The sequence below is a fragment of the Nannobrachium achirus genome (assembly GCF_963921795.1).
Source record: "Nannobrachium achirus genome assembly, chromosome: 8".
Lineage (NCBI taxonomy): Eukaryota > Metazoa > Chordata > Actinopteri > Myctophiformes > Myctophidae > Nannobrachium > Nannobrachium achirus.
In genome coordinates, this window is record NC_137817.1 from 1,129,878 (window position 1) to 1,201,966 (window position 72,089).

At 43.8% G+C, this 72,089-nt stretch overlaps 1 protein-coding gene across 1 annotated transcript; it reads right to left on the bottom strand.

Annotated features, from left to right (window-relative positions):
• Positions 1–21,750: 21,750 nt before the first annotated feature.
• On the bottom strand, positions 21,751–35,179 carry LOC308289431 (uncharacterized protein). The gene is made up of 7 exons (XM_080731120.1): positions 35,103–35,179; positions 33,712–33,840; positions 32,867–33,094; positions 28,079–28,618; positions 26,846–27,040; positions 23,824–24,031; positions 21,751–22,640 (listed from the first exon to the last, which is right to left on the bottom strand). Exons 2-7 carry the CDS (start codon positions 33,742–33,744, stop codon positions 22,522–22,524), a joined length of 1,323 nt encoding a protein of 440 aa, XP_080587246.1. The 5' UTR covers positions 33,745–33,840; positions 35,103–35,179; the 3' UTR covers positions 21,751–22,521.
• Between the last annotated feature and the right edge of the window lie 36,910 nt (positions 35,180–72,089).

Below are 72,089 nucleotides of genomic sequence, written 5' to 3' on the forward strand. Positions count from 1 at the left end.
ATACGATGACATCACAGAGTCCACAGCTGATGATGTGGCGTGATGTCATACAATAAACAAACAAGCCCTATATACTGATGCGATACGATGACATCACAGAGTCCACAGCTGATGATGTGGCGTGATGTCATACAATAAACAAACAAGCCCTATATACTGATGCGGAGATATGAGCAGGGCAAAGGTGTGACGTGTGACCGACCGACCGACCGACCGACGGACGGACGGACGGCCGGTGGAGGTTTTCATAGTAAACTGCTCCCTGACGGTCGCAATCATCAGCTGTGGACTCTGTGATGTCATCGTATCTCCATATATGGCCATCTCCGTATATGGAGATATAAGTTGTCCATGCCCAAGTATGGGCTGGTGAGGTCAGACTTTGTGTGATGCATAGGTTATCTCCATATATGGAGATTCAACATTCCAGGCAATGCTCTCTTCCCTGGTGAGAATTGCCCCTTTATATAGGGCTTGTTTGTGTATTGTATGACATCACGCCACATCATCAGCTGTGGACTCTGTGATGTCATCGTATCTCCATATATGGCCATCTCCGTATATGGAGATATAAGTCGTCCATGCCCAAGTATGGGCTGGTGAGGTCAGACTTTGTGTGATGCGTAGGTTATCTCCATAATAGTCCATATATGGAGATTCAACATTCCAGGTGTAACTATGGCTACCCGTATGACGTGAGAGGTGGAGGTTGTGATATTTGTGGAGATAAGCGACCAACGGTCGCTTATCTCCCGATTAGGGAGTCTTACTGGTAGTAAACTGCTCCCTGACGGTCGCAACCAGTAAGACTCCCTAATCGGGAGATAAGCGACCGTTGGTCGCTTATCTCCACAAACAATATGTCAAAATCGTCTAGGAAGGATGGTGTGAGTCATGCTGGCAGTATGACATCACACCGTACACAAATGACCCTTAAAGGAGTAGTTCACCCCCAAAATTACTTTTTTTCTATTGATTACTCATGCCATGGAGACTAGAGTTCAATAATATTTTTTGGTTTTTGTCACATTCCTAAGACAAAAATTTGATTCGAGTAAATTTACCCCCATTGATTCCGGATGGTGACCCGTTTCGAAACGGGTCACCATCCGGAACGAATGGGGGTACATTTATTGTTATCACATTTTTGTCTTAGGAATGCGACAAAAAACTAAAAATATTATTGAACTATAGTCTCCATGGCGTGACTAATCAATAGAAAAAAAGTCATTTTGGGGGTGAACTACTCCTTTAAGACCGGCATTATCTACCGACAGATTAGTAACAAGATGTCAAAATCGTTGAAGGTTGAATCTCCAGATATGGAGATAACCAACACATCCCTCCATATATGGAGATAACCGACGAATCTCACTAAGTCTGACCTCACAAGCCCCATATTTGGACACGAACAACATATAACTCCATATATAGAGTCATATATGATTATACTACTGATTGCGACTTTTATGCCCAATTGCCCATATATGGAGATATCATCAGCCATGCCCTTTTATGCCCATATATGGAGATATCATCTGTCTGTCACTTCTATGTCCAAATATGGAGTTCTGTGTCAGCCATTCCCACATATTTCAAATTAGTGACATACTACAAGGGGACAAATACTCATATTTGTTGATTATTTTGGTTTCTATGGTTACCAGATAAAGATATTTCACTTTGCACAATTTGTTGATTTTTAGTTGCTATGGTTACTTGATAAAGGCCTTTCACTCGTTTGTTGATATTTTGCCACACATGATCTCCAAATTTGGGCATGGTGCACAGTCACAGTGACATCATAGCTAGTGACATCACCAGCAGCGAAGCTAGCAGTGTGATTGCGGAGATATGAGCAGGGCAAAGGTGTGACGTGTGACGTGACGTGTGACCGACCGACCGACCGACCGACCGACCGACGGACGGACGGCCGGTGGAGGTTTTCATAGTAAACTGCTCCCTGACGGTCGCAACCAGTAAGACTCCCTAATCGGGAGATAAGCGACCGTTGGTCGCTTATCTCCACAAATATCACAACCTCCACCTCTCACGTCATACGGGTAGCCATAGTTACACCTGGAATGTTGAATCTCCATATATGGAGATAACCTACGCATCACACAAAGTCTGACCTCACCAGCCCATAATTGGGCATGGACGACTTATATCTCCATATACGGAGATGGCCATATATGGAGATACGATGACATCACAGAGTCCACAGCTGATGATGTGGCGTGATGTCATACAATACACAAACAAGCCCTATATAAAGGGGCAATTCTCACCAGGGAAGAGAGCATTGCCTGGAATGTTGAATCTCCATATATGGAGATAACCTACGCATCACACAAAGTCTGACCTCACCAGCCCATACTTGGGCATGGACGACTTATATCTCCATATACGGAGATGGCCATATATGGAGATACGATGACATCACAGAGTCCACAGCTGATGATGTGGCGTGATGTCATACAATAAACAAACAAGCCCTATATACTGATGCGATACGATGACATCACAGAGTCCACAGCTGATGATGTGGCGTGATGTCATACAATAAACAAACAAGCCCTATATACTGATGCGGAGATATGAGCAGGGCAAAGGTGTGACGTGTGACGTGTGACCGACCGACCGACCGACCGACCGACCGACCGACCGACCGACGGACGGCCGGTGGAGGTTTTCATAGTAAACTGCTCCCTGACGGTCGCAACCAGTAAGACTCCCTAATCGGGAGATAAGCGACCGTTGGTCGCTTATCTCCACAAATAGGCCAAAAGTTTGTTTTACCAATTATCAAGACATACGGGCAGTTGACAGTTTGCCATGGTTACTCATTGAAGTTGAATCTCCATATATGGAGATAACCTACGCATCACACTAAGTCTGACCTCACCAGCCCATATTTGGGCATGAGCAACTTATGTCTCCATATATGGAGATATGATGACAACACACAGTCCTCAGCCGATGATGTGGCGTGATGTCATACAATACACAAACGAGCCCTACAGTATAAAGGGGCAATTCTTGCCAGGAAAGAAGCATTTCTTCGACTCAGACCTTATCGCCAGGGTTGGCTTATAGCAGCTGTCGGTAGGACCATATATGGATTCTGTTAGTGTGGATCTCCTAACAGGGCATCATCTGGGATACAATCCCTTTTATGCCCATATATGGAGATCCCTAACAGAATCCCTTTCATGCCCATATATGGAGATCCTTAACAGAATCCCTTTTATGCCCATATATGGAGATCCCTAACAGCATCCCTTTTATGCCCATATATGGAGATCGCTAACAGCTAACAGAATCCCTTTTATGCCCATATATGGAGATCCCTAACAGAATCCCTTTTATGCCATATATGGAGATCCCTAACAGAATCCCTTTTATGCCCATATATGGAGATCCCTAACAGAATCCCTTTTATGCCCATATATGGAGATCCCTAACAGAATCCCTTGTATGCCCATATATGGAGATCCCTAACAGAATCCCTTTTATGCCCATATATGGAGATCCCTAACAGAATCCCTTTTATGCCCATATATTATGGAGAAATCCCTGCTCTGAGTATCTGACATCAGTGTGATGTCACCTGTTTATGCCCATATATGGAGATCCCTGCTCTGCGTATCTGGTTGCTATGGTAAACAGTTGGTTGCTAGGGTAAAAAAACATGGTTGCTATGGTAAACAGTTGGTTGCTAGGGTAAACAGTTGGTTGCTAGGGTAAAACCATGGTTGCTAAGGTGGTTGCTAACGTACACTAACAGACCAGCAACAACAGACTGTTGCCACAGCAACGTACACAAAGGTTTGTGTACACATGTGGTGTGATGTCATACTGAAGATATATGACATCACACCGTACATAAACAAAGGTGTGACGTGTGACGGACGGACGGACGGACGGACGGACGGCCGGTGGAGGTTTTCATAGTAAACTGCTCCCTGACGGTCGCAAAAATAGAGAGCGGACGAGCCCCGCCCCCACTATCATTTCAATGCAAGTGCTCAGTGGCGTTTTGAAGCAACGGCTACGTGCTAGCATGTAGCTAATCCAGGTGCATTCTGGGGGAAATTGGCCACTATTTAGAGACCACAAATGACGTCATGCTGCTCTCCGCTCACAGGAAGGATTGTCTGGAGTGGAGGGGGCGGGGCCAAAATGCGCGTTTAGGCTGCAGTTCCAACTTTGGCCACCATCGGGGTTGCTTCAAATCTAGCCCTGGGTTCTGGGGGCTTGCCTCCACCACACAATTATTCAGGAATGCAGGGAATCCCTGGTGTCTGGGGGGACACCCCGGTGTCTGGGGGGACTCCCGGTGTCTGGGTGGACTCCCGGTGTCTGGAGGGACACCCCGGTGTCTGGGGGGACTCCCGGTGTCTGGGTGGACTCCCGGTGTCTGGAGGGACACCCCGGTGTCTGGGGGGACACCCTGGTGTCATGGCCAGCAGCCAACTGGCCACGGCCAGGCAAGGAGGTCAATATCAAATGCTACACTATCAGCAGCTTCCACCAGGCTACCATCACACTGTCTGAAGCTCATCTACAAGACATGACCACCTCCTGTCTAAAGCTCATCTACAAGACATGACCACCTCCTGTCTAAAGCTCATAAATCATGACCACCTCCTGTCTAAAGCTCATAAGACATGACCACCTCCTGTCTAAAGCTCATATCCATGTCTTTCAGAGAGTGACATTCCTACCAGAGGCAGAGGAAGGCATGTGATTGTTATTCCAGTGATCATCAGCATCTTGGTGGCAGCAGTACTGCTGTATTTACACTGGAACCACAAGATAACTAGTAAGACTAGAACTCTATTTATACTGGAACCACAACATAACTAGAACTCATTTGTTTTTCAAATCTCTATAAGATGATCCATCCATCTATTTATCATAATAACATTGAGCTTCATTCATCAACCGTTGTTAAGAAGAAATTAAGGGGGTGCACGGTGGCGCAGTGGTTAGCGCTTCGCCTCACAGCTAGAAGGTCCTGCATGGGTTCGATTCCCGCCGGGGGATGCTGTGGGCACTGGCGGCGTTTTCCTCCCCCGCGTCATCAGCGCCCACACCCTAGGTGGGGTTGGCGATAGGGCCTTTCTGTGTGGAGTTTGCATGTTCTCCCTGTGTCTCCTAGGGTTGATACCCTCACAAAAACATGCACGTGCTACATCCAAACCAGGGAAATCTCCACTCTCAGGTGAAAAGAAGCAACTTGGACTCCTCATGCATGAGGTCAGTCCGTTGTCTCCCCAGGCGCGGCAGAGGGAGAGCAGAGCCCAGGATTACATAGGCAATTGGCACTGGGTGAAAAAATGGGTTACAAAATTGTGGGATAAAAATAAAAATAAAATAAATAATAATAAAAATAAGAAATTCATTCTTAGGACCTGCACAGTTTACAATAACATCCTGACATTCACTAATGCTCTTAGCTGTGATTGGTTCTTAGAATCTATGCACACTAAAGAGCACTCTTATAGTCAGGGGATATCTTCAGAAATAGTGTCAAATCCTGGAATAAATTCCTTACCAAAAGGTTTCTTCACCAATGTGTTTGTAAATGTGTCTAGTAACACATCTCACAAAGACTGAAATTCAGTTTCCCTAGGAGAATCCTTGACAGCTGATGAAAGTTGGGGTCCCATTAAATTAACTATACAGGATAAAACACACCAAAATAAATAAGCTTTAAGTAGCATGTGAGGGGTCAAACTAGGGGTTTTTCATGATTCTGAATCCATTGCAAGCATTTGTTTTGCACGAAAAACTTTCCTTGGGCTAGAAACAGCCCCACAGAAATATGGTTTAGTGATGAGTCATCACTTTTCAAAGTTTCGTGTGAGCCGCCTTTACCCCAAGGAATGTTTTTTGTGCAAAACAAATGCTTGCAATGGATTCAGAATCATGAAAAAACCCTAGTTTGACCCCTCACATGCTACTTAAAGCATATGTATTTTCGTGTGTTTTATCCTGTATAGTTAAGTTAATGGGACTCCAACTTTCAGCAGCTGTAACGGATTCTCCTAACTGAATTTCAGTCTTTGTGAGATGTGTTACTAGACACCTTTACAAACACATTGGTGAAGAAACTTTTTGGTAAGGACCTTTTAAGATATCCCCTGATTATTAGGAACACTTAAGTGCTGATATTTTTTCCAAAATAACATTTTCTTCAGTTTTCTGAAATTGTACAATTGTATAATATGATTTCAATTATAATACCATCGTGTATTGTATCTTTAGAGCAGTGGTTCTCTAAAAGTGTGTTCTGGGGACCCCCAGAGGTCCTTGAGGGAGTTCCAGGGGGTCCACAGCAAAACAAAGAACAGTCTAACCACTTCAACCCTATTTTATACTTTGATTGGGGTAGCTGAGCTTGAGCTTTTAGATCGGCTATTTTCAAAACATTTTCAAGTCTTGAAACATTTAAAAAAGCACAAATCTCACGGAGGCGGACCCAATGTGAACATGTGACTCCACTCTGACCAATCACTGTCTCCCATCTCAGCTCTGACAGGAGAAGACGAGACAAGACGAGTCCAAGCTGCTTTGACACAAGAGAAAGATAAAAAACTGAGAGGTAAGGTGTGTGTGTGTGTGTGTGTGTGTGTGTGTGTGTGTGTGTGTGTGTGTGTGTGTGTGTGTGTGTGTGTGTGTGTGTGTGTGTGTGTGTGTGTGTGTGTGTGTGTGTGTGTGTGTGTGTGTGGAGGGTAAGCTCTCTGGCTGTTAAACATGGAACTGCTTTGTTCACTACAGCTCTGTTGGAGAGAACACCAGGGTATCGTCATATTACTGACTATGAAGACCAGCTTCAACACAACATGAAGGATACATATCTGACTGTGAAATTGGGCACACAGCCTGATGTCATGTTTAAAGACATCTACACCCTGCTCTACAATGTAGACATCAATGTCACAGACATCCACAGTCATCATGAGGTCAGACAGATGGAGAGGAAGGTAGGAGAGGAGAAAGAAATCCAACTCAGTGAAATGTTCAAAGATCCTTCTGGAAGAAACAAAAGAACAGTGCTGACTGTTGGCTGTGCAGGAATTGGCAAAACTTTCCTCGTTCACAAATTTATCTCTGACTGGGCCAAGAAATGTTTTCCCCAAGATCCACACCTTGTGTTCCCGCTCAAGTTCCGCCAGTTAAATCTGCTCAAGGGACAAAACTTTAGTTTGGCAAAGCTGATTCACCATTGCATCAAAGAAACCAGATTTATTGAAGAAGACGTTCTGAATCACATCTTCAATGAATTGCAGAAGTCAGGAAACTACAACGACAGCCCCTTCAAAGTCATGTTTGTTATGGATGGATATGATGAAAAAAAAGATCTGCTCGATTTTGAAACAGATTCTGGCCCCATGAATGTGACCGATTCTTACCCAGTGGAAATACTTCTAGCAAACCTCATCAAGGGACAGCTGCTCCCCTCTGCTAACATCTGGATAACCTCACGACCTGCAGCAGCCAATCAGATCCCTGAGGACTTTGTTAACAAGATGACAGAAGTACGAGGGTTCATCAGAGATGAACAGAAGAAGGAGTTCTTCATGAAGAACATCAGTGATGAGAACCAGGCCAGCTCAATCTACTCACACATCAAGGAGTCAAGCATAATCCGCATCATGTGTGAAATCCCTGTCTTTTGTTGGATCCTTGCTACCGTTGTGAAGAACTTGGGGAAGGTAGTCAAGCTGCCCAAAACCCTGACTGAGCTGTACTGCCACTTCCTGATGGGTGAGATGCTGCGGGAGAAGATGAAGGACCCTGGACTAAAGAAGGCAGACAAAGAGAAGCTAATAAAGGATGCAGGAGAAGTTCTACTGAAGCTGGGCAGGCTGGCGTTTGAACAACTGGACAAAGGCAACATCATTTTCTATGAGGAAGACCTGAAGGCGTGTGGTCTTGATGTGAACAACGTCTCACAGTTCTCAAGCTTTTGCACAACTTTCTTCAAAGAAGACGATGTCTTCTTCCGCCAAACGGTCTACTGCTTTGTTCATCTGAGCATCCAGGAGTTTCTGGCTGCAGTCTACCTGTTCCACTGTTTCACACAGAAGAACATGGAGGTCCTGGAGACATTCCTGAAAGATAAAAGTTCAGAGACTAATTTGTTCAGTTTAGTGAAACCATTTTCTAGACTTTTCAGAAGTAACAAGACCAAGCCTTTCACCAGTGACAGTTCCCTGTCTGACTTCCTGGAGGCTGTTATGACCAAAAACGTGCAGAGTAAGAGTGGTCACCTGGACCTGTTTGTCCGTTTCCTTCATGGTCTCTCACTGCAGTCCAACCAGAGTCTGTTAGGTGGCCTATTGGGCCAGACAGAGGACAGTCCACAGGAGATCCAGAAAGCCATCAACAACCTGAAGAAGATGGATGATCGTCGTGCCTCTCCAGACAGATGTATCAACATCTTCCACTGTCTGATGGAGATGCAGGACCCCTCATTAAGTCAGGGGATCCAAGACTACCTGGAGTCAGAGAGCAGATCAGGGAAGGAACTCTCTGAGACTCAGTGTTCAGCTCTGGCCTCCATGCTGCAGATGTTAGACGTTCTGGAGGAGTTGGACCTGGACAAATACAACACAGGCCGGAAGGGGCGAGAGAGACTGATCCCAGCTGTGAGGAACTGCACAACAGCCAGGTTAGTAGTCATGTGAATGTCAACATGTTAGAGCACCACACACACACACACACACACACGCGCACACACACACACGCACGCACACACACACACACACACACACACACACACACACACACACACACACACACACACACACACACACACACACACACACACACACACACACACACACAGAGGTGGAATCATCACAGGATGAAAGACACTGATTGGTCACAACTGGTTTAATATAAACCAATGGTTCTCAAACGTTTTCATGTCAAACATATTGTGTGCCAGAGACCAACACTAGATTGTGTTATTGATGTGTGTTATTGTTTTGTGTTATTACACACAAGATTTGTTGTTGAAATGTTTTTGAAAATTCCAAATGTGACAAATTTGGTAATTTCTTTGTTGTTGAATATACATCTACAACCTCGTGACACTTCGTGACACTCTGTGAGCTTGTAGGTGTAGATCTACTATTTTCAAACAGCTGATGTATAAATGGTTAAAGTGGTTAACCCATTAAGACCAGAGGTTGTTTCTACACATGTCTTCTATATCCGTTTTATCGTTTATCTATACTAGTCCTTACCCGTTCAAAGATATGAGCTCCGAAATGATGTGCAGTGTGTGGGTTATGGGGTGTGCACTGTGCACACAGTATATGAGGGATGGAAAGTAACTTTCTGGTGCTTGCATGATAATATGTAGGAGCATCAATGTAAGAAATACCCGTTTCGTTTAAGGCTACAGAGATACTGTGTACCGATCTACATGACAACATCTGAAAGATGGCCAGCCAACATTCCCCCCCCCCCCCCCCCCCCACACACACACACACACACACACACACACACACACACACACACACACACACACACACACACACACACACACACACACACACACACACGCACACACACACAGAGCTGGTTAAACATGTTGCCCCATGCTAGATGCAGAATAGATATGCCTCATGCTAGATGCAGAATAGATAGTAGTTACACCATAAAAATGCTAATATACAGCATATGATTTGTGAAAGTGACAAACGGGCTTCACAGTTATGTCAGGTGTGTTCATATGCTAATGGTGATGCGATTTCAGATCAATTGCTCCAGCCACTGAGGAGAAACGCTGTGACGGACGGACGGACGGACGGACGGACGGACGGACGGACGGACGGACGGACGGACGGACGGACGGACGCAAAATTATAGTATAGATGGTCGTCGACCCCCCGTCTCAAAATATTTAGTTCCAGGGACCCCCAAAAGCATAGATTTGAGTTAAAAATCAAACCCAGTTTGAAGTGAGCGGTGTGTGCGTGCGTGCGTGCGTGTGTGTGCGCGTGCGTGCTTGTGTGCGTGTGTGCTCAGCAGCGCCACTGGTCACCCAGCGGTATTACAGCTCATGCTACATACATAGTTAGTTAGTTACATAGTTATATACACACACAGTCAAGCATTGGAGACGGTGTGCTACAACTCAAAAATAGAATTTACATTAATATTTGCATTATAAATAATACAAAGAAAAAGGTTCAGTTATTTTCCTCCCCTCTCCTGGAACCGTCACCTTACCGTGGTGGAGAGGTTTGTGTGTCCCCATGATCCTGAGAGCTATGTTGTCCGGGGCTTCGGCCCCTGGTAGGGTCTCCCAAGGCAAACAGGTCAATGGTGAGGGGCCAGACGAAGAATGGTTCAGGGCAGGTCAGCAGGCCCTAAGGGGGCAGCCCCCCCAGCTGGCTATCTGGCTGTGGGCTAACAACCCACTCCAGAGAAAACCCCCCCTTGTTACGAAACCAATCAGAAATAACCGGACTGACCCTTGGAATCGACCCTCGCCTGTCCCCGACCAACGAATCAATCTCAGACACCCCTTCCGTGTTGCCACATGGAATGTGCAAACGCTCCGACGCACAGGACACGCCACCCTTCTGTCTCGTGAACTGTCGAGCTATAACATCTCAATTGCGGGAATCTGTGAAGCACGCTGGCGTGATAGTGGTGAGAAGATAGAAGGTGACCACACCTACGTCTGGAGCGGCCCAAATAACAACAGAGGGCTTTATGGCGTCGCCCTAGCAATGCCATGCCATGTTCGGAAATCCCTTATTGGATGGACCCCAGTCAGCGAACGAATGTTAACAGCCCGTTTTCACCATCAACACGGCAAGTTGACAGTCATTGTTACCTATGCACCAACAGAGGTCGCAGACGACCAGGCAAAGAACGCTTTCTTCGATCAGTTACATCTGGTCATCCAACAGATTCCCCCGCATGACATCACTATTGTGCTAGCAGATTTCAATGCCACCGTCTCCTCCGCTTCACGGGACTTGCAGACCAAAAACATCATCGGCCCAGAATCCCCAGATCCCATTACCAACAACAACGGAGACCGCCTCCAGCATCTATGCAATGCTGGAGGTCTATCTATTGTAGACACGTGGTTCCCCAGGAAGAACATACACAAATGGACATGGTACAGCAATGATGGCAAAACCTGCAAGGCCTTAGACCACATCATTATTTCCAGCCGCTGGAAGTCCAGCGTTACCAACTGCCGAGTGTATCGTGGAGCCCAGCTAGGCAACACGGACCATCGATTACTGGTAGCCCAGCTGCAACTGAAATTAAAGGCTGTTCCATCTATGCGGGCCCCTCCCCGACTGCGAATCCTCTCATCTCCAGGATCCCACCATCACCTCTGCATTTACCAACTCCATCTCCAACCGGTATAATGCCCTGAAAAAGGATGAATGCACCAACTGGAACCTTTTCGTGTCTGCAATAAATCAGGCAACTGCAGACTCCATTAGACGCACTCACCACACACCAAGGCGTCCATGGATTTCACCAAGAACACTTGGAATCATAGAGCTCCGCAGAGCCGCACGTCTTAGGGGCGACATGACTGAATATCGTTTTGTTGGTTTGTTTACCGTGATTTCAACAGTAAACAAACCAACATACAGTATAAGTGTATACAGGGTATCTGCACATTTATAAAGTGACAATTTAATTACTTTTAAGACCTCATCAATATCAAATTGGCCAAACATTGTGAAAATAGCCGATATACAAGCTCACAACGCCTCGCAGTGCGAGGCGGTGTGAGCTTGTAGATCTGTTATTTTCACAATGTTTATCTGTGGAACAGAGTCAAATTAAATGTAATGCCTCAACTCTTAGTTAGTTAGGGCTTAGTTAACTTGTTTGAACTATGAGTAATTGTATATACCATTTGTTGTTAGTAATTTCTTGATTTGTAAACCAAAAAGTAATCACTTATATAATGTGTAAAGATTGAAATCATCAATAATTGTTGTTTTGTTTGAACTTTGGTAGAATTCCATTGTATTTTGTTTTAACTTCGTAATGGTAGAATTCCATTGTATTTTGTTTTAACTTCGTAATGGTAGAATTCCATTGTATTTTGTTTTAACTTTGTAATGGTAGAATTCCATTGTATTTTGTTTTAACTTTGTAATGGTAGAATTCCATTGTATTTTGTTTTAACTTTGTAATGGTAGAATTCCATTGTATTTTGTTTTAACTTTGTAATGGTAGAATTCCATTGTTTTGTTTTAACTTTGTAATGGTAGAATTCCATTGTATTGTGTTTTAACTTTGTAATGGTAGAATTCCATTGTATTGTGTTTTAACTTTGTAATGGTAGAATTCCATTGTATTGTGTTTTAACTTTGTAATGGTAGAATTCCATTGTATTTTGTTTTAACTTTGTAATGGTAGAATTCCATTGTATTGTGTTTTAACTTTGTAATGGTAGAATTCCATTGTATTGTGTTTTAACTTTGTAATGGTAGAATTCCATTGTATTGTGTTTTAACTTTGTAATGGTAGAATTCCATTGTATTGTGTTTTAACTTTGTAATGGTAGAATTCCATTGTATTGTGTTTTAACTTTGTAATGGTAGAATTCCATTGTATTGTGTTTTAACTTTGTAATGGTAGAATTCCATTGTATTGTGTTTTAACTTTGTAATGGTAGAATTCCATTGTATTGTGTTTTAACTTTGTAATGGTAGAATTCCATTGTATTGTGTTTTAACTTTGTAATGGTAGAATTCCATTGTATTGTGTTTTAACTTTGTAATGGTAGAATTCCATTGTATTGTGTTTTAACTTTGTAATGGTAGAATTCCATTGTATTGTGTTTTAACTTTGTAATGGTAGAATTCCATTGTATTGTGTTTTAACTTTGTAATGGTAGAATTCCATTGTATTGTGTTTTAACTTTGTAATGGTAGAATTCCATTGTATTGTGTTTTAACTTTGTAATGGTAGAATTCCATTGTATTGTGTTTTAACTTTGTAATGGTAGAATTCCATTGTATTGTGTTTTAATTGTGAAGTGTGAGTGTTTGGACCCAGGAAGAGTAGTGTTCACTGTGGTGAAGACTAATGAGGATCCATAATAAACAATAAACAGTGAACTGTTTGATCATCTCTGATTTTACATTTAATCTGTCATTACAGAATTGTTGGCTTTGGCCAGTACTTCCATAAGGAACACATGGAAGTTGTGTCTTCAGCTCTCAGTTCTAATCCTTCCCATCTGAGACACCTGGACTTAAGCTCCAACCACCTGGACCTGGATCTACTCTGTGCTGCACTGAAAAGTCCTCATTGTAGACTGGAGACTCTACGGTCAGACTATTAATTATTCTCATAATTTATTTATTGTGTGATTATACTATTAATATTGTGTCAATGCTTTGTTTTAAGAGTGTGAATACGGTTGATATAACAACACACTTTGACTAGAATAATGATAAGGTACAGTGACTACAGCATGTGTTTATTTTTATACATCTTTTCTGCATTTTATTTACACACGACTTGGGCATTTTCCCCACCAACAGGGACGAGCTGTAAATGACACCGTCACGGAGCAATATACTGTAGAAACTTGCAGCAGTTGTCCGTCACAAACGTGTGTCACACTCAGACTAAACTCTGGCATGCTTTTACGTAGCAACATGATTGCAACTTTAAAACAGTTACAAGACTTGGCCCTTTTTCCGGCCAATAGGGATGAGCTGTAATTGTTGAAGCCCCACCCCCTCTGTCTTCCTATTGGCTGGGCTTTAAACAGCCATGCCCATAACTCCAGTTGGCAGCATGGTACCGTCTCTAAACTTGGTGTCTGGACTTATTGTTGAAGCCCCGCCCCCTCGTACAAGTCTGTTGTTTCCGCCCGCCCTAACGGTCTCTTCTCGCCCTTAGGGCGTCTTACTGGTAAATAATAAGTAATGTTCTCAAATAATTGCAGTTGAGTAAAAATCACAATATTCTCCTCTGAGATGTAGTGGAGCAGAAGTATAAAAGTATCAAACATTGACAGACTTTACAGCACTGGTCTGTAATGTCTCTTTCTTATCAGCTTCACATGTCTTAAATGTCCATCAATTGACCTTTGTCAAGGTTCAAGTTTGTACTTTATTGTCTATTGTCTTATGTCTTTTGTACAGGTACATAAGAGTAAACTTTTTTGTTTTGTTTATTTCTCACTTAGACTGATGAACTGCTGGTTGTCAGAGAGGAGCTGTGAACTTCTGGCCTCAGCTCTCAGATGTAATCCTTCTCATTTGAGAGAATTAGACTTGAACTTCAACGTCTTGCCGGTGTCTGGACTGAAGACCTTCTCTGGACTGGAGTCTCTGCAGTGAGTAGACTTGGAAAGTAAAAGTACTCATTCCAAATAATTACTTGAGTAAAAAGTAAAAAGTATGTGCTTTGAAAAGTACTTTTAAAGTAAAAGTATTTTTACCGTATATTTCTAGAATTTGAAGGATATTAAAATTAAAAGATCCCCACCAAACATCTTAAAACTGGCCCAGAATTGGTTTCCTACTATGATGTGAAATCTAAATGCAGCAGTGTTTTTTTAGACTGAGTACCAGTTATAATTAATATTTGACTCTCCAAGAACAATCATTATTATTATAAAAAATACATGTATATCCCACGATTTTGTAATCCATTTTTTTAAGTGCCAATTGACCACCAAGTAGGCCTACACCATTATGACTGATGTTAAAATACAGATAAGGTTTCCTAATAAGAATGTTGTTTTCATTGTTCAATTATAATTATAATACATCTCACATCCACAGACAGACAGATTTCTGACTGTTACTGTAAGATGTTTTGCATGTCTGTCAGAGGACCCCAATGTAAACAAGCCATATAGCCTACTGTAGTGCTTTTGCTATGCGAACTGCTAATCAAGTTCAATCAATCAATTCAAACACACGCATGCATCCACGCGTATGAGGGCACGCACGCACGCGCACACACACACACACACACACACACACACACACGCTAAAGGCTTTTTTTGCGAGGCAAATATGACCGAAGCTACAGCTGTGCAGACCATTTAACCTTTTCCACACAGAACTTGACAGAAGCACAATACTTTATCCAGCATCAATGTGATAAAAAAAAAAAAAACACTGCCACTGACTCACCTAGCTTCGGAGGTTCAAAAAGAACGCATTTCCAACGTGTGTGCATTTACAGGAGCAGCATGGCCAAAGTCTTGTGTTTATAAATCCATAGAGTTATAGAAGTTATAATCCACGTGAATTTTGTGTTGACATGTTTGAAAGCCATGACGAGATGGTAATGGTTCACAGCATTGTTATGATGGTAGAATTAAACCAGGCTTCCTCTGAAAACCGTGGATTTCAAAATAAGAGCATGAGGTATTAGGCTATTATGTAGGCTATATGGTTAGTTTTATTTGTTAGTCTAGTTACAGGAAGTAAATACACCGGTGCTTTCCTACTTGACACAGTGTGAATCTCTCACTCAGCCAGCATCAGAGCGTCACCGCAGCTTCTATGCATGATAATCAAGTGTGAATCTCTCACTCAGCCAGCATCAGAGCGTCACCGCAGCTTCTATGCATGATAATCAAGCGCTCTAATCATTTTGTTTGATCTGCCACGCATCGGCGCAACATTAACATAACACCAAAGTAGCGAGCCTGTTTTGAAAATGTAGCGGAGTAAAAGTAAAAAGTACTCCAAAAAATAAATACTCAGTAAAGTACAAAGTACTGAAAAATGTACTTCGTTACAGTAACGAAGTATTTGTACTTTGTTACTTCCTATCTCTGTCGTTGGGTAAATTCTTTCCCCACAATTCCATGCTGTATTGTAACCTGACTCGGCCAGATGGTGGCGTATTGAGTTCCTCATACTTCCATCTGGAACCAATCAGAGATTGGTGCTTCACTGCACAGCACCCCGTTCCAACCAATCAGAGATTGGCACACAGCGAGACCGGGTGTGACAATTTACAATCTAGGCATTTAGCAAATGCTCTTAACTCATCGGATGCCCACGAGGTGTCAACGCGTCAATCTCTTTGATTATAATCATTTTAATTTTATAATTTTATATTTACACTACAAATGTACAATTGTAGATGTATGGCTTGTTCTTTTAAAACATATGATCTACAAGCTCATATGTTAACAATAATAAATGTTTCCTCTCCTCCAAGCCAGGCAGCAGTGAGTTTGTCTGAGGCTGCCTGGTGAAGATAATGCTAGCAGAAACACTGTAGTGTCAGGTAGTGGAGACGTTGTGTTGTCCTGGTGAAGATAATGCTAGCAGAAACACTGTAGTGTCAGGTAGTGGAGACGTTGTGTTAGAACAAGAGTCGGCAATTATGTTTTCCATGGGGCCACATCATGAACAACAGAACATATTATGGAGGGCCGCTGGGCCAAAAGTCAGTGCTCCCTGCCAACTAAACACACAGCTTTACCTCCGACTTCACTAAATAAATACTTAGCAGTCCATTTTTTGTTGAACACCTGGCATTTGGCATCGACTTTAATTTTTTTTAGACACTTTAGCCATTTCTGACGGGTAAGGTAAGGCAGGTGGTCTTGACGTGTGACCAGTCTGACCACCTGCTTGTTATTGAGACAACATCCAATGATCACACACCTGTGCTGATGTACGCATTGCGTCCATATGTGCGTAAAAAACGTCAAAATAAAAGCAATGCAGCTTTAGTCCATGCATGAGGTAAAATAATAAAATGTGTTTATTTTGTAATTTTCCATTAACCCTACCTAAGGGCCGGTCAGAGTGAACCAAAGGGCCGCATACGGCCCCCGGGCCGCACATTGCCCAGGTCTGTGTTAGACAGTCACACATTGATGCTTTGTTGTTCTACTTCCTACAGAGTGAAACATGGAGGAGAACTCTGGACTAATCCTCAACTCCTTACAAGATGTGAGTGTCTGTCTGTCTGTCTGTCTGTCTGTCTGTCTGTCTGTCTGTCTGTCTGTCTGTCTGTCTGTATTTGTATACACTATATACAAATACAAACACTATTTATACTTTTTACCTTTTTTTGTAAATTATACTATATACTACAAGGTCACAACATGTCACTTTGTGACGCGTTGTGAGATTGTAGATCTGCTATTGTTGTTACTTTTGCAACACACAAAATGGAGTGTAAAAAACTGTGTCTTTTTTTCCCCAAAATTTTGCGTAGGGCAACGTTTGCGTGGCATTTACGAACACATCCTAAACAGACACACCTGGCGTACATTTGATCCCAGCATTGATAAATGCGCAGGCTGAAATTTAAATAACACGCCCTTAATTATTCTCAAAACGCCCCGATTTTACGACTAGAACAACTTGAATACGACCTAGCAACGAAAGGAAAGCCAATAGAAGAGAGTTTCAAGTTCAATCCTATGTCCAGTCCCACACAGACCACGCACACATGCGCGCATGCACACACCACCAAGCCCAGCAGCATTTTGGTTCACTGTGGAACCATTATTATTACCATTTATTTTGTATAGTAAGCTTGCAGCCTACATGCAGGCACGTGCACACATAGACATCAAAGGGGGCTTGAGCCCCTGCCCTTTTCTATGTCTGTCAAAAATGCCCTCTTCAGACCATGAATGCAGTTGTTATTTATGGTGAAAGAAATACAAATGACCACTTTCCATGCCTGAAGGCAGCATTCAAGATGTCAAACTCTCCTGAACTTGCAGCATTTTATGTTGAAAGAATTGCCCTCTCTGTGTAGAAAAACCATGCATGCCGTACGTATGCCACATCTCCAGTATTGACTTGATAATCCTTAGTTCAGTGTGGTATCACGCACCGAATATAGCCGACCTCCAAGCTCACAACGTGAGCTTGCAGGTCTGCTATTTTCGATATTTTCACCAAAAGTGCCCTTTTCGAAATGTCAGCCCCTGCCTCTCTAACATTCTCTGCACGTCCCTGCCTACATGAGTGACACCACACCAGTCATAATTTGTCACGAATGGAATATTAATTTAACCCAATATCGGCGACGGCGCAGTGCGCGTTTGAGTGGTTACAAAAAAAAGAAAAAAGAAAGCAAAATCATGTATTCCCCAAACCACGGGATGCCGTGCATGCGATGTTACTGAGAGATACTGACAAGGAGGCAGTTATAATCTGAAGGTTTGAAGCGTCGGGTGGGTTTTATCCTTAATACATAACTCCATACAGGACACATGTACTTGTATAATAGTTGGATACCTCACGGTCCACGAAAAGAAGCAGCGCCGCTCCGCTTCCAACTCCTCGATCAAAATGCTTGAGTCTCGCATAAGCGGTCGTATCCTGACCTATAAGCTTCTTCTGAGCCAGATCGGCAATTCTATCTGAATGGCTGTTAAAGCACTTCATTGTAACTTGGAAATAAAATCGGCGTGCATAGCCTATACTGTATATGCTTTTACAGGGATTATTTATTAGTGTGTTAAATATACATTTTGGAGTGGATACATGAGTCAGATAGTTAGACAATGCTGCTCCGCATGTCTACAATGGAATAAGAGGTGTAAGATGAATCCTACACCTCCTCAGAACCTGACGTGAGATCTGATCCTACCCTACACCAACGTCAAAGTCACGTTGAAATGATAAATGTCGAGACTTCCCTAAATTTCGGTGTACGCCCAAATTTTGATCTGCACCACGTTGATAAATGAGGGCCAAAGTGTGTGTAAATATATAAATATGTTAGTTTTCATAATTTTATTGCCAATGAAAAAAAAGTAGTCAACGAAATCCACACTGCCTGTCTGTCTGTCTAATAGTGAAATTAACTGATCTACAAGCTCACAACACGTGAAAAGACGGGAGCTTGTAGATCTGCTACTTTTGTTTAAAGGTTACATTTCTTGACACCTTTTTTAAAAAGTAATTTATTCTCTCTCTCTCTCTCTCTCTCTCTCTCTCTCTCTCTCTCTCTAGATTCCCATCGTCTCACACTGGATCCAAACACAGCGAGCAGAAAACTCTGTCTGTCTGAGAACAACAGGAAGGTGACTCGGCCAGAGGGGGCGGAGCTTCAGTCATACCCTGATCATAATGACAGATTTGATGATAAGTGTCCTCAGGTTCTGTGTACAGAGGGTCTGACTGGACGCTGTTACTGGGAGGTAGAGACCAGTGGACTGGTTCTGATAGGAGTGTCTTACAGAGGAATCAGCAGGAGAGGAGAGGGTAGTGGGCTTGGACTGAATGATCTGTCCTGGAGTCTGCTCTGTGGGCGAGGCTCTTACACTGTCTATCACAATAGTAGGCAGACTTTCCTCCCTGTTGTTTCCTCTGTCTCCAACAGAGTAGCAGTGTATGTAGACCATGCTGCTGGGACTCTGTCCTTCTATGACGTGTCCTCTGACTCACTGAGACACATTTATACCTTCCAGTCCACATTCACTGAACCACTCTACCCTGGGTTTAGGCTTGACTCCTCCTCCTCCTCAGTGTGTCTTTGTGAGGACAGATAATGTCTCTGATGAGTTGACATCAACCAATATGGTGTGTGTGTGTGTGTGTGTGTGTGTGTGTGTGTGTGTGTGTGTGTGTGTGTGTGTGTGTGGTGTGTGTGTGTGTGTGTGTGTGTGTGTGTGTGTGTGTGTGTGTGTGTGTGTGTGTGTGTGTGTGCGTGCACACATGTGTATGCGTGGTTTATGTAAATATGTATATACAGTGCAGACAGGGTTCAAGTGGTAGAGAGAGAGAGAGAGAGTCATTGAAAACACATCTTATTTTATTTCATTTTTTCCAAAACAAGTGTAAACATAAATATCATCAGTTGTACACACTGTTAATGTACTTGTTACAATATTGATGTATAAAAGTACATTGTAAATGTCTAGCATTCATAGCATTCATAACCAGCTCCACATATTATATTCCCAATGCTCTGTAAGCATTTCTGAAACCATAACATCAAATAAATGTGTATTGATGATAGAAGTGTCCTTGTTTTTATTTCTATGGAGTTTGAACATCATTCACACCAACTGGAAAGAAGAAAGCTGCCTGTAAGCTGCCAAAATAAAAATGTAATGACTTGTGTACATGTGTTATTATTGTGAAAAATATCCCCAAAATGCAAATTAGAGCATGATTCATGATTTATGATGATTATTTTTAAACATTACATTTTCCTCTGATTAGGACTCCTACAACACCATCAGATTTTTATTTTGTATAAATTAATTGGGGTCTTGCAGGGTAAAACTAAGTTAGTCTTTGGTTTGTGTGTTGGATGGTCATGTTTGTGAAGGTTTATTGTAAGCCAGGGGCGTCCAAGCTGTTTTAAAGGAGGCCACATTAGAACATATTAAAACACCCAAGGACCCACTAGATCTGCACTTTCAGTCTGTTGACCAGGGGTTTTCAGAGTGGGTGACGGGGCACCCTGGGGTGACGGGGCACCCTGGGGTGACGGGGCACCCTGGGGTGCCGCGAGATCATTTGATAATATTTGGAATTTATTTGGACACTTGAAAACATATTTAGTATCATTTTAAACTTGAAGTTCAAAGTTATTTTCAGTCAGTTCTAAACAAAATGGCTGTTATCTCAACGTTTTCCTCGCAACATAATCACTAAAATATCGTCACTGTCGGGCGGAAACCTCTGTCGCACACAGACGATCTACAAGCACAAACGCCTCGCGATGCGAGGCGTTGTGTGCTTGTAGATCTGCTGTTTTCACTAGTTTAGTACATTTTATAGATGATAAATACAAAACGAACGGTTTTGGACATACAAGGTTTCCACCCGACAACGACGATATGCTATAAATATAAGGTGCTGGGAGTGAAAATTATAATGTAGGGGTGCCTTGGATTAAAACAATATTTATGGGGTGCCCTGAGGTGCCCAGGGTTAGGGTTAACCCCTACTAGAGTAGGGTTAACCCTGCTCTAGTAGGGTTAACCCTGCTCTAGTAGGGTTAACCCCTACTAGAGCAGGGTTAACCCTGCTCTAGTAGGGTTAACCCTGCTCTAGTAGGGGTTAACCCCTACTAGAGCAGGGTTAACCCTGCTCTAGTAGGGTTAACCCTGCTCTAGTAGGGGTTAACCCCTACTAGAGCAGGGTTAACCCCTACTAGAGCAGGGTTAACCCTGCTCTAGTAGGGGTTAACCCTACTAGAGCAGGGTTAACCCTACTAGAGCAGGGTTAACCCTACTAGAGCAGGGTTAACCCTGCTCTAGTAGGGTTAACCCTACTAGAGTAGGGTTAACCCTACTAGAGCAGGGTTAACCTGTTAACCCCTACTAGAGCAGGGTTAACCCTGCTCTAGTAGGGGTTAACCCTACTGGGTTAACCCCTACTAGAGCAGGGTTAACCCTGCTCTAGTAGGGGTTAACCCTGCTCTAGTAGGGGTTAACCCTACTAGAGCAGGGTTAACCCCTACTAGAGCAGGGTTAACCCTGCTCTAGTAGGGGTTAACCCCTACTAGAGCAGGGTTAACCCTACTAGAGCAGGGTTAACCCTACTAGAGCAGGGTTAACCCTGCTCTAGTAGGGTAAAAAATATCTCAGTTACTTGACTAGTTACAGAAATATCAATGTAACTCAGTTACCAGCAAGTTACAGCAAAATGTAACTTAGTTACGTAACGCGGTTACATGTAACTTTAACTTCCCCAACACTGATTATACTATAAAATATTATTGTGTGTCGATTCAGGAATGAAAACACAGGCCGTAGAAAAATTGGTCATCGGGCCGAATTCGGGCCCCCGGGCCGCACTTTGGACACCCTGTTGTACAAGTTCAGTCAAGGTTAAAGTGCGCTACTAGAAGGTCCCGGGTTCGATTCCCCACGGGGGGGCGCTGTGGGCGCTGGGGGCGTGTTCTCTCCTCCGCGTCATCATCAGTGCCCACACCCTAGGTGGGGTTGGTGAAAGGGCCTTTCTTTGTGGAGTTTGCATGTTCTCCCCGTGTCTCCTATGGTTGATACCCTCACAAAAACATGCAGTAATCCTGGTCTCTATACTGCCTCCCCCTGGCCAGCCGGGGCGCCTGATGGAGGGGAAAGGAACTGGTTGGAATAACGTGTTCCTTCCACGCGCTGCGTCCATCCTGGGGAAACTCCCCCCTGTCAGGTGATAAGAAGCAGCCTGCTCACTCCTCATGCTTCCTATTGGCTGTGGTCCTCAGGGAGGCGTGTCTCTGCTCTCTTCCTATTGGCTGTGGTCCTCATGGAGGCGTGTCTCTGCTCTCTTCTTATTGGCTGTGGTCCACAGGGAGGCGTGTCTCTCCTCTCTTCCTATTGGCTGTGGTCCTGAGGGAGGCGTGTCTCTGCTCTCTTCCTATTGGCTGTGGTCCTCATGGAGGCGTGTCTCTGCTCTCTTCCTATTGGCTGTGGTCCTCATGGAGGCGTGTCTCTGCTCTCTTCCTATTGGCTGTGGTCCTCATGGAGGCGTGTCTCTGCTTTCTTCTTATTGGCTGTGGTCCACAGGGAGGCGTGTCTCTGCTATCTTCCTATTGGCTGTCGTCCTCGCTGGAGGAAGCAGGAAGTAGAACACACTCGGGTCTTCTTCCTCGTGACGTTCTCCTCTTCCTCTTCCTGTCCGTCATCCTGAGCCTCCTGTCAATCACGTCTGACACACACACACACACACGCACGCACGCACGCGCGCACACACACACACACACACACACACACACACACACACGCACACGCACACGCACACACACACACACACACACACACACACACACACACACACACACACAATGGTAATGAGACATTGTGCTCAAGTTTATGAAAAATCCCATTTTGTTTATTTTTCATTTCGTTTTTATGGAAGGAGTTTCAGTTTCTCGGGGTCTTGTTCACGAATGAGAGAAAGGGGAAGACAGAGAATCGGAGCAGCAGGAGCGGTTTTGCAAAAGAGTTGAGCCGGAAGGCAAAGCTCTCTGTCTACCGAGCAATCTTCCTTCCTACTCTCACCTATGGTCATGAAGTGTGGGTCATGACCCAAAGTATAAGGTCGTGGGTGCAAGCGGCCGAAATGGGTTTCCTCAGACGGGTGGCTGGTATCTCCCTTAGAGATAGGGTGAGAAGTTCAGTCACCCGAGAGAGACTTGGAGTAGAACCGCTGCTCCTTCACTTGGAAAGGAGTCAGCTTAGGTGGTTGGGGCATCTAGTACGGATGCCCCCCCAGCGCCTTCCTAGGAAGGTCCTCGATGCACCGTGCACGTCCCACTGGGAGGAGACCCCGTGGCAGGCCAAAGACCAGATGGAGAGATTATATCTCCAGACTGGCTTGGGAACGCCTCGGTATACTCCCTGAGGGAGTGGAGGAAGGCCTCGGTATACTCCCTGAGGGAGTGGAGGAAGGCCTCGGTATACTCCCTGAGGGAGTGGAGGAAGGCCTCGGTATACTCCCAGAGGGAGTGGAGGAAGGCCTGGGTATACTCCCTGAGGGAGTGGAGGAAGGCCTCGGTATACTCCCTGAGGGAGTGGAGGAAGTTGCTCAGGATAAGGAAATCTGGAAATCCCAGTTGGAACTGTTTCCCCTGCGACCCAATTCCGCATAAGCAGTTGAAGATGGATGTGTTAAATCCGCCCCTGCAAAAATGTCTGTATCTCGGCTTCTTTTCCCATATTGCGTGTTTGGTCAAAACAGCCTGTTTTCTGTGGACCATAATTTACACCATCGCGGTTGTATTTATTCTTCTCTGCGTGAAAGAAAATACTTTCCTACTAGGCTATACCTGCTACAGAGTCATAGTCCAGGCGGGGGTCCCTCCAGTACAGGCTGGGGGTGGTCCTCCTACCTGCTACAGAGTCATAGTCCAGGCGGGGGTCCCTCCAGTACAGGCTGGGGGTGGTCCTCCAGAGCCGGTAGAGGCGGGTCTGCAACACGCTCAGCGCCAGAAGGACCAGCAGGAAGCCCAGGGCGGCGGCGGCCCACACCGCCTCGTCTGTCCTGGGGGTTCGGGAGGAGGAGGAGGAGGGGGCGCCCTCTGCTGGCCAGGAGGACCACTGCACAATACAGTAGAATACTGTCAGTTGGACTGTCATGGCACACATCATGTGGCCTTCAAAACCCTACTCTTTGGCACCTCCTACTGGTGCTTGCTGTAACAAGACTTGACTAATATTGAAGACTTTATTGCAACCGCAGGGAGCAGTTAGTGTGAAAACCTGCAGCCTGTGTCACACTGTTACGCTTGTCTGTAATGCTTGCCTGTAACGGCACTGACGGTTCCCTCAGTAGGAGGTTATGTTTCACTCTTATGTTATGGTTATGTTCTATGTTTGCTTTATAGTCATTTCTGTTCTCCTTTCTCCAATAGGACTGGGGAGCAGCAACTAATTTACTTTACTTTACTTTATTTATTTATTTGGACAGGACAGTACCAGTTAATGGACACATTGACATTGACATGTTGCATAATAAATACAAACATACAAAATCTCAAGACTAACAGTAACAAGAACAGAACAGTACAGGGAGAAAAAAACACAACAAGAACAAGGTGCTTGGTGCAACAGAGTGCCTAGTGCGACAAAGTGCTTAGTGCCAGAAGTAAGCTAAAAACCATACAGGAGAAACTAGCCTGGGAGAGGCTTCAACTGCCCTTTAAAAGCACCGAATGTGGGGATCTCTCTAATTGAGGGATCTGGTTCCAATATTGACATCCATTTATGGAGAGAACGTTTTTACTAAAAGCAGTTTTTCTAAAATCAATTTTTACAGTCTCCCCTGGATGTTGACCTAGTACTGTGTCCAATATCCCTCTTCTTATGGATGAATTCCATAAGAGGAGGGGGAGCCAGATCATTAAGGCATTTATATATTAGACATGCATTTTTAAATGTCCTAAAACTTTCAAAGCTGAGAAGGTGATACTTTTCTAGGATGTTGCAGTGGTGATAGGAGTTTGTTTTTTTGTCTAGTATTTTAATAGCCCTTTTAAATACCTGTTCAATGGGTTTGATGGTTGTTGTATTAGCAAAAGACCAGTTTGTAAAACAGTATTCCATGTGAGAGAATTGATTGGCCATCAAAAGCCTGCTTCCCCAGTCCTTCCCCAGTCCTGCTCATATCTGATTTCCTCCCCCCCCCCCCCCCCCCCACTCTGCCCTGTTCTTTTCTGTTCTACACCTGCTACACTCACACACACACACACACACACACACACACACACACACACACACACACACACACACACACACACACACACACACACACACTACTACACCCTTCACTCATCCATCAATGCACTACACTACTGACCTTACTGACGTCCACACCTCACATTTACTTTTGATTGATTTGATTACTTTTGATTATTTAATAAATATAATTTAAAAGTTGTTAGGCTGCGTCTGCCCCTTATTTGTGTTGTGTTTCCTGGTGCCCAAGGCCAGGACCATAACAGCACAAAACACCCAACCTGTCTCATCTGCGCTGCTCCACACTCATTGCACTCAGCTGCGACCCCTGCCTGGGTGCATATACTTACACTTGCTACATCCAGAGTCAAAGACAGCCCTAGTCTCTGTGTGTGTGTGTGCGTGCGTGTGTGCGTGCGTGCGTGCGTGCGTGCGTGCGTGCGTGCGTGCGTGCGTGCGTGCGTGCATTGCCAGATTTACACTGACTATTTTTTAGGTCTGTTGTTTCCCCGCGCCCTGCGGTCCGACACCTGGACCATCATTTTGGGGACCAAATAAATACTTCTAAAGATAAGATGGCCGCTTTGGACCGAACTTCTCCTTTAAAGGAGACACTCCATTCTCCAGTAATTAGTGTTAACGGACAACTTTTAGTTTTTTACAACAAGGGTTCATATTTTAGATTGTAATTAAAGAATATAAAAGATGAGTGTTAAAATTGTTTCATTTACTTCTTTCTATTGTTTTAGAGATTCTTATTTCAGTGGTTGGGGGCATGCGTACAAGTGGCTAAATATGTCATTTCCTGGTTGGATGTGACTTATGGGGGCTAGAAGTGTTACTGTAAATAGCAATAAAGAAACTGCTGGCTTATTGTGTCTAAAAAGACATATTTAGTCACTTGTACGCATGCCCCCATGCGTACGCATGCCCCACATTTTAGCACGGTAAATGCGATAAAACTATAGAACGAAGCAAATGAAAACATTTTAACTCACTTTTTCTTTTCTCTAATTACATCTAAAATATGAACCCTTGTTGTAAAAAAACAAAGTTGTCCTTTAAGTGGTTTCAGTTGTGTTGGCTCTAACCCTAGCCCTAAGTAGTCAGGGGAAGGTAAGGATAGCTAGTTTCCTGTAAGTAACTGTTCAGAGCTGTTTTAAAGGAGGATAGGGTTAATTAGTGTTAATTAGTGTTAAGTGGTTTCAGGTGTGGTAGCTCTCAGCACACCTGAAAACCTGATTAGTTTTCCAGAGTGTCTTCATCATGTGAACCTTTTCCCTCTGCATTTGTAAGTTTAGCTTTTACCTTCTACTGTTGCTTTTCTGTATTTTGTCCAAATGTGCTTTTAAATAACTTGTAATTCATGTGGCTTTGAGTTAAAACCCAGGAAATGATGCTGTGGTTAAAAATCCTAAAGCTGATTGTATCTTTTTAGTCATAAGCAATGCATATTCATATTGTCATAATATGAGCGTGGATATTATTGTAAGCAGTAGATATACTGTAGGCCTACATTTGTGCTGTTTTGTGACCGAGACGTAATATTGTTTATTTCAGTTTTACTAAAAAGATTGATGGATGATGAGAGGAGGATACAGTAAAACTACAGTTGTAGTTCCAGTAGGTTTCATATTGAACTACAGTTGTAGTTCCAGTAGGTTTCGTTACACTCACCTTGGGGGGTGGGGTGTGGGGGGGCGGGGGAGAGGTGGAGCTGCTCTTTCGGGTTTTGCTGCGAGGGTGAGGAGCGTCTGCGCGCACGTGGCCGCGCACGGCGCCGTGCACGTGGCCGTGCGTACGTTTCTCCTCCACTTCTCTCTCTGTCACATCCAGCAGGCTCTTCTCCTCCGTCTGTCCGTCTGTCTTCCTCTGTCAATCACACCATCATTATATCATCAGACCATTAATTAAGCAATATTACACCAGAGGGTTGTGCCTTATCGTCAATATCATCACGCCTGCGTTGCCTCAGGCACAGAGGTGATGATATCCACATGAGGCACACCCTCCTGTTGCTATAAGCTATATTGAACATAAATGATAACTTCACAACCCACAGGCAATACATAATCCATAAATTGTATAAGTTAGGGTACATGGGGAGTATGAACATGATTGCACGTCAAAATATAACTGCATGCAATAAGAAATTTGGCTCGTGAATGCTAATGAATGGAAAATAAATGAATGGACGTATGGCCCACAAAAACACCTTGTGTCTGCAGAATTCAGAGTTAAGCAAGGACTGGAGTATAGCTCTGGTCCATGGCGTCACCTCCAGTGACGCTCTGACAGACCCGTCGGCAAATGAATAGACCGGGTTTTCTCAGCCCCTACCAGCGCTCAACTTCAGTCAAAATAAACTAAACTACTTCACTACTCACCAAACCAAAGGTAGTTTTGTGTTGTTGAAAGTCTATTCTCCACGGTGGTGAACCCCTCAGCACCCCACCCAATCTGCAAAATACACTATTTTTGTCATGAAATAAAGTGCATCCAACTCAACCACCGCTTATTTCCGGGTTGTGAACCGTTGTATCTGCGGTGGCCGCTGGGTGGCTCGAGGTGGGTGCGTTTTAATTCATGACAGAAATAATGTATTTTACAGAGTAGGTGGGGTGCTGAGGGGCTCACCACCGCAAAGAATAGACTTTCAACAACGCAAAACTACCTTTAGTTTGGTGAGTAGTGAAGTAGTTTAGTTTATTTTGACTGAAGTTGAGCGCTCGGAAGGGATATCGCGGTCTAGCTATTTGCCGACGGGTCTGTCAGATAGAGCTAGGACTGGAGTATGCAATAATGCACGTATCAGAACTATAGATACAACACTTGTAATTTGCCAGAATTGCAAGTGTTCTCATAATAGAACTGCAGAATTCAATTTCCATCGTGACGATGTGTCTTTACCGTGACGTTGTGTCCGTGGGAGACGTTGTTCCTTGTCAGTTTGTCCCTGGCTGCCTTGGTCTCCGTGGTGGCGTTGTGTTGAGCTGCGTCTTTGTCCCTCCGTCTGTCCGTCTCTGAAGCCCCGCCCCCTCTAGGAGCAGAGCTGGATCTAGAGAGATCTGCGGTGCGCGGACCCACAGGAGGTCCTGGTGACGCAGCCTGGGGTCCGGGGGTCTGGTCCTGGTGAGAGATGAGAGAGTCAGCAGAGGAGGTTACCTCAGCGCTGTGGGCCTCCTGGAGGAGGTTGTTTCCATGGGCCTCCTGGTGGAGGTTGTTGTTATGGGCCTCCTGGTGGAGGTTGTTGTTATGGGCCTCCTGGTGGAGGTTGTTGTTGTGGGCCTCCTGGTGGAGGTCTATATTATAGGCCTCCTGGTGGAGGTCTGTATTGTGGGCCTCCTGGTGGAGCAGCAGGCTCTGGTTGGATGCAGAGGACATGGTGATGTTGAGGCTCCTCCTCGTCCTCTGGGCCAGGAGAGGAGAGAGGATGTTCTCACAGCAACGCTGCAGAGAGAGAGACAGAGAGAGAGAGAGAGAGAGAGAGAGAGAGAGAGAGAGAGAGAGAGAGAGAGAGAGAGAGAGAGAGAGAGAGACGTTAAACTGCGTAGAAACAGGGTCACCACGAGGACATTTTATTTATCTGTTAACCCTTCTAGTGCCTACCCCGAAGTAGTTCGGCTCATTTTGTCGGCAAATGACGCTGTGCTTTGGTCCTTACCGTGAGCTGATTCTTGAAAACGTAGGTGGTCCGAGGTCGTCCTACGTTTACTAACGTTAGTATCGTCATATACCACCGATTTATTCAATGCAATCCAATGCAGATGGCCAACTTTGAAGCCCATTTTCTCTGAATCTATGCTTTTCTGGAAGAGGACAGCCTTTATTCGCGGCAAAATAGCCGAAAAATGTGCTTCTAACAATAACATTAGCCTGGAGGTAATGGAAGCCAAGGCCTTCCGGCGCAGAGTGATGACACGCACAAAAGTCATCGCGCACGTCACGGCTGCGCAGGGCTTGCGCAGCCACAGCGCTGGTCTATGGGCCTTAATGGGCCTTAATGGGCCTTAATGGGCCTTGGCCCGGCCGTTGAGCAGGAGTTGGGCTCCATCTAGTGGTGGCACTGGACGAGTTAAAGGAAGACTTCATCACTTTTCAACCTATCTTCATTAGGGATGGGTATCGTTCACCTTTGAATCGATACGATACCATTTTCGATACCTGGGAATCGATACGATACCCTTTTCGATACCATTTTCGATACTTTTTATTTACGTTTAACTTCAACACGGAAAGAGTGGTGACTCGCTGGCTGCTGCGGTAGAGCAGAGGTGATGATGATCACACAGTGTGGCGGAGCGGAGAGTATAGACGTTGGATAATCATCATAATAATAAACATTATAGGCTATTGTCGGCTATTTTCCACAGTAACGAGTGTAGCCTACTAAAGCAGTCATTAAACTCTCAGTAGCCCAGCTGTTACAGATGTGACCGGCCAGGGGTGCGTTCCAGAGTATCGAAACGAGGTATCGTTCGTTTTTACGTGAACCGATACCCGATAGTATCGACGTCATGCAATCGATACCATTAAAAGTATCGCAGACGATACCCATCCCTACTCTTCATATAACTGGTCCTCACTAATGTTCATGATGAAATAGCACTGTTGTTAGGCAGATTCTTTTTAAAACAAAACATATATATGTCAATTGTTATTATCGCAGGAACAATGGCTTCCATTATAGCAACTTTTCAGGAATAAAAAGCCTGCAGTTTCTATCAGCTTGGATCCCCCATCGATGATGTCACTGGTAGACAGGTTTCTGACCCGCCCACAGCTCTCCTATGAGAACCAGACCCAGTAGATTTATTGTGTTGCTATTTCATCATGAACATCAGTGAGGACCAGTTGTATGAAGATAGGTTGAAAAGTGGTGAAGTGGTCCTTTAATTGTTGCTTAAAGTAATGCGTCATTGGATGTTATGGAACATTGTGAATAAAAATTGCATAGCAGATCTACAAGCTCACAACGCGTTGCAATGTGATTTGCTGCCATTTTCACTACTTCTTGAAAGTATTTTCCCCCTCTAATTCTCTTTAGTTCTCTTTTTTTTTTTTTTTTATTGAAAAATATATATATATATATATATATTTTAAGGTGAGAAATGGCAGGTGAAAACATGTAAAAATTCAAAATTTAAAAAAATGAGATTATTTAATATTTTGCTTCCTAAACATGCCTTCTTTCAAACTAATGCAAAATTAACGTTCAAAATACTCATATAGATGTTCATTTCATATGTGAAGGTGCCGAGTTAACAGCATTTGTTTTCATACATTTTTCATAAAATATAGATATATATAGACAATAAAAAATAAATAAAAGATAAATCAAAGAAACATGGCCCCCTCACGTATTAGGTGGGCAGTATGAGTCACCAGAACCGAGGACAGGTATTTTTGATGAATCTAACATGATTAAAATGGAGTTTGAAGTTACAATTGGTTTCAATGGGATGGAGGTGTGTCCGATCTTTAAAGGCCGTTTTCTCAAAATGTGTTTTTCCTCATACTTAGGAACATAAATCTCCACTTCAGTTGCACCCACATACACCAAACCTTCCAGTTCTATGCTTATCTATATCCTGAAGATATTTACAGAGGGGTTTGTTGATATATCATTCATAGCCTGTTTTACATCACATTTTGTCACTAAAAACATGGCGAAAATTGGGTTTTTATGCCTGTTGACACTATTTTCTGATTTATGGAATGATTCAAATAGATATCAAAAATCCCCTCTGTAATTTGTTAAGTCTCTAATATGTCAAGAAAATTAAACAATAATTTTGAACCTGGTTGTATCCAATCTTCAGATTTATGTACCTGAAAAGTATGCAAATTAGCCATTATTAGCGCATATAATGCCTAATTTGCATATCTAATGATGTAATTTCAGAAAACTTGTAATATAAAAAGTCTTAGTCTTAATGTAAGTAATCAACTGGAGAAGTTTCATTGTGATAGCTATTAGTTAACTTTTTTACCCTATTCACCTGTAGTGTCTCACCTTAACTTCATTATTATTAGTAGTAATATTGTAATAACAATAAACCATGGAACCCTGCAGACCCCTACTGGCTGACTAGAGGTATTGCGTGAAACCAAACCCTGATTCACCCTCAGCTTTGTTACTTTGACAGACAGAAAAACAAAACAAAAAACTGTGAAAATAGCAGAGCTACAAGCTCACAAGGTGCTGCATCATGACGCCTTGTGAGTAAGCTTGTAGATCTGCTCTGTTCATTATTCAAAGTGTTTTATTTTGCGTTTGTTTTCTTTCCTCCTTTTCAAAGATTTCCACATGCCTGTAACAGAGCTTGACTGCTAACAGGGCTGCCAACTTTCAGGAAAACCTAAGAGTGAGATTTTTCTTTTTTTTTGCGGGGGGGGGGGGGGGGGGGGGCATTGGTGCCGCAAAATAAATATAGAAAAAAATTATATATAGGCCTATATGTTCAACAAATATTACAATAATTTAGGTTATTATTTTATCGACCCTTGGAGTCACTATTACACCAACCAGGTACCGTATGTTGCACTGGGTGGGTGTTATTTAATTCTCCAAATCTAACCCTCAATAATGAATATGTAATTTTGAGGCAGAAACGTAGTTAATAGCCTATACTGTGGATCATTTTGGTGGGGGTTCTGGGGGTCCCCCCCAGAAAAAAAATTACAGGGAGTTTGATACTTTTATCTGGCTTTACTTGGATGAGAAAATTATGGATAAATGTTTACATTAAGCTGCAAGTAACACGTCTTTTGCTTGAAGATCTGTTCTTTTTGCACACGCTTCCATCCAAAAGTCCCTCCTCATTTAAACTGCCTGCTAGTAAGCAATGGGCATTTTGGACGTGTTGAATTAATGTTGTAGATCCTCCTGTCGCCTGTCGATCTTACTGTAGAGAATGATGTGCGCAGGGAACGTGCACGCAGCGACGCATCTAATCATTACTTCAGAATCAGATGCAGTATTTTAAGCCCTTTGTTGCTCAAATCGCGGCCGAAGTGGATGTCTCAGTGACACTTGAGTTGACGCAGTTTTCCACTTTGTGACGGCTGGTGATTTGACGGCGTGAGAAATACGATGTGTGGCGTGAGAGCGTGAGAAGAGGGTCATTTGCGTGAGCCTCACGCTCATTGCGTGAGAGGGTTGGCTGCTCTGCTGCTAATGAGTTATTTTATGGAATAATCAATTATATTTTATAATCTATAGAGTAGATGAGTTGAGTGAACTGCTGCTCCCATGCATTATCAACACAGTCGCTGCCATACGTAGTGGGACCTCTTATATTGCCATTTTGCCACCAAAATGGTACAAAGGGTTAAAAAAAATAGTGTGCACGCTGGTGCACAAATTTATGCACAGATCATGCACTACGCGTGTGCACGCTTTTCACGGCTTTCAAACAAAAAAATCCGCTTGTAAATCCGTTCAGGCATTCAGGAGATAGCAGCCATTTTGTTTTCTTCAAATGTAAACAAACGTGGCTGCCATGTTTGAAAGAAAATTGAAATTGCATGTTTAACCCCCATACCAACCCCATGTTGGTATGGGGGTTAAACATGCAATTTCGCGATCGCGATCATGCCTACTACATTGTTGGAGGTCCAAAAAACATAATAAAAATGTAAAAAAAGAAAATTCGGCCTAACCCTAACCCTGATCTAAAGCATAATGTTTCCTACTCTGACGGTGTCTGGTGGGCGGTCCCTCTCCAGAGGGGCGTGGCCAGCTCCTCCTCCTCGTCCAATAGGAGCAGAGCGCTGCAGCAGCAGCAGATCGTACTTCCTGCTTCCTTGGTTGCCACGGTTACCAGGCCCGCCCCCAGCCGTCTCCTCCAGCCAATCACAGATGACCGAGGAGGAGACGGAGCTCAGCTCCAGAGTACGACCCCACGATACCAACGCCACGGGCTGGAGGGACACACACACATAGACACACACACACACACACACACACACACACACACACACACACACACACACACACACACACACACACACACACACACACACAACATAAAAATCACTGGAAATCATCGTCAAAAGGACAACTTAGTTTTTTACAACAAGGTTCATATTTTAGATTGTAATCAGAGAAAATAAAAGATGAGTGTTAAAATGTTTTCATTTACTGCTTTCTATTGTTTTATCCATTGTAGTATTTAGATTTCAGTGGGTGGGGGGCATGCGTACAAGTGGCTACATGTCTTTTTAGAAACAATAAGCTGACAATGTCTTTGTTACTATTTACACCAGCCCCCATAAGTCACATCTGCCCATGAACGATTGTGGTGCATCTTGGGAATGGGCTCATTGTGTCTAAAACTTTAGCCACTTGCATGCATGCCCCCAACCTGGGGGTCGGGGGCATGCTGTATATACACTGATCATAGAAACATAGTTTTTCAGAAAACAGACAGACAGACCTTGTCTCTGTGCGCGGTCATAACGTAGTCAGACAGACAGACAGACACACAGACAGACAGACAGACAGACAGACAGACAGACAGACAGACAGACAGACAGACCTTGTCTCTGTGCAGCCCCCAGTGAGCGGTCATAACGTAGTCAGACAGACAGGTGTGAGCCAGCGCAGACAAGCAGCTTCGCTGGCTCAGGGGAGAACAGGGATGATAGAGCAGCACTACCGCACCCTGCTGGAGAGAGCACACAAACACACCCTCCTGGAGGTTAAAACCACACAGAAAACCAACGTTCCCTTCATGGAAATATGTCTTAAAAATACTGTTTTCATTTTATACTGTTCAGATTAAATGAATAATCATCCTGTGTTCACTCATTCAGAGCAGCAACAAAGATGAGCCTCAGCGCGCCACAGAAAGTTGATGTTGAGAAGCAGCACTTTAAAGTTATACCATGTAACTTTTTTTATAAAACAAATCTTAAAATTGTCCTAACTGTTAAATCGCTAAAGTTTTAGAACACCCACTCCGTTATTTTCAGCTTCTAAAGCCTTCTCTTTATATGTTTTCTATGATCCTTGCCGGGGTCCGGTTTTCGCGGAAAAATTGCGTCATCTGCATCATGTGTATACGTTGGCCAATCACATCGCGAATCATACACACATGATACACTACTGGCCAATCACAGCTTATCTGCTCTGGTCTTCAGGAAGCGCCTCCGCTCAGCTACAGTGTTTACCATGGTGAAGGATTTCAACCTCTTAATCCCCAAATCCTGGCCAGAAAAGTACGTTCTACCATGCGTTCTACCCCTCCACGGATTACTATCGGTCGCGGTGGTTTGCGGCGCCGCTCCGGTGGTCCGCGACGACTCCGGCCGAAAAACGGACGAAAAAAGCAATACCGCTACTGACCACTAGTTTAGCAACTTACACAGTATAACTTTAACCAAGATGGACGGATGCTTTCTCTTTCATTTTACCATCTCATGCTAATTCAACACCACTATGTTTCATTTACCATCTCATGCTAATTCAATACCACTATGTTTCATTTTACCATCTCATGCTAATTCAATACCACTATGTTTCATTTTACCATCTCATGCTAATTCAATACCACTATGTTTCATTTACCATCTCATGCTAATTCAATACCACTATGTTTCATTTTACCATCTCATGCTAATTCAATACCACTATGTTTCATTTTACCATCTCATGCTAATTCAATACCACTATGTTTCATTTACCATCTCATGCTAATTCAACACCACTATGTTTCATTTGCCAGAAAACAGTGTCAGTTGTTAAGATGGACAATCAAAGGCAGAAGTTACAAAGTATCATTAATGATGTCATTTTATCAACACAGGTTCAGCTATTTGAGTATCCCTGCCTTAAGGGTCCATTTGGTTCCGTCTTGTTTGATGGTACTTGGTGTGTGAGTGCGTGCGTGCGTGTGCGTGCGTGCGTGCGTGCGTGTGTGTAACTTACATGCAGGTTGTTGACCCATCTCTGAGGAGGACAGTACAGGTACTGACCACTCTCTGCTCTGATTGGTCGATACGGTCCACTGTACACACACACACACACACACACACACACACACACACACACACACACACAGAGTCAGAGTGGCAGTGTTTGAATGCAGCGCTCCAAGGTCTGCAACAGTCACACTGGCTTAGATTAAGGAATGTTGAATGGTTTGAGTGAAGCTGTTCATATTGTGATTGTTTGGGGCAGAAGTTAAAAAAGGTGGCTTTCTGTACAGACCCTGCATGGTTTCATTGTTGATTTATTTGGAGTTAGTTAACCCTTTCCAAGCCACGGGGAGCCCCTTAATATTAAAACCGGAATATACCGGACATCTGAGCAAGCAGTCTCAGCCGCGCCGTCTTTTACCGTACTGGGTCATTAAAAACTAAATAAATGATTTTATCCGAAAATCGGCGATCGTCTAACCTTCCCTAGTCACCGCTCATCCATCGATAGCGCATGGCTGCTCTGACATGAAGCAGAAGTGACGTCAGGTCCTTTCCCTGTAATAGCTTCCCTGCTCCCGTCCGTTTTCTGTTTAGACATTAGTGCTAGCACAGCTGGAGTGCTGGGGGCTAAACTAGCGAAACATAATACTGTAGAGTCACACTTGGATTATTTGAGCAGACATTTACGTGAACGGATCGCGCACGCGAAACGCAAGGGGAGGAGATGCATCGGCCGAAACCGCCACTCTAAGCCAATGCAGACTGAGGAATTCCGCTGGGGACTGTGGTGAGAATACAACGGGGATCGCATGATGTTTATGGGGGATGAAGACCACGTGATATAGCGCTGAAGGTCTTGTAAAATGAATGCGGTTCAGATCATAATATAATAATAGAAATTTCACGGCTAATCTACCAACAAGCCATTCTATTTCGGCTGGCGAAGTGTTAATAGTATTTCTTTGGTGTTTTGTTTGGGTTATGGTGCATTCTAAAACGGCTAGTTCCATTCCTTATTCTGATTGGCTGGTTTCCCTTTAATTGCTGTGGTATATGAGACTATAACCCACACCTTGAATCAGTTTATATCAAACCCAGGTGTGTTATTTCTTTCCACAGTGTTCCACAGTGCACCAATTATCTGCACCTGTGTTGTTGGCAAAAAAGCTCTGAACTACTTTCTTGTAGACCTTGTAGTGAATTATTAGTGATAATAGAACAGTTTTAATTGGGACATGTCTAGGGATGGGTATCGTTAAGATTTTAGCGATTCCGATTCCGGTTCTGCTTATCGATCCGGTTCCTTATCGATTCTCTTATCGATTCTCAGCCCCCTCGCCATGCAGGGGCTGGTCAGAAATAGTGGCCAATGGTCTTTTCTACCTCCTCCACTCCTTATTCTCCTCCTGTCATTTTCTTCTTTTTCTAGTTTTTATTTATATTTTTCACCCAAAAAAGTTTATTTTTACAGTGTGCTCAATCCAACGTCCCATTTTTGCAGTGCTCAGAACGTGAAGGCACAACGAATTTTTTTTTACAGTGTAGCCCTAATATGGATATAATATTGATGCCAGCTGATCATTCACTGAATGGCTTAAAGTTAAAAATACATACTACTGTATATAATAACTGTATATTTTAACAAGCAAAACGATTGTCTTAAAAGCTAAAATAAATAAGGTTGCATTTGTTGTTTTCAAGGTGAGAAATTTACCTTATGTCACAGTAGTCTGACTCTAGTCTATTCCTTTCAAATATTTAAGGGCAAAATATTACCTCATGACACTGTTCCCTGTTCCTGGGTTGTAAAACCTCTGTAAGGGACTTAAAATGTTAAATAATACATTTCTGTTGCTTAATGTACTTTGTGAAACTATCAGAGGATACTATAACGACTTTTAACGGGCTTCACCTGGACATGCATTGATTAATCCAGCTTGCGGACAGACACACAACGACACCACGCAAAGTGAACTGACTTTTTTTTTTCAACAACAGAGAAACGGGAGGTGGTTTTCCTTTGAAACTGGCTAAAATAAAGGGACATTTATACGATGGCTTTTTCTGTACCTTGCAGCCTTGCAACAGCTTTTGCAATGCTGTTTCTTTCTGTTAAATGAAAGTGAAAGTAAGTAAACTCCTTCTGCATGGACCGTCTGGAGGCAGGAAAGCCTGGTGACACGATGCTTTTTTTTTTCTCTTCTTTTTTGAGACGACATTGACACAGGATTATGGAATATATCCGTACATTGCAAAGGTAACCAGCACCATCTGTATTATAATGTAGGCTTCCACTCTCCTCTGCTTAGACAACATGTTGGCTGCGTCTAAACAAGGCAGCGCGTCGCGTGTGTGACGTGACGTCATCGCGCATATGCAGGAATCGATAGCAGAATCGTTAAGGACATTTTAATTTTATCATTCGCCCAGACCTACACCACAGCTCTCTTGAAACTGTATGGGTCGAGATAATTTTTGAACATGCTAAAAATATACTAATATGCGCTGTCTATAGACCCCCTGACCAGAATGACTTCTTTGAGCTATTTGAAGAGAGCTTAGCAAAGGTGGACGGTATTGAGTACTACGCTTTGGGCGACTGGAATGTCGATGTTTTGCGTAAAGAAACACCCATGTTCAAGTCCTTTAATGGGTTATGTAATCAATATGGTCTCACTCAGCTCGTTACCGTACCTACCAGGGTGACGGAGCACTCCCAAACCCTCATAGATCTCATCGTAACCACAGACAAATCCAAAGTCACCGCTAGCGGGGCTATTGTATGCGGTCTTAGTGATCATTACATGATCTACTGTACGTGTAAAATACACAAACCCAAGGCTAGTGGCCACAAAACAGTTGTAGCTAGAAGCCTCAAAAACTACTCAAGTGAGGCATTAAATCGCATACTAGCGAATACAGACTTTTCTCCTGAACTGCAGTGTACAAATGTCGAAGGAGCATGGTGTGGTCTTAAAACCAAATTGACCAATGCTCTAGACGACGTGGCCCCCTTGCAAACCACCAGGGTTAAAGCCCGCCAAGAGCCATGGTATAACTCAGATATTTCCGAATCAGCTAAACTCAGAGACAAAAAGTACGATGAAAAACGTAAGTGCTGCAAAAAGCTTAGGAAAAAATTCAACCCTGACCTCAATATCCAAATCAAACATCTTACTGCTCAGTGCAAGAAACTCAGAAACCAGACGATCGCCCTATGTAGATCCGCCCAAAAAGACTACATCGACACCAAAATCGACGAATACAAAAATAAACCACGAGACCTATGGAAGTTGCTTAACAACCAATTAGGCTTAAAATCTAAAAACATATGCCACAGCATAAACATCAAAACGGACGCCGCTCTCATTTCTGACAAATGTGAAGTGGCTACCCATCTTAACAAAACCTTTACCACCATGGCCCATTCACTGGTTGAAAGACTGGTCGCCCCATCTGGGCGGTATGGTGTCAAATTTGTTAAGAAATTCTACAATAAACTGGGCGTCAGGAAAGACAGTTTTAAACTTGCCACAGTGACACTTTTGCTAGTTTGAAGTCCTGTGGGACATGACCCTGTTCAATGGAAAGGTTAATTATGTGGGTAACGATTGGAGCAGTGGTGGCGGCTGAATCTCTGAGAAATCTAGCTGGAATTTTATCAAGGCCAGTGGCCTTGTGCTGAGGTAGGGCGCTCAGTTTTTTAAACACTTCATCCCTGCATAAAAAAGGTAGCAAACTAGACCCTGGAAACTACCGTCCCGTTTCCATTCTTAGCTCCATATCCAAAGTCATGGAGAAAATAGTCTACGAACAGATTGCAAGATATCTCGATGAGAATAATCTGATTTACGAGTTCCAATCTGGATTCAGAAAATCTCATTCCACCGACACATGCCTTCTCTATTTGACCGACCAAATCAAACGCGAAGCGGATGACGGCAAATATAGCGGCATGGTCATGATGGACCTCCAGAAGGCATTTGACACCGTAAATCATTCTATTCTGATTGAGAAACTAAAAGCCATCGGTCTTGACAGCGCAGCAGTGAGTTGGATGCAATCTTACCTGGTGGGGAGGGAACAGGTGGTGGAGATTAACGGTACCCTGCCCCCCCCCCTCCCAGTAAGCTGTGGTGTTCCTCAAGGTAGCATACTGGGACCTCTGTTGTTCCTAATATACGTGAACGACATGGCATCTGCTTGCGACTGCAACCTGTTCCTGTTCGCGGATGACTCGGCTCTCCTAGTCTCGGGCAGGGACCACTTGCAGGTCGAAAAGACACTTAACTCTGAACTAAGTAAGATCTGCACATGGCTTAACGACAACAAATTATCAATTCACCTGGGAAAAACGGAGTCCATCCTCTTTGGATCAAATTATAACCTCAAAAAAGTCGATAACTTCACAATCAAAGTGGGTGACAAGGTCATAACACGAAAAAACGAAATCTCTTACTTAGGATGCATCCTTGAAGCTAATCTTTCCAGTGAAAAGATGACTTCTAAAGTAATAAATAAAATCAATCAACGAACTCGTTTCCTACAGAGGATCGCCCCGATGGTCAACTTCAACACACTGAAGACCATAGCTGGTGCAATAATCCAGCCCCTCTTTGACTACGGAGTCCACGTATGGTATTGTGACGCCCCACAAGCCCTGAAAACTAAACTCCAAACAGCCCAAAATAAACTAATTAGGGTCCTGCTTAAACTTCCCTATCAGACTCATCTCACCGCTACTCACCAGCTAAGAGTGGGGTGGCTCAGAGTAGATGACAGAGTACAGCAACTTGCAATGGGCCTGGTGTACAAGATACACTACACCACTATGATACCCAAGTACCTGTCAAAATACTTTATAAACATTAAGGATGTCCATAATTACAACACCAGAGGCAGCGCCACAGATCACTTTCAACCCAGAGTCAAAACCAACAAAGGGTCAAACTCTTTTTTCTGCTATACCACCAAAATGTGGAACGCCTTACCGAAGGCCATAAAGGAGTGTGGATCACTAGCATCCTTTAAAATTGCCCTGAAAAACCACTTACAGGCAGCAACCGTTCGCAACTGGTAAAAAATGAACCTAGCCCAACCCTACCCTCCCCTGCCCCTTTTTTGTATATACTGTTTTGTTTAGACTTACTGTCTTCTTTTGTTTTTCTTTACATATCTACTGCATAGTACTGTGTTCTATTTGTCTGTCATTCAATGTTATATGAGATACTTCAATGGTTTCCAGTGGAAATAAGCTTAGGCTTTCAATGGATCTCCTTTTAGTAGACCTTGTACCAGTGAACTGTACCGTCATGAAACTTTACCTTTTCCTATGCAAACTTCTAATAAAGTCTTCAATCAATCAATCAAAACATTGGCTAACGATTCCATGGAACCGAACCACGGGCAACCGGTTCTCAACAAGAACCGGTTCTCGATACCCATCCCTAGACATGTCTATGATTTTTTCATGTTGCCATATTGTAACCGTTTAGAGAAGTAATAAGCTACAAGAGGCATGTGGTTACTAGGGGTGCCACGGTTCTGTCAGCCCACGGTTCGGTTCATATCTCGGTTTTTGGCTCACGGTTTCGGTACGGTTTCGGTACAGCAAAAATTGAAAATGAAAAAAATAAAGAATCCAGATGTTCAGTTAATTTTATAGATGGGGTGCAATCATTTGTTTCCCCCCTAAAACATGATAATCAGTTATTATGATTATACTAGGAGGAAGAATTTCTTCAAAAAAGTGTACAGAAAGAGTAAAAATCATGTTTTTATGTGGCCACACCCCCAAAAAATAAAGACATTCGGTTCATTCGGTATGGGCTGTCCGGTATGCCGGTTCGGTTCAGTATTGTGGCACCCCTAGTGGTTACCTGTATTTTATAACAGCTGAGAGGGTTGGAGACACCGCACCTCTCAGCCGTTATAAAATACCAGGTAACCACTAGGGATGTTAATCAACGCATTATTGGCGAATCGACGCATCGCGGCCGAAAATCGACGCGTCAATCGCGCTAAGCAGCAGCTGAGAGGAGAGCACAACGGCGCATTACTTTAAGCAACACAACTTATGCAGCTGCACAAGTTGCATAAGTTGAACTTGCATCAAAGCCCTAATAATAATAATTATAATAAATAATTATTCCTCTTCCTTGTGTTAGCATGGAGTCTGTTCTCTAGAGACTAGAAACGGAGTGACAAAGTCCATGGAACGTAGTGGGAGCGCTCAGGCTGGCACCCCAGGCTAGTGTATCAAATGTGGAGCAATGGTTTGCCTCGCTCTCTCTCCCCGACCGTGTGTGTCGCATTAACGACGAGTAGTGTATTTTGCGATCATCGCAAACGACGGCGACGCTGCCATTAACAAGCGAGCTTTCGTGTCAAGCATGCATGCAGAGGCAGGAGGTAATACTGATACAGTCAGGCAACTTCAAGTCAGCGCGCACTGCTATGACGCGCGCATCAGACTGGTCCAGCAGTGTTTCTCAACCAGTAGTCCGCGGACCTGACTAGCGCCGCATACATGCGAATGCACAACATGCACTCGTCTCCGACACAGACACACACACACACACACACACAGTCCTCTCACATTTGGAAAAAATTAACGCTTATAACGTTTTTGAAAAAGCGATTAAAACTTTTTTGGGGGAAAAACTTTTGAAAAATAAAAAGTCGCGGTGCGCATGAGTCGATTTTCGAGTCGACTTTCGATTTTTTTTTCACATCCCTAGTAACCACATGCCTCTTGTGGATTATTGCTTCATTTGACTTTGTTATTGTCTTTGCTTTGGTACAGCATCTCACCTCAAACACTGGAATCTTCTATGGTGGATATTATAACTATGGCTAGGAGTGGCCAAATCACTCCCTTTTTTTTTTTTTTCACAGAAGCAGAGAAAGAGTGTGCATGTCCGTGATCGCCCGGAGGGGTGGAGCGTAAAATAGAAAAAATATTCCGTAAAGAAAATATACGATCTACAAGCTCACACATTAGATCTGCTATTGGGTCACTAACCTGTGAGGGATGGAGTGCTCGTATCTGATTGGTCGATCCATGCATACCTCCCCGGATGGCTGCAGAGAAAAGGTCAAAGAGCAAATGTAAAACCTCTAAACCAAGAAAAGATTTAAAGCCGCAAGACGAAGGGATGTCTTTCACACAGAATCAAAGGTGTTGTGGTCGTGATTCAACAAGATCCTGGATGATAAGACGTCCAGGTTAGGATCTTGTTGATCCTAATTTAGATTAAAATATTGTTTATAAATATTTGTCTAAATCTCTCTGGGAAAAACTGGACTGGAAATGGACTTTTTTTTTACTGGCATCCAGTTTTTTACCACACTGCTCTGCCCTGGTTGGGGGTTTGGCAGCCAAGGATTGTGTGTGCAAAGTTTGGCATGGATCGGGGCAACGGTGGCGGAGATATGAGTAGGGGCAAAGTGTGACGCGACTTGACGGACAGACTGACAGACTGACTGACAGACACAGCCGGTGGAGGTTTTGATAGTAACTGTGACCTGACGGTCGCAACAACCCTGTGCTGGGTCTGAAGGGGTGAAAGGTCATTATATTACTGTCAGCTGTGTGTTTGTACTGTAAGGTCAAAGGTCACAGAGGAAACCCCCTGAAAGATGAGAGTCCAACAGCTGACGGTGGGTTGCCATGTCTGACTGTTTGTATGTGTTGTTGGGTTGCCATGTCTGACTGTTTGTACCATAGACCAGTGGTTCTCAAAGTGGATTCCAGGGAATCTGAGGGTTCCTTCACGGCCGGCTACACCAAGCCTTTTTTACGCGTGCGCAGTGCGTATGCATGCGAATGCGGGTCGTGCGCGTGTATGCACGTTTTGGAAAGATCCAATGTATATCAATTCAGCCGGCTACACCAGGCTCACGGATAGCGCGAACCACGGATACGCATTCCCTAAAAATAGGATCGGTTCTATTTTTTTTACGCACGCGTAAGTTTTTTGGTGTAGTCCAGCCGTTAAGGTGGTCTAAATGGACCCATAGTGTACACATGGAACCAGATGATATATATATATATATAAATATGCTGCTGTACTCACCTGTGGATGGTAGAATGTGTCAACACTGCTGGCATGGTTCTGCAAACACAGAGAGGTTGTCAGGCATCAGATAGCTAGATAGATAGATAGATAGATAGATAGATAGATAGATAGATAGATACCTTTATTATCCCAAGGGGGAAATTCAGTTGTCCAGTTGTAGCACAGCAGTATACAGTATTTACAAAGTTACAGAGACGTAAGAAAAGATAGATAAGAGGGAAAAAAAGAGCAGTACAGTACCAATAAAGAGAAGGTGCATCAATAGAGGGGGTGAATAATATATAAGTATATATATACATAAAGTGTCTTACAAAAAGATAGATAGATAGATACCTTTATTATCCCAAGGGGGAAATTCAGTTGTCCAGTAGTAGCACAGCAGTATACAGTTATTTACAAAGTTACAGAGACGTAAGAAAAAATAGATAAGAGGGAAAGAAACAAGAGAACAAAAAAAAGAGCAGTACAGTACCAATAAAGAGAAGGTGCATCAATAGAGGGGGCGAAAATATATAAGTATATATACATAAAGTGTCTTGCAAAAAAGACCATAGCAGTCAATGCTAGTTAGTGCAAACAAGTATCTCACTGTCATTGTTAAACAAAGCAAAAATACTCAGAAACTACCAACACAAACTAATAGTGCAAAGTCAAAATAAATCAGTGCGAAAAAAGAAGAAACTAGGAAGCGTGTCACCGCAAGACGCACATGAGCACTCTTCCTGGACGGTCCTTTTGGGTCAAAGTCAATACAGCAATAGTTCCTTAGAGGTCAATGTCAATACAGCAAAGGTTCCGTCAGTCTAAGTTAGGAAGGGAGACCTTTTCAAGCGTCCGTTATGTGTCTCGTTGTACAGCTTAAGGGCAGCCGGTACAAAAGATTTTCCTAATCTCTCACATCTCCGTCCTGGGTAGGTAAAGCGGTCGTTTCCTCTCTTACTCCAGTAACTGGTGATCTCTAGATGGAGGGGGTGGGAGGAGTTCTCCAAGATGGAATCCAGCTTCCTCGCTGTGCGCACACTGGTTACTTCCTCCACCCCCTGCAGAGAGGACCCGACGACAGAGCCTGCTTTCTTCACCAGTCTGTTTAGGTTAAACGTGTCACCTGCTCTGTTGTTGCCACCCCAACATGTTATACCAAAAAAGAGGACACTTGCCATGACAGACTGATAGAACATCTGTAGCATCCTATTGCACACCCCAAACGATCTCAGTCTTCTCAGGAGGAACAGCCTGCTTTTCCCCTTGCTGTGAATCGCCTGTGCATTGTCCGACCAGTCCAGTGAACTATTCAGGTGTACTCCGAGGAATTTGTAGTTATCCACAAGCTCAACCACCTCACCGTTAATGGTGCTTGGCACCGGGGGGACTCTCTTGGAGGTGCGGAAGTCCACCACCATCTCCTTGGTCTTGCTTGCGTTGAGCCTGAGATGGTTAGCCTCGCTCCATTGCACAAAGTCCCTAACCACACCATCGTGCTCAGCCGTGTTGTCACCCGAGATCTTGCTGACCACCACGGTATCATCTGAGAACTTCTGCAGATGACAGGTCTTGGAATTGAAGAGGAAGTCCGATGTATAGAGAGTGAACAGGAAGGGTGAGAGCACAGTTCCTTGCGGGGCCCCCGTGTTGCTCACCAGCACATCAGACCGACAGCTCTGCAGTCTCACAGACTGTGGCCTTTCTGAAAGGTAGTCTGTGATCCATGCCACAAAGCCCTTGTCCACTCCCATCAGCGTAAGCTTCTCCGCAAGCAGAGACGGTTGGATAGTGTTGAAAGCACTGGAGAAGTAAAAAAACATAATTCTGACTGTGCTGCCCAGATCTTCCAGATGGGTGAGAGCCTTATGGAGCATGAAGGTGATGGCGTCGTCAACCCCAATATCAGCCTGGTAGGCAAACTGAAGGGGGTCCAGGTGATCACTGACCGCCGGTCTCAGGAGGTTCAGAACCAGCCGTTCAAAGACCTTCATGACCTGTGATGTCAGGGCGACTGGTCTGTAATCATTGAGGACCGAGGGGCGGGTCTTCTTAGGCACCGGGACAATGCAGGAGGTCTTCCACAGCTGTGGTACCTTCCCCGTCTTCAGGGAGAGGTTGAAAAGATGCGTAAGGGGGACAGCGAGCTGCTCCGCGCAAGCCTTAAGCACCTTAGAGCTGATGTTGTCAGGTCCCGCCGCTTTCCTGGTGTTGACTTTTCCGAGTTGACGCCTCACTTGCTCGTTGGTGAGAATCAGGGTGGGTGGGGGGGGGGGGGGGGGGGGAGGGGGAGATGGTGCAGGGGAAGAAAGAGGGCGGCAACCGAGGTCACCGTTTGGCCCAGCCGCTGTTTGTTGAACATGAACAGGAGCTCCGTCAAACCGATTGAAAAAACGGTTCATCTCGTTTGCCAGCTCCTCCGTGCCTGGCACAGTAGAGTTGGCAGAGCCATACCCTGTGATCTTCCTGAAACCACCCCACACTTGTCTCGTATTGTTCTCCCTCAGAGAGTTCTCCAGCTTAGCTTTGTAGCTCCCTTTTGCCTGAGCCTTGACTGTTTTAAGCTCCTCCACCACCACCCTCAAGCCCTCCCAGTCCCCTGCATGAAACAGATCTCTTTTCCTCTTAAGGAGGTGAATGATTTCTTTTGTCATCCACGGCTTGTTGTTAGAGAAGCAGCGAACCTTCTTGGTAGGAACACACACCTTCTCGCAGAATAGGATATAGTCAGTGATAACCTGACATAGGCTATCTACATCATCCCCATGTTCACTGAAAAAAAATTCCCAGTCTGTCATTTCAAAATCAAATCTGAGTCTCTCCTCCACCTCCCCAGCCCAACACTGAACCTCCCTGATGAATGGAAGCACTCTCTTCACAACAGGAAGGTACGAGGGATCCAGTTTCACCATGAAGTGATCAGAGCCACACACAGGGGGTAGGGAGACGCAACTGTATGCGTTTCTAACATTAGCATACAGGAGATCAAGAGTGTTCTCACCTCTTGTTTTGCAAGTGACAAACTGGGAGAAATCAGACAGGCCCCTAGCAACATTCACCTGGTTAAAGTCCCCGTTCAGCAGAATAAGGGAGCTAGGGTAGTGCGTTTGAAAACTGGCCACAGTTGAAAAAATAGTGTCCCGAGCTACCGCTGCATTGCCACAAGGTGGACAGTACACGGTCAGCAGGACAACGCACGAGAATTCCCGTGGTAGATAAATTGGTCTCAAAACGACCCCCAGTAGTTCGATGTCTGGGTTACAAATCACTTTTTTCACTGTGGCGTGTTCTTCCCTGCACCAAGACTTGCTAAAATAAACAAGTAAACCTCCTGCTCTTTTCATTTTGCCATTATTTTTCACTATCTCTCGATCTGCTCTTATCATACAAAAACCATCTACAGAGATAGAATTATCTGGACATGAACTGTTCAGCCATGATTCTGTAAGACAGATAATGTTGGCATCTTTGTATTCACTCTGAGATAACATGAGAGTTACTAGTTCGTCCGCTTTATCACTATCCTGAACTGATCTAACATTCCCTAAGACAACGGAAGGGAGACAGTGCTGTGCAGAAGAGGGGGGGAGGGGAGGGGAGCTAGAGGGGTTTTTGATCCTCCACAGGGCTCGCTTTTTGCCTTTGTGAGTTCCACTGCTCTTCCTCCTAGTAGTCTTCCTCCTACCTCCAGTCCTCAGGTAGGGAATAATGTCAATACTGGGCAAAGAGTATTGATCCTTGAGTGAGAGTAATTTCTCTCGACTGTACTGTAAGCGAGCGTCAGTGTCTCCTCCGTGCGCTGGCTGTAGTTGTCCGTATCCATGCGCCGTCTGTGTCCCGTGCGTCACGACGGTCCTATCCGTCCACAACGCCTCCGTCCACAACGCCTCGCTCCGCGGTTCCTTGTCTCCCGTGACAATGATCAAGTCCATGGTTCACCCGTGAACCGCAAGCGTGCACCGTGTGCCTCGTAACAGTCCAGTTCCACGTTTTTTAAAAGAAAAAAAAGAAAAAACACACTGCTACATCCGCACAAGTCCGCGCGTAAAAGTAGTCCCAGCGGTGATTGTGTCCTAACCTCCCGGGCTGTTCCAGCCCAGATCGGCCGTCACGGATCGAATCCAACGACCCACACGGGATCCAACGACCCACACCGGTCGATTCACGGCACCGAGAGCCGTGTACGGCCCGTCTCACTCCTTTATAGGATAAAAAAACACGGCACCGTTCGGGGCCTCCGTTCGGGTACAACGCGCGCTAAACAGGCTGGGCCTGGAGATCCATTGTTCACAGTCGCTGACCAGCCGGTCAGAACAATGAAAGAAATAGAACACGGATAAAAACACTTAAACACAAAAATAAATAAAAAACAAAGACCACCCCGACAATGCCAGGTCTGGTCCGTGTGAAGAAGGGTCACACAGAGGAAAGAAACACGTAAAGGGAAGAAAAAAAGAAAAAGGAAAGAAAGAAACTGAAGAGCTACTCTGGACACGTCCGCCCTCGAGGAGCGACGCACGCTCATAATTAATTCCATTGAAAAACGTTGAATTGGTGTGATAGAGGAGGTCTCTGTGAACGCGTGCGTTGTCAAAAGTGCCGACACGAAGAGCCGTCTGCTCTCCAGTGTCCAATTTGTAAAGGCTATGCACTCCATTGAAGAGCAATTATCTAGTTGTATATATATCTTTTGTCATTAAAACGTTATTTTTACACAGAAACATAATTCTCGTTGTATAGCTTCAATTCAATGCTTAATCTATATTTTTAATGTGTATATCATATACAATTTAATCGTTTTTCAATGGGTTTAGGGGTACTCTTATTCTGAAGAGATTGATACCGGAAGTCTTATATTTGCTGACACTAAATGTGTTCACGGAACATAGCCATCATCATCATGTTCGTGCGCTTGCTGAATCCCACTGCTCTCTGTCCCACTGTTCCACTTTGTTCCAATGTGGCTGGGAGGGCCCACCGGTTGCAGAGGATGCCCATTGGCCCGTTCCATTTGGATGGTAGGGCTTCAACTAGTCTGGGATCACTTCACTTTTCGGGTTTGTAACCGGTCTGGAGCGGAAACCACAAAACGTCATGTTGTAGTACTCAAAGGACTACAATTTGCCGGAAAGATCAAACCGGATTCAGTTTTAACCCCAAATATTCCCGTGCGCTCAAGGACATACTTTTAGGGCCTACCTAATAAACTCCTTGATGCGGAGTAGTTTTGCTTTTGAAAAATTCGTCTGTTATATGCATCTTTTAGTCCAACTTTTAGCGACTGGCAAGACTACACTAGGCTACTCGAGCATGTTAATAGGGATTCGGGAAACAAACGGAGGGAACCAAATCAAAGCGACGCCGCTTCTTCTAGTGGTTTCCGCGCTCTAGGCGGAAACCAAACGGCCTGTAGTGAACGAACACCAGGCTTTTTCTCAGAAAGCCTGGTGGGCGAGGTTAGGCTTCAACTGTCCCATTTTTCGCCCTGAAGCGTCTGATTGGCTCGTGTTCCACTGACTGAGCCCAGCACAGCAGCAGGGCTGCAGTGGCAGCAGCACAGCGCACGTCAGACAGTGTGTGCACAGTATGAATGAGAGAACCATACAGGAGGATTATAATCGTGGTAAATTGCAGAGTGCATTAAGGAATATAACTTTTACATCTTTTATCTGCTGAGGGTTAGATAAAGACTGGAGGAAACTGACATGTTGGTGCTTTTTCATGGAGTTCTCTCAGCTCCTGTGTGTTGTGCTGTACTCAGAGGATTAACACATTGGTAAGTTCTTCCAAATCAACAAAGTTAACATTTTTCATTAGCCAAGGCTTAGTTAGGAAATCGAAATGAGTTTGGAGTGCATGTGTTGCTTATTTTAATTTATTTTAATGTAATTGTGGCCCAAGTGACAGGGCACACAAAGAGAGGAGAATTCATAAAATCATATAATATTGGCCAGTGCCCTAAACACATCAAAGTTTACTGTCTTTATCAGCCAGGTATTAGATGAAGCCCTGACAATTATAAATAAATCATTTGGTGCAGTTTCCACTTTGCTGTCATAAAGTTTGTCTGTTAGCCTCCGTTAGCATGTTTGGCTAGCGCCTATGTATATGTACCTTAAATGGAGTCATACAGGCTTCTGGTTAGCCATTTACATCCCAAAAATGCCTCGGTTAGAGAGTCATTGATGTTGTAAATAAATGGGACAGTAGGTGACACGTTTAATGTCCATTTGGAGTGGGGATAAGTGAGGTTGTAATGTATGATGTGGTATCAGAAACAAGCCTATAGATTCAGCCTGCCTGCAGCTCAGTCAGATGCAAAAGGGCATACAACGTGTGATTTAATTTCCATCTCTGCCCATGCAAGACATTTATTGTTTTGAAAATAGCAGATCTACAAGCTCACAACAATGTGAAAATGGCAAATCTGCAAACTCAAATTGTTTTGAGCTTGTAGATCAGCTATTTTCAAATGGCTGAATAGGGTTACTGTTATTGTGTTCATTCTTTGTATGTGAGGGACCGTACCTGTTCCCCAGGTTCTATACATAATGGGGAGAAATTACAAATACTAGTGGGTGGGTCAGGGGTAACTAGGGACATCTGGGCACCATATTTGTGTTATGACTGGGCACCTGGACATCTGGGCACTAGGTAGGGACATGTGGGCATTTGGATGAGTGGGCACTGTGGGTTAATCCTAAATTAGGTGCCCAGTTGCCCAGGTGACCACATATCCCTATAGTGCCAAGATGTCTCCACCCCTAAGTGCCCACTTTGTCCAAATACCCACATGTCCCTAGTGCCCAGATTGCCATTTGTCCAGATGCCCAGTCATAACAAAAGTATGGTGCCCCCACTGCCAGGTCCCTAGTCCCCCCTGTCCCGTTAGTACTCGCAATTTCTCCCCATTATTGAGTGTTTTGAGTTATTAGCATATGATATGATATGAGTTAGATGACGTCCAATGTGTTTAAATGTGTATTCATTCTTAATTATTATTTATTTCCTTTACTTTGTTTTTATTTCAGAGATTTTGCCCCTTCCATCAACAGAGGCACCACTGTCCACGCTGCCCATGTTCAACACCATGCTGTCCTCTCAACCCCACCGCATCATGCTACGCTGCTGGCCATCTCCTCTCAAATTTAGCTCTGCAGGAAGCAACTGCTCAAGTTCACCTGACCAGACCAGTGCTGCCTGCCTGCCGGAAGAGCTGGGCTGCGGAGTTCATAACGCTGTGTAGTTTATAATTATGCATAACTTAACATGGTTAAATGATAGGCCTAATGTAATTTATAAGTACTGGTCATAATGCATAATAAACCTGCATGATAAATGCTGTTAGAGTTACAGACTTGTATAGGTCCATTTAGACCCCCATAAAGGAACACACAAAGTCCCTGGAATCCACTTTGAGAATATTATACTGTATAAATACTATACACCTTACAACTGTAATACTAATTGTTGGGACTCTCACACAGTAATACAAGTATGCACAAATGCAGACACACGTATACAGTACACACATGTGTACTAGACGTGTTCTCGTAAACCCTAATGGGAAAACTACAGGTCCTTTTTGAAGTGTTTTTGCCAGGTCACTGTCTGGTTAGTCTTGCGTGGCCAGACTGTTGCCTCCGTGATTTGCAAATGCTCCCGGCATACAGTCTGGCAAACGGAAATAGTTAAGATGAGTGATAGATAGAGCGGATGTGACGCAACCGCTCCCTTGGTGCAGTAGCAATGTCCTACTAGAAGCGTTATGTCTCCTTTCAATATTTTTTTGGGGGCATTATTTCGTCTTTCTCTGGTGTTACTTCCATGATGTGTTCAAATGTTTTCTTAAACTACACGCATAACAAGAATATGCTGCTCGAATGACTGTCTGTTTGGTGGAAATGAGGACTCTCTGCCTTATCAACTGTGGCCCCTAAACAACAGTTTAACTGCCTTTGTGGAAATCTACTAGGAAGACCCCACATGTTTTTGATGGATGTGGCAACCTCATCATATCAACAGGAACCGATGAAATTGTCCCACACCTAACTGTCATATACTGTATTATTTATATACAAATGTCTGACCACCTCTTGTGAGAGCTCCAACCATGAAACAGATTGGATGTGTTTTCTCTACTGTTGTCTGTCTCTCTCAAAATATAGTAAATTACACTCTGATTTCTCTCATGTCTTTTTTTTCTTTGAATTAAGGGAGTCTTTGAATGTTTCTTTTAACATATTTTATTATAAAGTGCATGTGTAAAAAAGAAAAAGGGTAGCACAGGTCATGTTCTACTTGCCCAAACAAAGGTCATGCCCACTTGCCCGAAAAGTAAATTGTCCATTATAAAATGATAGGTATACCGCTCAATTAAACACTTATTTATTTTCTTTCTGGGGCTGTGAGATAAAAAATGTCATACTGTACCTCAATATTTTCAAATCCAAATACCTACATGGCTATTATTGAATGTCTATGGTCTCCACTTGTTATTTTACATGTTGAAGTGTAGCAACAGTAAAAACAGCACATACAGTATATAGGTAAAATGTGCTCTTATTTTGCATTCCACAGACCAGAAGACACGACGTCCCCTCTCAAAATCATAGACTGATTCACTGTTTTGCAATTATTTACAGTGTAAAGTAACAAAGGACATTTACTCAAGTACTGTACTCAAGTACAATTTTGAGGTATTTGCACTTTACTTGAATATTTCCAGTTTCCAATACTTTTACTTCTACTCCACTACATCTGGGATCCAAATATTGTACTTTTACTCCCCTACAATTATTTGAAAATGTTAGTTACTTTGAAAATATAAAGTAGCCTATGATATTATAAAACATACATAAACCACTTAAGCCCTATTTTAATTTATACCAAAGCTATTTGAAAATAGCAGATAAGTTGTGAGCTTGTAGATCTGCTATTTTCAAACATTTTGTACTTATACTTTTGGTACTTGATTCCAATACTTTACTTTTACTCAAGTAAATTTGGAATTACAGACTTTTACTTGTAACAGAGTTTCTCTATATGCAGTATAGACACGGTCCACGGACCCACAGGAACACATGGCTAATTTGAATAAAAAGCACATGGCTCATTTGCATATGCCATGCCCTCAACAGCACGTTCTCTGGAGGTCATGTGGAGTTCAACTCTGGATTTCGGCAATTTTTGGGTTCTGCTGTTCCCGGACACCAAAAAGGACGGGGTTTGTTCCGAGGGAATTGGGGGGTCCCATGGAGCAGGCATGCGAAAAATCAGGACCGGGGGCGCCGTTTAAGGGTGCGTTTGGTGCGTGTCTTAAACAGAGAACATTTATGGGCCCAGGCGCTAACAGCTGTGTCTGTGTGGACTCGGAGTGGAACCGAACGCCGTTTAATGATAGAAGCACGGTAAGCTTTTCATTTATTTACTTTTATTGGGAATTCCACATTAAACCAGCTATAGTACGAGTATATGCTGTTGATAGAAGTGTAGTATTGCCTAAATGTATCGTCTTAGACAGTGTTTAAACTTCCACGACCAAACTTTTGAAAGCACGAAGCACGAGCCACGCTCCCCCCAGCATTGATTGATTGATTGAAGAATTTATTAGAAGTTTGCAATAGAAAAAAGTACAGTTTCATGACAGCACAAATCACTGGTACAAGGTCAACTAAAAGGAGATCCTAGAAAGCCGAGGCTTATTTCCACAGGAACCACACTTTAAGTATCTCATAAAACATTGAAAGACAGACGGATAGAACATAGTACTTTATCTAGGATAATATCAGTTTAAAAAGCATAACATCAAATACAAAGGCAGAAATTACAACAAAAAAAAGAAAGGGGGGGGGGGGGGGGGCATGGGGGCTTAGTCTATTTACAAGTCACGGGTAGCAGCTGTCTGAAGGTGACTTTTCATACCAATTTTGAAGGAGGCTAGGGATTTGCTCTCCTTTAAGGCTTGTGGAAGGGCGTTCCACATGTTGATGGTATAGCAGGCGAACGAGTTAGATCCTTGTTTAGTGTTAAATCTACGTTGATGATGCAATTCATTTAACAACTCTTAAAACGTTATTTCGTGTTTTAGCGGGCATTTTCGACTAGCTTGTCTCCGACATTAACATTAAAGATTAATATATTTACTACTTTGCACACGAATGTTGCGTGCCATAAAACAAGACGAGGCCACATTAAGCCACGAAGCCTAATTTATATTTTGCACCGCGACGGTGTCGCACGCTGAAAATAACAGATCTTGCTGTGTTCTACAAGCTCACAAGGCCGCCCACGCCCACGCTATGCACGGAGAGCTTTTAGATCTGCTATGTTAAAGGGGCACTCCACCACTTTTCAACCTAATAGGTCCTCACTAATGTTCATGATAAAATATCAAAAAAAAAAATTCTACTCAGTTTGGGTCTCATAGGAGAGCTGTGGGTGGGTCAAATCCTACTACCGGTGACATCATCAATGGGAAATGCAAGCTAATAGAAACTGCAGGCTTTCTATTCCTGAAAAAGTTGCAATGTTAAAGTGGAAGCCATTGTTCTCGTGATAATATTTTTTTTTTTTTTTTTTTTTTTTCAAAAATATTATTTATTTATTAATTTATTGTCAAACGATGATGTCACCGGTAGGAAGGATTTGACAGCTCTCCTATGAGACCCAGACTGAATAGAAAAAAATTGTGCTATTTTATTATGAACATTAGTGAGGACCTATTATATGAAGACAGGTTGAAAAGTGGTGAACTACTCCTTAAGCACCATCGTGGTCGTGCTATGAAGTATAAATATGACTTAAACATGCAATTGCACCGTGTTTTGAACTTGTATGGTTCATTTTTATTAATTAGGGCTTTGCCACGTTATCATGCAGAGTGGAGGGCCTGTTTATTATGATTTCAGGTTAACCTGCAACAATAAAAGAACAATGATGATCCAAAAATGGAAAGGGGACTTGTTTTATGTTGCTATGTACAGCTACTATTTACAGTAAAATGTTTTATGTTGCTATGTACAGCTACTATTTACAGTAAAATGTTTTATGTTGCTATTTACAGCTACTATTTACAGTAAAATGTTTTATGTTGCTATGTACAGCTACTATTTACAGTAAAATGTTTTATGTTGCTATGTACAGCTACTATTTACAGTAATATGTTTTATGTTGCTATGTACAGCTACTATTTACAGTAATATGTTTTATGTTGCTATGTACAGCTACTATTTACAGTAATATGTTTTATGTTGCTATGTACAGCTACTATTTACAGTAATATGTTTTATGTTGCTATGTACAGCTACTATTTACAGTAAAATGTTTTATGTTGCTATGTACAGCTACTATTTACAGTAATATGTTTTATGTTGCTATGTACAGCTACTATTTACAGTAATATGTTTTATGTTGCTATGTACAGCTACTATTTACAGTAAAATGTTTTATGTTGCTATGTACAGCTACTATTTACAGTAAAATGTTTTATGTTGCTATTTACAGCTACTATTTACAGTAAAATGTTTTATGTTGCTATGTACAGCTACTATTTACAGTAAAATGTTTTATGTTGCTATGTACAGCTACTATTTACAGTAATATGTTTTATGTTGCTATGTACAGCTACTATTTACAGTAAAATGTTTTATGTTGCTATGTACAGCTACTATTTACAGTAAAATGTTTTATGTTGCTATGTACAGCTACTATTTACAGTAACATGTTTTATGTTGCTATGTACAGCTACTATTTACAGTAAAATGTTTTATGTTGCTATGTACAGCTACTATTTACAGTAATATGTTTTATGTTGCTATGTACAGCTACTATTTACAGTAAAATGTTTTATGTTGCTATGTACAGCTACTATTTACAGTAATATGTTTTATGTTGCTATGTACAGCTACTATTTACAGTAATATATTTCTGCTTAATGGTTTGCAGCATGTTAAAGGTTTTATGATAAAAAACGTTTTATTTTTACGATGAATAACAGAACAGTAAAGTTGTCAGAGTTGCAATTGGTCCGTCCTGATGTGATGATTTTAAATGATGCCCCCCCCCCCCCCCCCCTCCCTGTCTGTCAGGTACAACAGGTGACAACATGTACCACATCATGGATAAGCTGGAAACCACCACACTATCCATTTTACAAGGTATGTTGATGTTCAGCTGATTAAGTTAATGCATGACAGACCTGAAGTAAAATGTGACCTTTGCGGGTCCATTTTAGGACCCCCACCCCGAAAAGCACTTAGAATTGTAGGGTTTGAGGCGTTACATTTAGGTTTGGTTGAGAGCTTGTGGATTGGCTGCTTTCATCTTGGCCAATGTTGGACCATTTCTAGTGTCGTTTGTTTATTACTTTTGATGCACAAATGGGGTCCATTTGGTTACAGATCAGTAAGGGTCCATTTGGTTCCTACTGTCAATCAGCTGGTGACCACCTTAAAAGGATATTTTACTTTCATAAAGGGTTAGGGTTAGCCCTAACCCTAAAATAAATGTGGGTAATTTTTGTCGACCCATGCTTTTGTGAACACCCCAGCCAGTTTTCAAGTTGTTCAACATACTATGCAGAGCAATGCACCGAAGGCTCTGTTATATTTAGTGAAGTGTTTCTCAAACTTTTTTAATTTCAATGACCCCCATAACAGTATGGTCAAAAAGACCCCAATGAGGGTCTACTCACATAGGGCGCGTTCGGAAATGCGCACTCAACGCACTGGTGTGCCATGTTGTCGTTCGTTTATTCGGTGCACTTGGTGCGTTGTCGTTCGGAAATCCAGTGCGTGGCGCACTGGTGTGTTGAGTGCACGCACTGAACAACCCTACTCAGAAGATGGGTTTTGACGGTGTGGTGTGGTGGTGCGGTGTTCTGATTGGTTGGTTTTCATGGCCGTGTCTCGAATGCTTCTCAGCTGTGAACAATGGAGGAAATAACCGCAAAATGCAGCATTTACAGCTTTATTGGTCGTTTGGGCTTGATAGTTTCACACACATCAACATGTAAACTAACAGCAGGTATGCCAATGTTATGAATTACATCTCCTTTCATTATCAACGTTACGTTAGCAACTGCTGCTTTTCAGAAAGTTTACCTTCAGAGTTCAGAGTGAAAAAGCACACAGCTGCCTCTTAAAACTGGTCGTTCGTAAATAAGCCACACTGAACGCACTCTACAACGCCACGCCCACTGCACTCACTACACCGAGCACACACCCGGTGCGGGTTTCCGAACGCACCCTTAGTTTCTCCTCACTCTGAGTTACACCTATTTACATATTGATATTCATGTGATCAGACACGCCCCCTTCCTATTCAATATCCCATTGTAACTTAAACCATGGTGGAGCTCTGGGGCCTACCGGTATATATTTTATGCCACTAACCCTAAACTTCTTTGCCTTTTTTTTTTTTTTTTTTTTTACTATTTTGAAAAATATTTTAAATGGTTCAAATAGCTGATCTACAAGCTCACAATGTGTCAATGTAGCTATCTATTTTAAGTATTTAAAAGATATTGTTCAAAATGGTAAAACTAGTGTTCCAAATGGTAGAAAAGGCTAAGAAGTTAAGCTTAAAGTGATCCCTGAATAGTAAGCCATGTAGGCCTTAATATGTTATAATAACCCTCTTTAACCAAAATATACAGTTTAATACACACTAGAATGTCTTCCTTTGAGAGAAATACGTTCTATGTTCAACCCCTGGGGGGAGCCATTGCACTGTCTGACGCTGAGTAATGACGTATGGAAATGCATTTTGGCTGGACGGGCCATAGGTTTAATATGGAACGTCATAACAACATTCTCTTTACAATATTTAAAACATTGTCTTGAAGCTCAGATTAACTGTAGTTAGTAGTTTGGTGCTTTTCTGTTCTGTTCATATCAAGTAGGGTGTTTTGACGTGCTTGTAAAGTGTTTAATTCAACATCTAAAAGTGTTTACACCGCCATTTTAAATGGGCCCGTCCAGCCAAAATGCATTTCCATACCATACGTCATTACTCAGCGTCAGACAGTGCAATGGCTCCCCCCAGGGGTTGAACATAGAACGTATTTCTCTCAAAGGAAGACATTCTAGTGTGTATTAAACTGTATATTTTGGTTAAAGAGGGTTATTATAACATATTAAGGCCTACATGGCCTACTATTCAGGGATCACTTTAACAAACATAGAAATTGATAAATACTGTATTGAAACAACACGTTACTTACTGCACCATAACAGGTTAAACTAGTCCCCTGGGGTTTGCATTGTATACGAGGGATTGATTAAATGTAGGGGTGTAGGAGTCTCAGTAGTATACGAGGGATTGATTAAATGTAGGGCTGTAGGAGTCTCAGTAGTATACGAGGGATTGATTAAATGTAGGGGTGTAGGAGTCTCAGAAGTATACGAGGGATTGATTAAATATAGGGGTCTAGGAGTCTCAGTAGTATACGAGGGATTGATTAAATGTAGGGGTGTAGGAGTCTCAGAAGTATACGAGGGATTGATTAAATGTAGGGGTGTAGGAGTCTCAGAAGTAATGGTGGAGAACCCAGACGTATCAGTGATTAAGTCATGTCAATGACCATATTTGGAGTAGGAATCGATGCGTCGTTTTAAGCCCCCGGAATCGACGCCAATTGTTTGAGTCGAGCCGTCAAAAATATATAATTTTTTTATCACACCAGTATACTGTGGTGCGGTATGAGAGCGCTGGACTGTGACTGTCATGTAATTCTTATTGAGTCCATACTTCCTACTACTTGTAAACTAGACTTAAAAATAAAATCAGTTCACGTGACTTGAAAGTTGCCTTGATCATATAACTAGTCCATGGGCCAGACGGGTTGTCGGTATCAAAAAGGTGGCAAAGGTTACCATGCATTTTTGAAAAGCTCTATATCTGTAGATTATATTTTGGTATGATAACCCTGGTAGCCCGAGTCGTTGACCTTCGGGGTCGCCACTGCTCCAGAAAAACAATGGTTTAGTGATGAAAAGTAATGAGTCATCACTTTTCAGAGTTTTGTGGATGTTTTCTGGAGCCCGAAGGTCACCGACTCGGGCTCCCTAGCTAAATCATTAGAGCATGCCCTGGGCTACATCTGTGCAAAATTTGGCGCTTTTAGACTGATTAGCATGAGAAATAAAACCCTAAGGCCTCTGACTAACATGAATGCACTGCACACCCATACATGCATCGTCTTCTGAGGCCATTTATAGCCCAAGGAATGTTTTTTGTGCAAAACAGATGCTTGCAATGGATTCGGCATCATGAAAACCCCCTAGTTTGACCCCTCTTATGCTACTAAAAGCAGATTATTTTTTTTACCTTTTTTCCTGTAATGTTAAGTTAATGGGACACCAACTCTAGAGGCTGATAACACCAATTTAGCTGTGTCTAAGAAAGGGTTATCATACCAAAATATAATCTACAGATATAGAGCTTTTCAAAAATGCATGGTAACCTTTGCCACCTTTTTGATACCGACAACCCGTCTGGCCCATGGACTAAACAGGGAGCTCTTATTTTGAAGTAACCGCTTGGAGAGGAAATGCGTCGACGAGTTGTTATTCTACTTGAGAGCTGGCCAAAGAAGCAGCACAGCCAGCGCGATGCGCTTTCACTTTCACTGCCGTGGGTGTGTGGTGGTTGGACTCAGGCTGAGGAATAGCGACGGGCGAACTGTTTTCTTTTTATTATCTCGCACCAGATCGGCAACATAGCTCTTTTGATACAGCAGCGGTGCTCTGAGAAAATACAACTTGTGGAAATAATACACGACATGCTGTCAAAGAGATGCATTATTCTCTCCTCCGTTGTTCTACTCTGCTCCACAATTCACAATTACGCACGGCAAATTACGCACGGCTGGACGCAATCTTATCGTCATTAATGTCCAGTGTCCACCGCTATCATGCTATCATGTCTCAATATGCACGGTAGTTCATGGATCTAATTCACTTTAAGGCTTAAAACATATTGCTGTTTTATTGTATTACGTTGACGTGGTTTAAAAGCTTAAAGCACCACTTTTTTTTTTCTTTTTTTTTCTTTTTTTTTTTACATAAACGATTCGTCGACGCGTCGGATTAACCCCCGCGACTCGAATCGACTTGATAAATCCTGCGTCGAGGACAGCCCTAATTTGGACATGGTTTCATCATGCAGCTGTTAGCATGGTGACGACACTGTTTAGTTTCAGTGCAGACAGAGACTGACAGACATTGGGTAAATTAATAGTTATTAAATGTATTGATGTGTTCATTTTGCTTTATATTAGAAGCAGACATGCTACGCACCCTCAACCAAGAGGATTTGAAGGAGGTTTTTCCAGACCGTTGCTGACTTTGGCCGCAGAAAGCGCTTGTGGGCTCTAATTCACCCAGAGGTAATATAGCTGCATTGTTTGGCAAATATCAGTGGCAGAGTTTTAAATTGGGTCAGTTATTTACCACTTTGTAAATGTTTTATCTGCTTTACTTAGAATGAGAATCCACCAGACACATCTGGCCCTGTTGGATCCAGAAGGTCTTCCTTCTCTCCAGAGCCACCCAACAGAGAGTCTTCCTTCTCTCCAGAGCCACCCAACAGAGAGTCTTCCTTCTCTCCAGAGCCACCCAACAGAGAGTCTTCCATCTCTCCAGAGCCACCAAGCAGAGAGTCTTCCTTCTCTCCAGAGCCACCCAACAGAGAGTCTTCCATCTCTCCAGAGCCACCCAACAGAGAGTCTTCCTTCTCTCCAGAGCCACCCAACAGAGAGTCTTCCTTCTCTCCAGAGCCACCCAACAGAGAGTCTTCCATCTCTCCAGAGCCACCCAACAGAGAGTCTTCCATCTCTCCAGAGCCACCCAACAGAGAGTCTTCCATCTCTCCAGAGCCACCCAACAGAGAGTCTTCCATCTCTCCAGAGCCACCCAGCAGAGAGTCTTCCTTCTCTCCAGAGCCACCCAACAGAGAGTCTTCCTTCTCTCCAGAGCCACCCAACAGAGAGTCTTCCTTCTCTCCAGAGCCACCCAACAGAGAGTCTTCCTTCTCTCCAGAGCCACCCAACAGAGAGTCTTCCTTCTCTCCAGAGCCACCCAACAGAGAGTCTTCCATCTCTCCAGAGCCACCCAGCAGAGAGTCTTCCTTCTCTCCAGAGCCACCCAACAGAGAGTCTTCCTTCTCTCCAGAGCCACCCAACAGAGAGTCTTCCTTCTCTCCAGAGCCACCCAACAGAGAGTCTTCCTTCTCTCCAGAGCCACCCAACAGAGAGTCTTCCTTCTCTCCAGAGCCACCCAACAGAGAGACTTCCTTCTCTCCAGAGCCACCCAACAGAGAGTCTTCCTTCTCTCCAGAGCCACCAAGCAGAGAGTCTTCCTTCTCTCCAGAGCCACCCAACAGAGAGTCTTCCTTCTCTCCAGAGCCACCCAACAGAGAGTCTTCCTTCTCTCCAGAGCCACCCAACAGAGAGTCTTCCTTCTCTCCAGAGCCACCCAACAGAGAGTCTTCCATCTCTCCAGAGCCACCCAACAGAGAGTCTTCCTTCTCTCCAGAGCCACCCAACAGAGAGTCTTCCTTCTCTCCAGAGCCACCCAGCAGAGAGTCTTCCATCTCTCCAGAGCCACCCAGCAGAGAGTCTTCCTTCTCTCCAGAGCCACCCAACAGAGAGTCTTCCATCTCTCCAGAGCCACCCAACAGAGAGTCTTCCATCTCTCCAGAGCCACCCAGCAGAGAGTCTTCCATCTCTCCAGAGCCACCCAACAGAGAGTCTTCCTTCTCTCCAGAGCCACCCAACAGAGAGTCTTCCTTCTCTCCAGAGCCACCCAGCAGAGAGTCTTCCATCTCTCCAGAGCCACCAAGCAGAGAGTCTTCCTTCTCTCCAGAGCCACCCAACAGAGAGTCTTCCTTCTCTCCAGAGCCACCCAACAGAGAGTCTTCCATCTCTCCAGAGCCACCCAACAGAGAGTCTTCCTTCTCCCCAGAGCCACCCAACAGAGAGTCTTCCTTCTCTCCAGAGCCACCAAGCAGAGAGTCTTCCTTCTCTCCAGAGCCACCCAACAGAGAGTCTTCCATCTCTCCAGAGCCACCCAACAGAGAGTCTTCCTTCTCTCCAGAGCCACCCAACAGAGAGTCTTCCTTCTCTCCAGAGCCACCCAACAGAGAGTCTTCCTTCTCTCCAGAGCCACCCAACAGAGAGTCTTCCTTCTCTCCAGAGCCACCCAACAGAGAGTCTTCCTTCTCTCCAGAGCCACCCAACAGAGAGTCTTCCTTCTCTCCAGAGCCACCAAGCAGAGAGTCTTCCTTCTCTCCAGAGCCACCCAACAGAGAGTCTTCCTTCTCTCCAGAGCCACCCAACAGAGAGTCTTCCTTCTCTCCAGAGCCACCCAACAGAGAGTCTTCCTTCTCTCCAGAGCCACCCAGCAGAGAGTCTTCCATCTCTCCAGAGCCACCCAGCAGAGAGTCTTCCTTCTCTCCAGAGCCACCCAACAGAGAGTCTTCCTTCTCTCCAGAGCCACCCAACAGAGAGTCTTCCATCTCTCCAGAGCCACCCAACAGAGAGTCTTCCATCTCTCCAGAGCCACCCAACAGAGAGTCTTCCTTCTCTCCAGAGCCACCCAACAGAGAGTCTTCCTTCTCTCCAGAGCCACCAAGCAGAGAGTCTTCCTTCTCTCCAGAGCCACCCAACAGAGAGTCTTCCATCTCTCCAGAGCCACCCAACAGAGAGTCTTCCATCTCTCCAGAGCCACCCAACAGAGAGTCTTCCTTCTCTCCAGAGCCACCCAACAGAGAGTCTTCCTTCTCTCCAGAGCCACCCAACAGAGAGTCTTCCTTCTCTCCAGAGCCACCCAGCAGAGAGTCTTCCTTCTCTCCAGAGCCACCCAGCAGAGAGTCTTCCTTCTCTCCAGAGCCACCCAACAGAGAGTCTTCCTTCTCTCCAGAGCCACCCAACAGAGAGTCTTCCTTTTCTCCAGAGCCACCCAACAGAGAGTCTTCCTTCTCTCCAGAGCCACCCAACAGAGAGTCTTCCTTCTCTCCAGAGCCACCCAACAGAGAGTCTTCCTTCTCTCCAGAGCCACCAAGCAGAGAGTCTTCCATCTCTCCAGAGCCACCCAACAGAGAGTCTTCCATCTCTCCAGAGCCACCCAGCAGAGAGTCTTCCATCTCTCCAGAGCCACCCAACAGAGAGTCTTCCTTCTCTCCAGAGCCACCCAACAGAGAGTCTTCCTTCTCTCCAGAGCCACCCAACAGAGAGTCTTCCTTCTCTCCAGAGCCACCCAGCAGAGAGTCTTCCTTCTCTCCAGAGCCACCCAACAGAGAGTCTTCCATCTCTCCAGAGCCACCCAGCAGAGAGTCTTCCTTCTCTCCAGAGCCACCCAACAGAGAGTCTTCCTTCTCTCCAGAGCCACCCAACAGAGAGTCTTCCTTCTCTCCAGAGCCACCCAGCAGAGAGTCTTCCATCTCTCCAGAGCCACCCAACAGAGAGTCTTCCATCTCTCCAGAGCCACCCAACAGAGAGTCTTCCATCTCTCCAGAGCCACCCAACAGAGAGTCTTCCTTCTCTCCAGAGCCACCCAACAGAGAGTCTTCCTTCTCTCCAGAGCCACCCAACAGAGAGTCTTCCTTCTCTCCAGAGCCACCCAACAGAGAGTCTTCCATCTCTCCAGAGCCACCCAACAGAGAGTCTTCCTTCTCTCCAGAGCCACCCAACAGAGAGTCTTCCTTCTCTCCAGAGCCACCCAACAGAGAGTCTTCCTTCTCTCCAGAGCCACCCAACAGAGAGTCTTCCTTCTCTCCAGAGCCACCCAACAGAGAGTCTTCCTTCTCTCCAGAGCCACCAAGCAGAGAGTCTTCCTTCTCTCCAGAGCCACCCAACAGAGAGTCTTCCTTCTCTCCAGAGCCACCCAACAGAGAGTCTTCCTTCTCTCCAGAGCCACCCAACAGAGAGTCTTCCTTCTCTCCAGAGCCACCCAACAGAGAGTCTTCCTTCTCTCCAGAGCCACCCAACAGAGAGTCTTCCTTCTCTCCAGAGCCACCCAACAGAGAGTCTTCCTTCTCTCCAGAGCCACCCAACAGAGAGTCTTCCTTCTCTCCAGAGCCACCCAACAGAGAGTCTTCCATCTCTCCAGAGCCACCAAGCAGAGAGTCTTCCATCTCTCCAGAGCCACCCAGCAGAGAGTCTTCCTTCTCTCCAGAGCCACCCAACAGAGAGTCTTCCATCTCTCCAGAGCCACCCAACAGAGAGTCTTCCATCTCTCCAGAGCCACCCAACAGAGAGTCTTCCTTCTCTCCAGAGCCACCCAACAGAGAGTCTTCCTTCTCTCCAGAGCCACCCAACAGAGAGTCTTCCTTCTCTCCAGAGCCACCCAGCAGAGAGTCTTCCTTCTCTCCAGAGCCACCAAGCAGAGAGTCTTCCTTCTCTCCAGAGCCACCCAGCAGAGAGTCTTCAATCTCTCCAGAGCCACCCAACAGAGAGTCTTCCATCTCTCCAGAGCCACCCAACAGAGAGTCTTCCATCTCTCCAGAGCCACCCAACAGAGAGTCTTCCTTCTCTCCAGAGCCACCCAACAGAGAGTCTTCCTTCTCTCCAGAGCCACCCAACAGAGAGTCTTCCATCTCTCCAGAGCCACCCAACAGAGAGTCTTCCATCTCTCCAGAGCCACCCAGCAGAGAGTCTTCCTTCTCTCCAGAGCCACCCAGCAGAGAGTCTTCCTTCTCTCCAGAGCCACCCAACAGAGAGTCTTCCTTCTCTCCAGAGCCACCCAACAGAGAGTCTTCCATCTCTCCAGAGCCACCCAACAGAGAGTCTTCCATCTCTCCCCACGGTAGATAATTATGTAACTTTGAAAAAAAAAAAAAGAGCAGATCTACAAGCTACAAATTAAAATCTAACACGACAAATCATATTGGGACAATGGTCTGAAAATACATTTCAGTCTTGGGATTTCTTTTTGCTTTTACCTCTACATACAGCAGTTGTTTCAATGTTTTTTTTTTTTTTTCAACTTCATTTCTAGGTTAAAGATGAGCTGCGTCGAAACTTGGCAAAGGACGACCCTAACTTCACTGAGGCCAAGAAGAGGTGGGATATCTTCTGCTGCCAGGTCCAGTTCTACGCTGCCTGGAAGAAGTTTCCTTTGGATGGACGTAAGTGATTTTGCTCTCATCCACTCATCCTAGACAAGTCGCCCTCCTGGCACCCAAAATGTGGAATATCTCCCTGTTGCTCTTAGAACTACAGACTCACTCTCTAGGTTCTGCCGTGGACTCACCTCTTCACAGGCATGCAAACGTGTAGCTTTGGGGGGTGGGGGGTTGTCTTGTCGTCAGAGCAGCAGTGAGAAGAGGAGAGTTTATTTCTTATTCTCTGCGCCGTCCGTTTTGTCAGTACAATAGTGTTGAGGGTGGATGGGGAAGTGGGTCGTTTTATTTTTTTTTACAAATCAAGCGCTCCCTTCTCTTGCATGTGACGTCGTCGTCAGCTGGCAGCGCTCAAAGTCAACACTGACTGCACTCACTCAGTGCGCTGCGAGCCGATTGGCAGGGCGTTTTGCGGGTCGGTTTATTGGCTGGGGCTACAATCACCCCCTCGGTCTTTGGAAGCGCGTCCTCGCGCTTCACACTTCACGCCGCGGACCACCGCACACGACGTCCCTCATGTCCCTCACGCAAGGATATCACGCTCCTCATCCTGCCGACAACGCCAGATTGTAGTGATGTGCAGGAGCGGGAATCGAACACCACTCTCCCACTCGCCAGTCCGACCCCCAAACCACTGTGCCAATAGAGCTGAGCTCGATTGGCAGGGCGTTTGCGGGTCGGTTTATTGGCTGGGGCTACATAACCTCTCCAAAAAAGCGAAACATTTCATGATTAAAAAAATAAGTAAATTACTTTTCTAATTTCATGAATAAATAAAATACAAATGATCTAAGAAATGATCTTAGAAAACAAATAGACCTATTTAAGAAGTAGTAAAAATAGCCGATCTACAAGCTCACAGTGCACATTGTGTCACTGTCTATGCCTGTCTATTAAAGACAAGTCCCTAAATATTAGGATATTCCTATAACTACCGGTATATCTGTAGGCTATATTATTGTAGATTTAATTTTCTTTATTATAATAGAACGATCGGTGGTAGGCAACAAGTCCAATTTTGCTGCATGTATATTTATGATATGTATGAGTAAGTCACTGTTAAACCGAGTTAGAATTGTGCAAATTCACCCAACCCGACCCAAAAAAGGTCAAAAATGTCGCGCAGCGTTGTGCGCGGTGCACATTTTATCCCCATAAAAGGTTGTCAACTTTTTCACCTTGGGGCATGTCTGTCTTCAGACTCCCATATAGCCCATAGCACCTGCTCTTTGACCTTAAAGGACAACTCCTCCCTAAATCTCTTCTAGGATCATTTTCCTACTTATATTGATCCAAAAAGACTCTCCATGGGGTCTATTAGGTAGAATTGCCCCTGTTGTCCAGTTTCCCCAACAGAACCCAGCAGCTCTCATAGCATAGAGTGAAGCTTATAAGCCTATCGCTGTTACACTATTTGTTGTGGTCAAAAGTGCTTTTATTTTTCATGAATGTGTTACTAGTTGTCATTACACACATCCATGTCATCGTTGTCCCACACAAGCCATCACACTCTGCTAAACAGACGTTATGCTTTTATGTGTTTTGCCAAGTCCCGGAAAAGATACCCTGTGATTGGCCAGTACAGTCACTTTGATTGGCACCTGTGCCGAATGCTCACCCCAAAACATTATTTATGAGATTGTGGTGGCTTGTGTGGGACAACCAAGGCATGGATGTGTTTGTAATATCAACTAGTAACAACAAGTGTAATAGTGTAATAAGTAGGGATGGTCCGATCAGGTTTTTTGGAACCGATCACCGAGCACCGATCACAAAAGTTTGATCACCCGATACCGATCAATCACCGATCCGATCAAGTTATTATTTATATATTATTTATATTTTCAAAATGTTAATGTTTTAACTTTAATTAATTAATTAACTCATGAATTCATTTATATATTTGCCTTATAGTTATTTACCAGCATTACTATGTATTTATTATCATAGCAGTAACTAATTATTCCTTCAGCACTGTGGAAATCAATACCCCAAAATGGCCTCAAGTGGGCATACTCAGGGCTCCAGACTAACTTTTTCATAGGTAGCACTGGTGCCACCTACCTTTTCATTAGGTAGCAAGTTTGACAAAACACTAAGGCTGTGTATTTTAGGAAAGCCTTCAATATTCAATATAATGTTGAATACCTCGATAACAATATGTCTCATTATAACTACAAAATGCTGTATTAGCCTTAGTATTTTTGCTTCAAGTTAATTGAACTAATTAATTCAAGAAAAAATAACAAATATATCTAGCCTAAAGGCCCATTCCCACTGGGCCTTAACAAAGGCAATATAACTGTAATACCTAGAACTTTGACTTTCAGTTGCATTAATGCACAATGTAGGCTACTGTAGACTAAATGAAATAATAATATATTAGGCCTAGTGCCATTCAGGATGGAAAAATAAAACTGTCCTTTTGGAGTGAAGTAGAAGTCAGTTTCAAGAGGAGATACTGGGAAGTAGCTGGCTACTTGATATCATAGAAAGCATTACTTGGACACACACACGCACGCACGCACGCACAACACAGAACACACGCTACATCAGAGACAGAAAAGTTTAGCAGGTGCTTTCATTTCAGCTGATTGTCTATGAAGTAAAAAATGTGCATTTTGGAACTTAACGAGCGTTACGAGCCACAGCTGTTTCGCACGTAACAGTAGTTTAATGTCTGTAACCTGAGGTTGAAGACATACACGAGCGATTGCTAATCAATAGCTAATCTAATAGCAAACAACCCGTACAGCTCCATGGATTATAGATTATCCAGTTCGAGGTGACAACAGCAAAAGCATTATACAAAGAAAGGTTAGTAGACTATTTGAGAATTGAGATCTATCCATTGAGAATTGAGATCTATCCATGGTGAGCGAGAGAGAAAGAGAGTGAATCTGTCGCTCCACGATGAGTCTCCGCTCTAGTTGTGTGTGTGTGTGTGTGTGTGTGTGTGTGTGTGTGTGTGTGTGTGTGTGTGTGTGTGTGTGTGTGTGTGTGTGTGTGTGTGTGTGTGTGTAGGAGCAACGAGGCTCTTCTGCACAGCAGGCAGAGAGAGGCAGGCAGAGAGAGAGGCGATCCTCCAGCATTTCTTCTTTTTTGAGCGGTGGTCACAACGCTCCTATACGTGGCCGTGTGTGTGGGTCTGTCTGTCTGTCTGTCTCCGTGTCTGTCTGTCTGTCTGTAGCCTGCAGTAACCTTTTCTGACCACACATATTAAGGGAGGGGCGCTGTTGCACACACACACACACACACACACACACACACCACCGCTCAGTTCACACGAGTGTGATTTTTACTCATCCTCCAACCAGGTCGCACCCGTTTAAATTTTAACTCGCACGTTATACTGAACGGCTGGTTGATCGGATGCACCGATCGGATCGGATCGGTGAATTTACCTTTTGATCTAAACCAACGATTATCGCCGTTCACGCTTTGATCGGCCCGATCCGATCCATTGCCGATTGATCGGTAACATCACTAGTAATAAGTGTAATAGTGTAATAGTGTAATAAGTGTAATAGTGTAAAAGTGTAATAGTGTAATAAGTGTAATAGTGTAATAGGGCAATAAGTGTAGGGCGCTCTACAGACGGACAGCGGTTGCCGCCGGGGCTCCCGCTTGGATCTGCGAGGACCGCGCCGCGGTGATACACAAACACACTCGCTCTTTGATTAAACGCTGCGCGGTATTTCACAAAGATGAACACAATCCATCTCTCACCGCCCGCGTACGCATGCACATACGAGCACGCTCGCGGGGGATTTCACGGGACCGCGCCCGCTCTCCTCGCCGCCCCAAAACTTCGCTGCGCGGCTGAAAAAGCCGCCCGCCTCCCATTGAAAATGAATTACTAGCAGGCGGTGACCGCGTACCGTCTGGAATCCCCTTAATAGTGTAATAGTGTAATAAGTGTAATAGTGTAATAGTCTAATAGTGTAATAGGGCAATAAGTGTAAAAGGGCAATAAGTGTAATAGTGTAACTGCTGCCCCTTGTGACGTGGGTAGAGCTGCGAGGGCCCGGTCATCGCTGCTTGCAGCTTTAATTCTTTATTGTAACCTGACTCGGCCAGATGGTGGCGTATTGAGTTCCTCATGCTTCCATCTGGAACCAATCAGAGATTGGTGCTTCACCGCACAGCGCCCCGTTCCAACCAATCAGCGGAAGCTATGGGCCTACCACCTAAACCTAACCTTAACCCTAACCTCAGTAAAACTAATGCTGGTGAAATGCTAACCTGCCGACGCTTTCAGAGCTCGATGCTGGTGCTAACCTGGTGAAATGCTAACCTGGTGAAATGCTAACCTGGTGAAATGCTAACCTGCAGACGCTTTCGGAGCTCGACATGGTGATGCTAACCTGGTGAAATGCTAACCTGGTGAAATGCTAACCTGGTGATGCTAACCTGGTGAAATGCTAACCTGGTGAAATGCTAACCTGGTGAAATGCTAACCTGGTGAAATGCTAACCTGGTGAAATGCTAACCTGGTGATGCTAACCTGGTGAAATGCTAACCTGGTGAAATGCTAACCTGGTGAAATGCTAACCTGCAGACGCTCCGTCCTCACATGAGGACACCTGTCGTCCTCACAGGAAGACGGTGCAACGCTGGTGAGATGTGGTCTGATGACCGCTGGTCACCAGACCACCCGTTGAGAACCACTGGACTAGAGTGTGGAGTGTCATCATAATTATGACATCCATATTTTATTAGTGAATTTATCTGTAATCTTTGACAACCATTCTGACTGACTTCCCACTGTCTGCACAAGTCAACATATTATAACCAGTAAGACTCCCTAATCGGGAGATAAGCGACCGTTGGTCGCTTATCTCCACAAATAGGCCAAAAGTTTGTTTTACCAATTATCAAGACATACGGGCAGTTGACAGTTTGCCATGGTTACTCATTGAAGTTGAATCTCCATATATGGAGACATAAGTTGCTCATACCATAGCAACCATGTTTTTTACAGGGCCTGGGATTGATGACATCAGAAATCTCCATATATGGGCATGAAAGGGATTTTGTTTCTGGAAATATGTCTGTGGGGTGCCACATTTGGAATAAAACACTTACATCACACATCTGGATATCCATACAGCCCATCTAGTTTGCCTGTGTCCATTTATGCCCATATATCTGATGACATTGGGACACTGATCTCCATATATGGGCATAAAACTTATGTTAATTAGTAAAGCCTGGGGATCTCCATATATGGGCATGAGGGGTACCCTAAAAGGGCATCATCTGGGAATAGCAAATATAGTTATCCTAGAAAGTGAAAATCTTACATCAAAGGCCATAACTACCTACCTACCACCATACTGCATTCCTCATTAAACTACCTACCAGTAAGATGCCTATAGGGAGAAAAGCAAAGGGCGAGGTTGCACCATTTCTTGGTCTTCTGGCCAGTGATGTATATCGGACCATTTAACCATATATGGAGACATCTGGTACCCAAAGATATTCACGGATATGGGCTTAATATTGATGACATAAGGGATCTCCATATATGGGCGTAAAAGGGATTTGGTTCCCCTGGCATCACAGGGATCTCCATATATGGGCATAAAATGGATTTGGTTACCCTGGCAACACGGGGATCTCCATATCTCCATATATGGGCATAAAAGGGATTTGGTTCCCCTGGCATCACAGGGATCTCCATATGGGCATAAAAGGGATTTGGTTCCCCTGACATTACAGTGATGTCAGTGGCTGGTTCTACAGAGGGGATCTCCATTTATGGGCATAAAAGGGAATGTATGTATGATGATGTCAGATATCATAGACGTCATAGGACTTTCACATAACGAATAACTGAGTAAGCATGTAAACCCGTAAAATCTATATTTGGGCATGGCTGATTTATGACCTCATCATGATGACACGAGCAAACACAGCTGAATTGTATAAATGATCAGTGCAGAAACCAACAGAAGTATTTGACCAAGACTCTTCGATTTAAACATCAACAAAGGTGTGACGTTTGTTGATGGTCACAAAGGTGTGACGGACGGACGGACGGACGGACGGACGGACGGACGGACGGACGGTGGAGGTTTTCATAGTAAACTGCTCCCTGACGGTCGCAATGATTTTATATTTACACTACAAATGTACAACTGTAGATGTATGGCTTGTTCTTTTAAACCATTTATCTACAAGCTCATATGTTAAACATAATAAATGTTTCTAATCCTCTCCTCCAAGCCAGGCAGCAGTGAGTTTGTCCAGTCAGGCTGCCTGGTGAAGATAATGCTAGCAGAAACACTGTAGTGTCAGGTAGTGGAGACGTTGTGTTAGACAGTCACACATTGATGCTTTGTTGTTCTACTTCCTACAGAGTGAAACATGGAGGAGAATTCTGGACTGATCCTCAACTCCTTACAAGATCTGTCTGTCTGTCTGTCTGTCTGTCTGTCTGTCTGTCTGTCTGTCTGTCTGTCTGTCTGTTTGTCTGTCTGTCAGACAGACAGACACTCACATCAACCAATATGGCTGTTGGTGTGTGTGTGTGTGTGTGTGTGTGTGTGTGTGTGTGTGTGTGTGTGTGTGTGTGTGTGTGTGTGTGTGTGTGTGTGTGTGTGTGTGTGTGTGTGTGTGTGTGTGTGTGTGTGTCACATGTGTATGTGTGGTTTATGTAAATATGTATATACAGTGCAGACAGGGTTCAAGAGAGAGAGAGAGTCATTGAAAACACATCTCTGCTTCTGCTGACTGATAGTGTACTTCTAATGAATGCATTTTTATTACTTTTTCCAAGTATTTTATATCATTTTTTCAGTTGTACACACTGTATTTAATGTACTTAAAATTTACAATATTGATGTATAAAAGTACATTGTAAATGTCTAGCATTCATAACCAGCTCCACATATTATATTCCCAATGCTCTGTAAGCATTTCTGAAACCATAACATCAAATAAATGTGTATTGATGATAGAAGTGTCCTTGTTTTTATTTATTTAGATTTCTATGGAGTTTGAAAATCATTCACACCAACTGGAAAGAAGAAAGCTGCCTCCAAAATAAAAGTTAAACATTCACACCAACTGGAAAGAAGAAAGCTGCCTCCAAAATAAAAGTTTTAAATACTTTCTCATTTTAAAAGTGTTTCATGGACTTCAGAAAAACAATAAAAACATTTATAGGCTTGACGTTGATCTGATGATCACACTGTGAGCTTGTAGATCTGCTATTTCCACTAGTTTGGCTCCCAGGCAAACCTCTTGTCTAAAATATGCTATAAATATAAGGTGCTGGGAGTGAAAATGATGAATATAATGTAGGGGTGCCTCGGATGAAAACAAATATTTATAGGGGTGCCTTGAGCCAAAAAATGTTTGGGAACCCCTGAACTACGGTTTCAGAGTCTTGCTCAAGGACTCTTCCAGACTTCCAATGTATTTTTTATTTTATTTATTGGGTCATATATTTGTGATTTAAAGATGGTTTGATCTTTTTGTAAAACGATTGTTTTTTTCATCAGTGATGCGTTTTGCATCATATGATGCAAAATGCATCACTAGTACATGCTGAAATACTAAAATATCTCAAAACACAGATTGAACACAAAAAATAACTCAGGATTGTGTTGATCGTGTCCCAAACAACAATAAAATAAGATCGGGTTGTCCCAGAGGTGAAGTAAGTAAGTAAGTAAGTAAATTTTATTTATATAGCACCTTTCGAAACAATGTTACAAAGTGCTTCACAGTGGACACAATAAAAACATTTACAGCGAATAAAACAAGGTCAACCTAAAACACAACAGTGTAAGATGCAAACA

Excerpts from the sequence above, each read along its gene's own strand:
- LOC308289431 (XM_080731120.1), bottom strand. The coding sequence starts at position 33,744 with ATGACCGCTCACTGGGGGCTGCACAGAGACAAG. Across the intron at positions 28,619-32,866 it reads GCCCACCAGACACCGTCAGA|CGTTGCTGTGAGAACATCCT; the intron begins GTAGGAAACATT and ends CTCTCTCTGCAG. Across the intron at positions 24,032-26,845 it reads CCCACACCCCACCCCCCAAG|TGGTCCTCCTGGCCAGCAGA; the intron begins GTGAGTGTAACG and ends TGTATTGTGCAG.